The sequence below is a fragment of the Papio anubis genome, chromosome 4, assembly GCF_008728515.1.
Source record: "Papio anubis isolate 15944 chromosome 4, Panubis1.0, whole genome shotgun sequence".
NCBI classification, from domain to species: Eukaryota; Metazoa; Chordata; class Mammalia; order Primates; family Cercopithecidae; genus Papio; species Papio anubis.
Genome location: NC_044979.1, coordinates 63,531,995 through 63,604,083, shown reverse-complemented (window position 1 = coordinate 63,604,083; position 72,089 = coordinate 63,531,995).

Below are 72,089 nucleotides of genomic sequence, written 5' to 3'. Positions count from 1 at the left end.
TTTGCACCAACTTAATATGTGTATACATACACACACACAAACATAAATATTATGTTACTCTTGCAGGTAGTATGTCTAAATTAAAAGCACAAAGCACAGTTCATTGTAAAGTCATTCTTTCAAAGAGATAGATTAAAACCTGCTGTTTGTAAATCTATTGCACATATGAACAGTCCAAAGAAAAAGCAAAGCAAGGAAAAAAACAGACACTCTGGCATCTCTTTCTGGTCCATTGCTGAAGAACATTAAGTACTAAAAGGATCTATGTGAAGATTAAGATAAAATCTAGCAGGACCAGCACTGTCTTCCCTAATTCACTATGCAGACAACAGAGTCAGCGAAAAAAGAAAAAAATAAAAAGGTTGAACTATTTCCAAATCCTTTTAAAAGCATATACCCTCTAAAGCAGAAGGCATCTTTACGTGAACAGGCAACCTTCCCTACACACACCACTGCTGTTCTGGCCTGAATTTTATGCTAATGGAATAAAACCACACAGTGCAGAACCACATTCCTTAAAAGCAAGGATTCTATGTATGTAACAGTAAGTAACGCAAAGCAAAGAACAAGTCGGCAGGGCAAGTCTTCAGTCAGATGCTGTTTTACTTCCTCTTTGCTTTTGTCCATGTTGTAAGACATCCTCTCAACAGACCTAAATCCTCTCCTTCCTTCAAGGTTCAACTCAACTACATTCTCCTCCAAAACTTTTTCCCTTTCTGAACCTGCCAACGTGATACGAAGCACCCTTCTTTTGCCTTCTCATAGCATTTTGAGTTTATGCTTCTATGGAAATAGCTACCACTTATATTTAAATGTCTGTCTCCTTTACCAGACTGTAAATTCCACAAGTGCAAATTTAATAGTTTAAATTTACTATAATTCCACAAGAACTGGTACATTATATTTGTATTCCCAGTGCCTCTCACATGGACTATGGGTAGACTGAAGAACAGAAAGATTTAAGGCCCTAAATTTTCTCTTGCTCTTTACTGACAAAAGGCCTCTACATTTCAAAACAAGTTTGGCTATTTTTCCTACTTAGAAAAATAGGAGGGAATTAAAGTCAATCTTCATTTTTATTGCCTTTTCTCCTCTTCTTCTACACCCAAAACACTAAACCACATGAAAGGTACTAAAGACGTTGTAACTACAAGTTTGATCTTAATTGGGAAGTGTAAATTAGAGATTTTTTGAAGAAGAAAATAAAAATCTTCCCTCAGGCAATTCTCTCCTTTCTGGCTTCCTAGTATTTGAACATATTCTTATCTCAATAGACATAGTTGTCCATTCCATACCATTGAAGAGATACTCAGGACACAAAAAACTAGAATGCAAATATCCTTGGATAAAGAGCCAGGTATTGGTTACTCTGCTTTTGGTAAATGTATAATTGAGAGTATATGAGTTCTAGGTTTGATGGAGAAAATGAGGTTAAAAGATATCATGGATGTTTAAAGGAAGAAAGAAACAGTTAAGGTGGTTCAGAGACACTTTGCCTAATCATGTCTGATCTCAACTGAGTAAGGGAAAATCAATACCTTATCAGAGATATTTCTTATTTGTCAATAGTTTTCAGTACCTGAGTTCCTGAAGGCTAGAGAAATTATGTTTAAGATGATCACATTATTAGAATGCCACAGATTTTCATCTTAATGTATTTTTTTCCGATCTTACTTTATCTCAATGCTATGAAATATTCCCTTTACTTGAAAACTGAAAGTACAAATTAATAGTCATTAATAAAGCTCTTTGTTTTAGGGCTTATCTCAGACAAGATTGGATAATAAATCTTTTCTGTTCCTAACTATCACTTCTTTTGGTGTGAAAACATTTATGCTACTTCACAACTTTAAACGTGGTTTACAAAAATCTGAGTCTTACATACATATTCATTAGTAATATTGGACTACAGTTGCCTTCTTGGTATAGTATGTCATGTTTTATTATAAAAATCACATTTATGTTATAATACAATAAAATTAGAAGCTTTCCATCTTTTTATCAAGCCTGGGAAAGCTTCAATATATTTGAATTATCTGTATTTTTAAAGATTCTGGATTTGTAAGACCTTTGATCTTAATGCCTTTTTTCCCCAGTGACAGTGCTTTTACTTATTCCTCGTGCCTTCTTTACTAATTGCTATCTTGAAGTCTTTCACTTTCTATTTGGTCAATTTTGGTAATTTCTACTTTGCTACAAAGTCATATGTTTTCCTTGTGTTTTAGATTCGTTGCAATAGTGGCATGCATTAGTCTCTTAACTTTTTAAAGTTTCTTTGTCTATGTTTAGGTATTTTTTATTTTGTATGTATTTTTTCTCCCTGTTGCTGTTATCAGATCTCAGAGATGATTTTCTGTATCTGTCTTACTGGTGTTTGTGAAGAACAAGCTTTTAGAACTTATTTTTCATTTTAGTATACAGTCGTATGTTACTTAATGACAGGAATGTGTTCTGAGAAATGCATCCCTAAGTGATTTCATCATTGTGCAAACATCAATGAGTATACTTACATAAATCTAGATGGTATAGCCTACTACATATGTTGCTGTATGGTACAGCTTATTGCTCTTAGGCTACAAACGTGTACAGCATGACACTGAACTGAATAATGTAGGCAACAGTAACACAATGGTAAGTATTTGTGTATCTAAACATGTAAAAGGTACAGTAAAAATATGGCGTTATTGTTTTGTGGGACCACTGTTACAATATTGATCTGTCATTGACCAAAACGTCATTTTGTGGCACATGACTATATTTCTATTTTTATTGCATTAATTTTAGACTGTATCCTTTTAAATTCTCTTTCCTAGTTTTTAACAATAGAATTTTAATCTGAAGTAATTCTGTTAAAATAGTTTAGAGGCAAAAATGTTATTTTCTATTTTATTTCCATAAAATATGGTATTTAATATTTAAAGGCTTAGACTTCATGTCTATGATACTTTAAATTATCTTTTCTATAGTATATAGAGTTAATAATGTGTTTATCAAACATTCTGTGAGTCATTGCACAATAATGAAAATGTCAAATGAGCATAAACCTTTACATGGTAGTAAATGTTTAAAAACTGAATTATTAGTATGGCATTGCAACAGCTTTTCTTTTCATTAAATATACTGATATACATCTACTAAAATAATAATCTTATCTTGATTGACTTATTTGGCAAGGACAAGTTCAAATGTCAGTAAAAAGGTTAGCCTTCTTGCACTCCTGTTTAAAAATATGAAGTGACATCCCTTGACCTGTACTTGTCTTCTTATATAACAAGAATGTGTAGATGACAATGTGCACAGCTATACAAGGGAAAAATTAGAAAAAGTATTTTACAAGTCATTACAATGTCTGTGTTATCATCTAGTACTATTCCCTTCTCATCATTGCCCTTGCTTAAAAACACTGGCCACACCCCCAGATAAAAGCATACTGATATAAATCATCACTTCAGAATAAATGAAGTTCTTACTTGCACAATGTTCTTCCTTTATGAAGATTATAATTTTAATTAGAAATTAAACTGACATTTTTACTTTGTTGAGATAAAATATACAAATCATAAAATCTATTTGTTGTAAGTATACAATTCAATGATTTTTAGTTAATGTATACAATTGTGCATGTATCCCTACAATTCAATTTTAGAACATTTTCATCTCTCCAAAAACTTCCCTTGAGCCTGTTTGCCATCAATTCATTTTTTTATTCCCAATCTCAGGGCGATTTCTGATTCATTCTTTATCCCTATAAATTTGCCTTTGCTGTTCATTTCATATGAAAGAATCATACGTTACATAGTCTTTTGACCTCTTTTATTTAGTATAATGTTTTTGAGGTTTATCCATGATGTAGCATTTTTTGGTCTTTTGTTCTTTTTTATTGTCGGGTAGCATTCCATTGTATGGACATACCACATTTGCTTATTCCTTCAGCAGATGATAGACATTTACTATGTTTCCGTTTTTGGCTGTGATACTAACACTGCTATGAACATTTCATTTACAGATCTTTGCAAGGATGTGTTCTTCATTTATCATCATGCATTCCCAGCCGTAGAATTGCTGTGCCATGTGAGTATTCATATTTAACTCTTGAAGAAAGGACCACACTGTTGTTCCAAATTCCCTCTATGATTTTTTCATCCTCACCGATACCTGCCATTTTCTGCCTCTTGATTATAGTCATTCAAGTAAGTATATATCAATATTTTACTGTGGTTTTAATCTTCATTTTACTAATGACTAACGATGTTGTGTACATTTTCATGTGCTTCTTAGCCATTCATGTGTCTTCTTTGGTGAAATGCCAGTCTTGTATCTATTTTTAAAATAACTATTTATTTTCTTGTTTTTGAGTTGTAAGAGATTTGTTAATGCATTCTATATATAATTTGAAATTATTTCTCATTGTTTTCATTTCCATCTTTTTAAAGAAAGTCTTTTAAGGTTTGACTTTTGAAAAAGTGTTATTTATCGGTTTTTTCTTCCGTAGATTATGTCTTTATTGTTGTATTCAGGGACTGTTTGCCTAACCCAGAGTGACAAAAAAATTTTTTTTGTTGTTTTTAGTAGTAGCTTCATAGTTTTAGCTCTTAAATTTAGGTCTACAAATCAGTTTTAATGCATTTTTTTTGTAAGGAGTAAAGTAAATGTCTATGTCAAATGTGTGCATGTGCATCTTCAATTCTTCAAACACTAGTTGGTATAAAAGCCGACCTTCTCTGCATTGAGGATTCTTGGAGTCTTTGTTTAAAAAAAATTACTTCAAATGTAAGAATTCATTTCTGAACTCTCAATTCTGTTTCATGGATCTACATGCCCATCCATAGCCAATATCCCCATTGTCCTGCTTTTGTAATTTTATATTATGTTTTGAAATCAGATAGTCTAAGTTCTCTAACTGTGTTGCTCCTTTCAAAATCATTTTTACTGTCCTAGATCCTCTGAATTTCCATGTGAGTTTTAGAATCAGTTTGTCAATTTTTACAAAAAACATAAGCTTTCTTGGATTTTTACTGATCTATTAGGTATTATGCTGAATCTATAGTATTCTGATCTTTAGAAAAAGCAAATAAATCTGTGGACCAATTTCACCTTTTATGACTTAATTCATAAACATTTTCTATTAAAAACAGATCTTGTAAACTTGAAGAAAATTTAAATATGAACAATCTAATTTAAAATGTTTAATGATTGTCATTTTGTTTTGTGAAACTCTTGATTTTAATTATATCTATGCATCTACTTTTTTACAGAAAATAAAACAAAATGTCTAAAGAACTCTGATCAGAATTGTATTCTAACCTGGATTCTGCTATTTTTCTTATGCACCTTGGGCTAAGACAATTAATTCTTCTGAGTTTTAGTTTTATCAACTAAAACAAAGCCTCTCCTTGTTTTAATATTTTATGATTAGACAATATCATACTAATTTTTATTCAGAAATGTTTCACAACTTATTTGAGTTTTAAGACCATAAAAAAGCGCTTTGAGCCAATCCCTATAATTTTAATTTTTGCATAATTTAAAAAAATCATTAACATTTTATTGTGAGTTTAACTGCATTTTTTTAAACACCTGGCCTTAAGCAATTCTCCCACCTCAGCCTCCCAAAATGCTAGGATTATAGGCATGAGCCATTGTGCCTGGCCAAGCTGCATTTTCTATGGTAATAATTGATTGTTTTATTAAAAGTGTCGAAAGAAATACATCTCTGGAGATTTTAAAATAACAGCTCAGACCTGTTTTTCATCTGAACAAGGTTTACCTGTATTTTCATCTCACATATACTGTCTAAATGTTTCTATTGTACATTGTTTTGAATGAGCATTTACCTTTAATTGCTTCTTAAACCAATATTTTTAAGTAATTAGAATTTAACTGACATTTAAAACGTAATTAGTTCTGTGCCATAGCATTAGCACATTAAGAATGTGACAACTTGTTCTTATCTCATAACATCTAATAAACTTAAAACACCATAATGTGATATAATGCAAATAGCAAGGGGCCAGGTGCTGGAGACTTTGGGAGAACTCATGTATTTGCAGCTTACTAAACTGATGATTTCAGATAAGTAAGTTTCTTGAAAACTTGGCCTTCTCATTTGTACAGTTTGATATAGCCACTCCAGCTCTCTACATGTTACCAGATTACTAAAACAAGAACATTAGATACCATGAAAAAGCCATTTTAAATGGGAGAATATTCTGCCACTTATCCAAATGACTTTGAAAATTTACTTGATAACTTTGAGGCTCAGTTTCCCAATCTGAAAATAAGAGTAATAATAGAAGTTACCTCAGTCTGGGTATCTATGCAAAGTGCTTAGCAAAGGGTCTAGTATTTTGCTAACGTTCAATGATATTAGTTATTTCTATCAAAAATAATAGAAATAGCAGTAATACAAAAGTTGATAGGAAATAATACTGAACAAATTATACTAGACTAGTGGGAGAATGTCTGAATTTTAGTTTAGATTTTGCTAAAATTAACTAATGGATTTGAACCAAATAATTTAATCTTTCAAGGCCTGAATATAATCATGTGTACATCAAGAACAATAAGTAAAATAATTTCAAATACTTCCTTTTGCTCTGAAATTCAATGACTGTTATTATTGTAGAAAGTTAGTAAATGAATACTAATTGCAATTTATTAAACACATATCAGCTTTCTTTCAGCTTTTCTATCATTGCCACTTGATATATATAAAAGCACAGCATTATTCTCTGTTGCCCAAAATTTTTAAAACAGCATAATTCATGAAATTATACTGAAAATACTTCTTGGCTTTTGATTAATTTTCTTTTCTTCTGAAAGTATCTTGAAAATATAAATGTATGACCTTGTTATACATATATAATAAGCCACATCACATTCTGGTAACATGAATAATTGAAATGGAAAAATTCCTAAACCCTCTATTTTTGAAGGTGTCACTTCAGTAACATCATTTTAAAAAATCCTCTAATAAAGCTTCAAAGTTAAGCAATACTCCTATTCTCAAAGATATGGATGAATTTATGCACAGAGACATTAACACTTTACTAAAGTTTCTCTTATTTTATAAGCTGAAGAACATGGAATTAAAATTATTGATTACTTATATGACCTTGTTTGTGAATTGGAAAAGCTGAAAAGGAGTAGTAGGTAACAAAGGAATGTGCCTCCTGTGACAGATGCAAGGAAACAAATAAACACAGTATCATGATGTACAAAAACAAACTAAGTGAACTGTCATGTACAGACCTACAGTAATGGTAAGGCTTCTAATATTTATTATTTTATTTCTTTAAAAAAGTAAAGACAGGTGTCATTGGCAGCTTGAAACAACATTCATGTCTGTGCAACTACATTCTAATCACATTTAACAAATGACAAATGTAGTCATTACCTGGAGTTTTTCATTTGATGGCTCTGTTCCTTCTGGGGACAGGAGATAAATGAAGGAAAGCTGACACCTTCAGATGTTGTCTAGATTAGTGTTGACATTTTTCCTTGGAGGTTGACAGCTGCTAATGAACTTAATTTAAACATGAAACAGAGAATCAAAAATATCTTTTAAATAGAATTTTACTAAAAGGGATATTGAGGCACATCGATCATGAGCAATAACAGAAAGGAAATCTAATTTGCAAGATTCCAAATCACCAATATGAGCCCACTCATGTTACTTCATTCTTTAATTTTTTTAAGTCTAACTTATGCTCAAATTCTTAAATTCAGAGATTATAGAAAGTGCATTAAATTAGATGGAAATGTTTTTCATATAAATATATCATCAAAGGAATTTTCTATTCAGGCATCCTGAATGAAAATCTGAAGGTATAGTGTGTGGCAGGAGATAATTTTTATGCAAATTGTCTTTATTCCTAAATCTTTAAAGATGACATTTTTATGTGCCAAAGTCCACATGATTTATTGGTAGACTTCTTAGATTCTTCTCCACTTTCACCTCTAATTATCTTGTCTTTTGTAGAACATAAGATCATTACATGCCTTTGTTTTCTGAGGCAGAAATACCTGAATTTCTAGATCCTTCAAAGAATGAAAATGAGACACATAAAAATGCTGCCATAATTTACAGTAAATGGTATTAATAAATAACAACAAGTATGTGTGTACCATACTGCAATTTGAAAAGCATGTTTCTCAGCTAGACAGGAACAGAATGGACAAGTTGAAACATTCTCAGGTCAGTCCAACACAAGGTCATCAGCTGTAAGAATGAGAGCAAGAGTATGAAAAGCTGGAAGTCCTGAAGCAGCTCGGGGAGGAGGAGGTGATAATCAATAAATGATATACGATGAGAAGTGCTGCTCCATTTTGAGAAAAGAGGTTCAAACTTTCAATGAGCTAACAAGTGTTGGAGATTGAGGGGGCATGGCAAGAAGCTGGGGAGATGGGGCTGTTTCAGAATACCTGTAATATGTATCCAACTCTTGTTCTTCACGGAGTCCAGACATAGGGATTTTAGCATGAATGACTGATAGAAGTACAGAAGTGGCCGATTTTCTCACACATGATTATCAATATGAATCTTTCATTTGTCCAGAATGAAATTATGTGATCAAATGGGACTTCACAAATAATTCTGCAATAATTTCAGACCATGCTCTGCTATCACCTGACAAATCACTCAACTAACCTCTCTTTGTGTTGTTTTTCTTTTTGGAACATGGGGATAAACTAGTAAGAACAGAAGAAAAAAAAACACACATTTAAGAAGAGTTAGCCAGGCTGTTAGGCAGTCAGCCTACACACCAGACATAATGGGATACATTCTAGGAAGACTTAAAAAATATATATGTATTCACATGGACTAGTTCAGAGATGATTCCTGAATTTGCAAATGTGGATGGAGAAACTTTATTCAGAAAGAGGAAAGGGATGTGGAGGAAAGCCATACCATCTAGAAAAAAAACAGTGTTGGGCTTCTGCAAGTGGCTTTTCAAAAGGTACTACAAGTTTTCTCTTGCTTTTTACCAACCTTGAGTACACACTGCCTTGCCTTTCTGGATAGTAATAGTAGTAATTCAGCATGGTTGAAAAACAGATGAGTAAACTCTGCGGTCGGTAGAGGTAACACCAAATTCCAGACATTAGTTACTCTTGTTGCTTTTGTTGGCGTTCACCTTCTTGCAATGTGCCAAGTACTGTGCTAATGCTTTACATGATTTGCTTCATTTAATCCTAACAACAACTCTCTTAAGGGGTACTGTTATAAACCTTAACCTCAGCTTTATCTAGTTAATATAGGTAATAAATAATGGCACTTAAGTTTGTTCTCAGCCAGAATTACTCCAGGATAAACGTTCTTAAGCCCCATACTATACTGGGTATCTTTGTATAATTTTAAATGTATTTCACCCTAGCATATTTTGCACTGTTAAATGGAATTTACACAAAATCATAGCAGAAACTGTTCCTGCCTTATTCAGTTGTTATAATTTACTGACTTTGAAATCCAGAACCTTGGCTGAAACTGACCAGGGATGCCATAGCATCTAGACAACGGAAGTTAGCAACTTCCCCTTGCAACTTTATTAGTTGAAACAAAAAGGATTAAATTAAAAGTGATCAAAACCATGCCCTTTAATAACTTGTATGTAATTAAGCTGGCAGTTGATATATGTATTTGTGTATGTCTATCTGTATTATCAATCATTCATTTACAGTTCTAACTAGATGCCTTTTTAATGGCTGTAATTCCAATACTCTTATAATCAACATGAAGAAATTGGTAAAAATCCTAACAATGTACTATAAAGGAAATATCTCTGCTTCCATTCCTGTCAAAATTCTCCGTAAGTAGTCTACTGCATATGCCCCATTCATCCCATTTTGTGACCTATGTGGATTCACCCAGTTGTTATTAATGCTGCAAAGTAAACATTTTCATCTTTACTTCTCACCCATGTGACAGATAGTATTCCACTTTTTGGCATCCTGTGATTAGGTAGGGACATGTAACAAGTTCATCCTGATGAAATATGAGTAAAACTGATACGTGTATCACTTCCAAATGAAACTTTAAGAGCCATCCTCTGAATTACCACACTCTCCTTCTGCCACAGTTCCAGAGTAGCTTCTTCCCAGCAGAAGAGAATGATGATACAAAACTAAAAATGCAGCCAAGTGAGGCAGGGATTGGTGAAAGGAAGGAGTGTGTCATGGTGTGAACCAGAAATAAATCTTGTTGTTTTGAGTATTTGAAATTTAGGGGTTGTGTGTTACCATAGTATAACTTAGCATATAGTGGCTGATATCCTTATATTATGTAGATATATGATACATCACATCAGATTTTTTGAAACAAATTGCAGAAACGCTTCAATTTATGCTTCCGTAAACTTCACTAGTAACATCTCTCTTCTTATTCCTACAGGTTTTAGTTTCAAGAAATCTAATGAGATTAACCTTTGTATTTCAAACTGCCCAAAACTGACCACTAAGCTATTGAGGAATGCCTGTCCATCTCTGTGGTAGTGGTGGGAAGGTATTTGTAATGTTCTTTCTATTTATTGAAAATATTTTAATTATTTTTCTCAATGGCAGCAAATGGCTTAATGAAGTCTGTGTGTCCTATAAGATATTAATATTGTAGTTCATAAAAGAATAAATTTATGAGCACATTATATAGATTAAGCAGTTACATATATTTATAATTCACAAAATCTAACAAGAGAATGTGAAGTCTCTATTTCTCCCAGAAAGTGATTTCTCCCAGTCTCTCGCTATTTCACTTTTTATTTCCTTCTCTAACTTTAATAGGTATTTCTCTGTAATTCTTTACATAACACTCTGACAAATACTCTCTCTAGCTGTAATGGCTTAAAGACTTTTGTTTGTTGCTCTCGTTTCTTAATCATTTTATGCATAATTATAAGTAGGCTACATTATAATTGCAATTGGACTTTGCATTTCCCTACATATAGTTTGTACTCGTGCAACATCTAGTGCTTTATTTTGCATGCAATACCTATAATAGGTATTTCTTGACATTTCTCCAATTCTGTTATTTGTTCATTAGCATTTAGAGAAGGAGCTGAATAGCCCCTGCTTTTCACTCTTAAGATTGAATCTTACATTTTCAGAATATGTATTATACTAGTAAGGTGCTTTATGTCCATAGGGTATGAACATAAGGAATAACTATATGGAAAATTATATTAACTAGGGTGATAACTATTGCAGTAAATGGATCCCTAAATCCAGTAACTTAACTCAAGGAAAAGCGTGTTCTCTTTCAAGCAGCAATCCCATACTGCTCTTCCGGGTGGCTGGGGGACAGAGTGCTCTGTTTCACGCTGTCATATGGAGTTCCAATTTTTTACAGTCTTCCACACATGACTTCCAAGCTTTCCTGAGTTTTCACATTCAGCAGGCAGAAGGGGAAGAACATGGATGATTGATTGCATAGGGGAGATCTTTGGAACTAGACCCTTAAATGTAATATATTACTACTGCTGCCCTCAGTCAGGAACTCAGTCACATGGCTATAACTAATTGCAATGATGAGCAGGAAATGTAATGCAGAAAGAAGAGGAAGTTAACCAATCTCTGCAATGTATTTAAGTAGCTATAAGTGCTTTGATTATGGCTGTGTTTTATCAAATCTAGAATTAACTTCTCTTAAAACCATCTTTGGTATCAAGATTTTAACATTGATGATGTTATAGGCTTTCATTATGGTTTAATTAGAACCTTCTTGTATCTCTTTTTAGTACATCAAAGTAAAATAGATTTTACAATATATAATACCATATTGTTCAATAGAATGTGTAATATCTCAGTAACTTCCCAAGAAAAAATAACTTTTTAAGTAGTTATTGCAAATATTGTATAAAGGTACTATTAAATCTAAAAATTAAAAAAAAAATCATGCTAAATGACATTATAAGGGTTGTTTGTTTACCCTTTTTCTACTGTTTCTCACAGAACATGACTATTAACAATAAGTGCTAAAAAGCAATATGTTAATTTATTGAAAAGTTAAATTTAAAGAATAAAATACTGAACTGCTCTAAGGGGTCATGCAGTCATATATATTCATTAAAGTGTCATATTAGACTGAGCTATGTTTCTCAGTAAATACCTTTAGAATCTATTATAAATCACACAAACAACATGATGGGAAAGGGGATAATTAACATTTTTTACAAATGGTCTTGTTATAAAATGGAGTTTATATTTAAATCCTTACATCTACCGATATTAGCTGCACAGCGTGGAAGGCTCCAAAACTGTGGAAACCAAGGCACTATGTGTCCAAAAAGTTAATGCCCTTTAGCCTATTTCCCATTTCCCTCTTGAGCTTACAGTTTTAGTGTTCACTCTTATTTAGCCGTTTTTGAAAAGTACTTGTAGAAAATATAAATAAGAGTGTAGATATATTTGCTGACATTAAATATTTCTAATTATTATCATGAATAGTGGAATATATTTAATGAAGTATAAAAACGATATTCTAGGTTATGTCTTTAATAACTTTTTCTAACTTCCAACATCATAGACTCTATTTGTTATTGTAATCCTCCAAAGTTTTCTTTCTTGATTCATGTAAGAAAGGAACACTTTTTTTTTTTTTTTTTTTTTTTGAGATGGCATCTCGCTCTGTTGCCCAGGCTGGAGTACAGTGGTGCAATCTCGACTCACTGCACGCTCCGCCTCCCAGGTTCACACCATTCTCTTGCCTCAGCCTCCCTAGTAGCTGGGACTACAGTCGCCCCACCACCATGCCTGGCTAATTTTTGTATTTTTAGTAGAGATGGGGTTTCACCTTGTTAGCCGGGATAGTCTCGATCTCCTGACCTCGTGATCTGCCCTCCTTGGACTCACAAAGTGCTGGGATTACAGGCATGAGCCACCGTGCCCGGCCTAAAAAGAAACACATTTTTCATTAATGTTCAAGGTACTTTTCTCCAGTGTTCTTAAACCACATTCTTTTATCCTAAATCACTACATCTTCGGTTATCTATTCTAATTTATGTATAAATTCTTAAAAGAATATAAGCAGCATTATTTACCTGCTAGCTTTATGCAACCAAACGAATGCTAACTTTGGACATTGTTAAAGATATAAAGAATTTACATTCGTTTATGTTTTTATTAAACCCATGAAAAACACCATCTAAATTTCAAGTTGAAATAAATATAGCTGATTGAAACTGTAGAAAAAAAAATTTCTTTTTTCTGTGTTGTCCGTTCCTTTGTTATATATAAACACTTCTTATCTTTATTTTTAAAGTGTCTTTCCATGAGCAATTATTACATAATAATATTCATCTTTAATATAGTTATCCACAAAAATATAAACAGTCACAAAATTACAAGACAATTTTTATCACGTACGTTTAAAAAATTGTCAGCCTTAATGTGAATAAAATTCATATTTTTTTCTAACATTCAATTCATCTTGAAAATGGATGCTTAAATATAAGTTTATTTACCTTTTTCCCTCATTGGTATTTTAGATTTCAGAGCCTACTTTTTTACAGAGTATACACCAGAGGCTAAATGTCAATCCTCTGGGTTCTAACCTAGAGCTAGCTACCCTCTAACTTAGCACGTTTCTGGGTTCTAACCTAGAGCTATCAAACCTCTAGCTTAGCACTTTTCACTATTGAAATTTCCCTTTTTGTTTTCAGTCTTCTTCCCTAGACTCTAAATTCGTTGAAAGCATTTCTGATGCCTGGCATAAAATAGTCACTCAAATGTTTATTGAACTGAATATAAGCTAAGTGAGTAGAATTGTAATAAGGACGTTGAATGAGCTGTTTGAGGACACATCACATGCTTTTGTTTATGGGTGACAACTTTTGTTTTAGAAACTGAGCAAAAATCTGGTGTGTTAAATATGCTGTACATGGACTGATTTCATTTAACACATAATTCTTCATATTGTAGAAAAAAAAATATTTTAGAATTTAAAATATCTCAGCCTGAGCAGGTTGTGATCTTTTGTACTTGTCTGTTGATAGCAGAGGGCTCCAGGGCTCAAGCAAAATTTGAAGAATTGACGTTTCAGTCTCAAAAGATATTGAAGGGATTGCCGAACTTATCTGCAACCGTACCAGGCAAAATTAAATCTCTATTTTTGCACACAGTATGCCATCATAGATATAGCAGACATTCTTGGCATCTCTTAGTATGATAAATGTAAGATATGATTATGAAAGCACTGACACAAATTTTAAATATCATAAGCATCGCTCAATAGCAACACTAATAAATTTAGCTCAAATTTACAACTATAAACCTGACTCCTCCAAAAGTTATTTCCAATATTGTCTACAGCATACAATTTTCATATTTCTGAGCTACTTCCTGTAAATAGTTATTTGGGTAGTTGATGAAATGTAACCATTCTACTGAGCCATGTATGTTTAAGATCAGAATTAGAGTCAAAAAGGAGCTGTACATAAAATTACTATATTTGGATTAACTATTCAAAGGTATTTTCTTGACCTTTTTCTGTCTTAAAGAAGATTTCTTAAAACCTAACTTGCTTCCATAATACAAATGAACCTGTATTTACATGTGCTTCTAGATGATAGCAGCCAAAAAATAGAATTACTGAATGAAATAGTGCATATTTTTATAAGTAATCTCACCGGTTCTCAGTTTAAGCAATTTCATCCAAGGCAATACTGCTAATACTTTTTGGTGACAATAAAATATTTAACATATATGTCTTCAATGTGCTCAGGAGAAATCAGATTAAGTCATAATAATAAATAAAATTATCCTCCATGACTTAATAAATTAATATGTAGAATAATCCTCCATGACATAAGTATCTTTAGTGGGATTTGGAGAGTTTGAAGAGCAAGTATAAGTCCATATATGGGATTTGTTATTTTTAGCTGCTCAGGTTGGATCTCCCATGTGCGTTTTGGCACTCTTTGTCAGAAGTCATGTCACAGATTTCAGTTCCAGCTCATCTTTACTTATTATCATTAGACACATCAGCCTTATAAAATGACCTCCTCATGTGTACCGCGTAGTAAGAGAGGAATGTATTAGAGAGGCTCCAAAGCTACCACCTCAAAGAGCTGGTTTCAATTTCTACTCATCTTTTTTCCTGCTACATCCTTTCATTAAATCTTCTCTGAGTTTGTTGTCTTACGTACTCAGTAAATGGTCTATTTCTGTTTTTCACGGGTCATGTGGAGGGATGTGTGTTGTGTAGTGAAAAATGTCCCTTGTCCTCTGATTGACTCGCTGTCATTATTTAACTCCTTTTTTCTGCTGTCATTTATGCAAAAGGAAGCAAGTAAAGCTTTAAACTTGAGTTAAATAAGTAGAATATTTGCAGTCTGATATCGCTTTCATATTCCTCTGTTTTAAAATTTTTAATTTTAAAAAAATTTACTTTTTTCAGATGAGCTCTTGCTCTGTCTCCCATACTAGAGTGCATTGACACAATCATAGCTCACTGTAGCCTTGACTTTCTGTGCTCAAGCAATACTTCTGCCTTAGCCTCCTGACTAGCTGGGACTATAGGCACACGTCACTACACCAAACTATTATTTTGTTATTATTACATAGTATCTCACTATGTCACCCCGGCTGGTCTCAAACTCATAACTTCAAGTGATATTCCTGCCTTGGCTTCCCAAAGTGCTGGGATTATTAGTATAGGCCACCGTGCCCAGCCCATATTCTCTTCTTATGATTAATTTTTATTTTACTTTTAGCTTTAAAAATACAGGTTAAATACAACATTCTTCATTTTTCCTGTGTTGTGAGTGAAAATCTTTTCTTGTTAAAACACACAAGCCCCAAGATTTGGGAGTTAAACGGAACTCCAGATTTGGTGAAGCAGCTGTACACAGTTAAGCTGCTTGATCTGACACCTCACCAAATCTGGAGGCTCCTTTTCCTCTCCTAAATCATGACATTTCTCTGTTTGTCATAGTTGACTACTTCTTCCTTGAATAACTCTTTCTACTTTTCTTCCGGAACAATGTATTTCCTGATTTTTCTTCTATTCAGTTAGTCAATTATCATTTGTTTTTGAGGTTTCTCCTCATCTTCCTGATTTTCAGTGCTTGAATGTACTAGATTTTAGTTCATAATTATCTTCTCTCTGTACATTCACTCCTTACTGATCTCATCTACTCTCATGGCTTTAAACACATTTACAGGCTGATGGCTCCAAATTTATATCTCTAGCCCAGACGTCTCTCCTGATCTCTAGTCTCATGCAACTATTTGTCTCCTGGATATCTCTCCTTGGGTAGTTAGCATTAATTCAGCATGAGAAAATTTAGGCACCTATTCTTTGTACCAGAACCTTTTCCTCCCAGAGCCTTCTCCAACTCCATCCACCCCACTTGCTCAGGCCAAAGCCCTTGCTAAAAGGAGTCTTTGACTCCTTTTCCTACTCCCATATCTAATTCATTAGCAAATTATACATGCCTTCATAATCTGTTCTCTAGATATAAGCTAGATAAAGTATCTGGCACATACTAGGTAATCAATAAATATTCGTAGATGAGACGAATGACAAAATATACCAAATCTCACTCTATTCACTCTTTCTTTCATTATACCTTTAGATAAATTTCTGCATTAGCCTCTGACCTTGTCTTGCTGGTGCCAGCTATGCTTTCAAAATTTTGTTTTTGAAAGAGCTGTTATGGTGATCATTTGGAAGGAACCTGTTATTCTTTACAAAAGTTTTCAGAAACTACCCATTTCAGAATCAATATCAAACAACTTACAGTGAACAAAATGTCATACACAGCCTAGTCTTCTTTAACCTCTGTGACTCTTCTGTCCTCTACTTTGCAATCATGCTGTTCTAGTTCCTGGATACATCAATTGTCATGTTCCCAACTCTGTATCTTTGCTCTTTGGTGTTACTTCTTCCAGTAATGCCGTTTTTCCGATATAAGCACAGCTTTCTGCTTCCTTAGTTCCATTGTTCTTTGTTTAAATGAGCTATTTTCAGAAGGGATTTCTCTGGTATATTACAGATTAGAAACATGCATTCCTCCATCCCACCTGCACAAGTGCTGTGTACTTACCTACACTCCCCGCTAGCACCCTTGACTTTTAGCCTTTGCCATGTGAATTGCCAGTGGAATGTTATACAGATTGTTTCTGCTTGAAAAGCATTTGTAATATTAAATCTTCCCTTTTGCACCTCTGCTATCCAGATGAGAAGAATATAACCAGGCTGATCCATCAGTCCCAGAAGGAGAACAAGAAACACATGGGAGCCGAGCTAGGTTACCCAGCCTAGCCCAGCCTAGATCACCATCCTGTAACAGGCCCCCAGACTCGTGGGCTAAATAAACATGTGTTGTTGTATGTTACCGTGTTGTTTTTACTTAGCACTGTGTGGCAATAACTGATATGCTTTCTGTGATTGCCCTGTTTAAAATTTAATGAGCACAAGATATAAAACCCAAAATGCACAGATGTTTTAGTATCACATCATCTATACAATTCTCTTTAATTTATTGACCATTTTAAAATTTAGTACATTACTCTTTTTTTTTTTTTTTGGCAAAAAGGCACCCGACTTGCATGGTTTTCTGTGAGAACTAAGCTTTTGCATGACTTGTTCATGTCTTTGTGTCCAATCAGAGCAACACTGAGAGCAGATGCTTTGGATATAATTTCCCATTCATCTTAGTTTTTTCTTCACAACATTTGATTCTTGCAGTTGCTGGAATGATTTCCAGAATGAGATTCATTGTATAAGCTTTGAGTCAGGAATTTTAGCATTTTAGAATAAACAAATGCACACAGATTGTTCCTAAAGAACAGGCTTAGGGCCCAGAAATTAGAGTACTCCAACCATTCTCTTGCCATTTTTAGTTACTTCATAGCTTAGTAAAATAAGCTCTTTCCAGGCATTCCATGCATTTTTTTGTCCCTAGTTCACCAGCCCTTTTCCACAGTTCTCTTGGGTATTCTCTTTAGAACTTAATATTTAAGCATGGATATAAAAACAATTTGCAACATGAGATTTAGCTGTGTGTGCAAAATGTTATTTATTTATTTTTTTACATATGGTTGAGAGAATTCATAGCTTTTTATTGATAGCCTGTTATTGCCCTAAGTGAATCATTCAGGAAGTTCAGAGCTTATATTTCACTCATGTGGGTCTCTAATTTTTACTCCTTGTATCCTGAGTTATTTAAATTAAGAAGCTCATATAGTAGTTCCAACAGCCTGCTATAATTTTTGTTGACTAAAAAAAAAAAAAATGCTTTATTCTAAGAAATATTCCACTACTGCCTCAAGTCTTTTAGGAAAGAGGTAAGGTATTAATATATGCACTTTTTAATAAAGAAAGACGTTTCTTATGAATATTTCAGCCTATTTAAATTAGTGACTGAAAAATCTAACCAATTCATTTTAATCTTCACTCTTGTATTCTAAGAAAACTAAAATAGGATTACTTTAATTTATAGTAAAAATATATAGACAGTTTCCTATATAGATATATATTGCAGATGATGCTGAATGATCTGTTACACTGTATCATTCAGGCATTAGCTGATTAAGTGTACGTTAGATGAAAACACAGAGAAACAGAAAAAAAAATGAAATACTTTATGAAAAATAATCATTATAGCTTGTTCCAAATTAACAACAAAATCAAGTTTTATAATAAAACATGTATTATCATTCATTGGGCAACCTCAAAGGGGAATTTTTGTTTTGAGAAAACAAAATTTTTGTTACCTTACAGGGTAATTTTTATTTTGGAAAAACAAAAAATTTCCTATGTCTATGGAAACTCTATCTCAGCTATTTTATTTGGTCAATATTAAAATTTCATTGGGTTCTTATTATTTATGGACATGTTAATTAATTTTCATGTCTTTCAGGAAGAAACATTCTGTTAACACTATGTTCTACTTGTTTTCTGCTAGTTATTTTCAATTCTTGGTAAGTTTTAATTTTTAAAATTAAAATTTTATTGTGTGCTTATTATTTATGAATGTATTAATCTATTTTATGACATCCATGAACAAACATTCTACTAACAGTCTGTTCTACTTGTTTTCTGTCAGTTAATTTCAACTCTTGATATGTTTATCTTCCCATTACAAAGCATACCAATAGAAAAATGTGCTTTGTGCTGAATACTAAATTGAAAATGAATAATACTCCTCACCCACCTTTGAGTTTACAGGTATTGCCTTTAGTGAAAGGCAACATGCTGCTAATACATTATGACATCAGCAGCTTTACCACAATGAACCAAAGGGCAGAATAGCTCAACAGCTGATATTTCTGTTCCACAAACTACTGTGCCTACTAACTAGATTTTTTATGTCAACCTCAATTTGGAGACCTAAGATACACACACAGAAGATGCACACACATTGCTCTTTCTGTCCTATACTCTTTTTTTTTAAATCTCTGTGGCGGGAGTGTGTGTTTAAACATACATTGTATTTATTGAAATATAATTAATCATGGTTGAACATAAAAAATGCATCAGATTTTACAATTTTGAGATGTTTGGTATTTTTACTTCCTAATTACTAAGAAAACCATTAGACCAAAAACACAGGTTAAAATACAGTGGACAAATGCTCAGTTAATGATAATGTTAGAATATCAATTGCTGATCAAATATTTTTGATAATACAAGAGAGCTAAGCGGCAGCTGCTCAATCACCTTTTGTTTTCATACCCAGGGACATATTTTGAATTTTTCTATACCTAATTTTTCTCCCTGTACAACAACATAGCAGTAGCTTTTAGGATTATAGCAATGGTTAACTAGAATAATAAATAAAAACACTAAGCATAATATAAAGAACATAATAAGTGTTAAATGAATTTGAACTAAACTCGATAATTGGCTTTACACTTAGGTGAACAAGAATTAGTGATAAGCCTAGGAATGTCTACTTGTAGAAATTCTTTCTAAAGAATAAAATTTCATCTCCCTCCACATCAGGAACAACATATCCCTCAAAAATACTTGAGTATGAGGTACAGAGATATATATTTCCATTAATAGAGCTTTTACAATTTTGACATTTACAGTTAAGGTAGTTTAATGGAACAAAACAATACTTTTTTCCTATGACTTATGGATTCCCATACTTCAGAAGACTAACAGAAAGGGAACAAAAAAATGATATGGGAACACATCATTTAATGTTTAGGAAAAAAAAAAAAAAAGTCTTAACTAGTCCAATACCATAATATTATTTCTCAAAAGTGTGCAATTAGTTATTACATTACTTAGAATGAGGTAGATTATGTTGTAGTAGCAGGTAACCCCACATATCAGGGGTTGAATTCAAACTGCTTACTCTGTTTTATGACCAAGGAACTGCAGGGGGAGGAAGGTCTAAAGGCTCATTGTAATCATTCAGGCATGCACAGTGATAGAAACTCCATCTTGGTACATGCTTCCATAATCATTAAAGCAGGCAAAGAGAAGGTAACAATTCATACATATGTTCCTAAAACTTCTTCCTGGAAGTTAAAATTGTTGCTTATGCTAATGTTTATTGGATAATGTCACATTGTCAGGGTGATTTCAAAGAGGGTGATTCATAATGATCATACTCAATAAATTGAGCTAATGTAATATCAACCAAATTTATGGCAGTTGATGCATAAAACAGGCTAGTTCATTAGTTAATAACAACCATTTATTAGGCTTACTGACAAGCACATTCTACCTTGGTAGGCAAAATAAACATAATACCAAATAATAATTAGACAACTGCTTGGTGAACAGGCAATCAAAATATGGTGGTCAATAGTGCAATATGTGTGTTATATGTGTGTATGTGTGTGTGTATAAAATATGTGTTGTATGTTACAATGGCCAGATGTGTCTGTCAACATTACAGAAGTATATCTATGAGACAGACTGTATAATTAAATCTATAGGTAAAGGTGTCCTGTTCATTAAACAGCATTAATATTCAATACTGCAATATAAATAATGGGCTGACCAACTTCATTCATAAATTTCTTTCTTTTATCATAATTCATCTTTAACTATAATAATAATTTTCTGAGGTAATATCTAGTCACCTACAATTAATGTTTACATACTTTTTCTGTCACTTATGTCTTGTGTTTTTTTCACGTCTAAAGATGTTACTATTACTACCACTATAATTGTTACTATTTACTAAGTGCCTGCAATGTGTTAGGAACTTTACATGTTATATAAAAGTTTATACTTTTAGCAATCTAGTGAAATAGGCATTATTATTGTTATCATCATTTTAGAGAGGAAGGAATTAAGATTTATAATATTAATTATTTTTCCCCTTATTACCGTATGGAGAATTTGGCAAAGCAGCAATTCAAATAAAGATATTCCTATATTTCACTTGCTCAATTCCTTTTTAACAATTCTGAATTTTATTAAGGAGTGTCCTAAGTTTACATTGTTGTCATAATCCTCATGCCTCCCTTTCCCTCCTCAGTGATCAACAATCAAAAGGACAAATAACTAAGATAACGATGTTCTAGTCAATTTTAAGGAAAAGCTAAACGTTGAAGAGTTAAGATTTTTGGAATTCTTTCTTCATTCCTTTAGTTTTATCTTTTGCAGTAAGTTTTCTTCATCTAAGTATCATTCTGTCACTTAAGGTATCCTTTATTGTCCAGCAGAAATTATAATTTTCATTGAGCATCTCAAGTTCACACAGATCGAAGTTTTTCAACTGATGGAACTTTAGCTGTAGGGACCACCTCTAGCTTTTAAAGGAGAAATTCAAATTCCTCTGAATCTTATCTAAACCTATTCACTATGAAAAAGGGCATCTTACCTTCTAAAAAGCTGAAGAAATAAATAGTAAAGTCATGGCCCCCATCTTCTACTTTTATCCTATTTTAGAAAAACCACAGCTCAATCAGGGAATAAGGAACATCCATATGCAACAAAACCATTAGCGTGCTATAGTATATGGATGATGATGGCCAAACGTAAAAGAGAAAATCCATTTTTTCAAACATTCTAGGGTTTTTGTTTTCTGAACAGAATTAGTGACTTTTTCAGTTGATCATTTAATTAGCATTTACTAACAGTCTCTGTGTTGTTAAATAACATATGATGCAGTTTTTAGAACTGTATCCTCATAATCATAATCTCTATAATTTCATGCATTAGTCATTTAAATAAGTGGTAGTGGCACTCAATCTTCCCTCAAACTGAAATCACAAGATTTTTTGATGTGAAAACATATGTCTCCTCAGGACAGCTAAAGGAATAATTCTGACTACATTAATGTACACCATCTTACATGATGGAGGGTCAAAGTATACATAAAAAAGAGTAACCGTGGTCAATAATTGTTCTGGAGAAGATGCAAGTTGATAGGTAATGTCAAATGTATGCTCTTAGAAACAGACACTTTGGTATAGGGTTGGAACCCATTCCCAAGAAATTGCAAATGTTTTAGAGCCATAGAAATGCCCAAGGTTGAATTTACATTTAACAGTGAATCTCCAGGAGAAAAGGGTGGGTAACAAGGGCGATAATTTCTTTTCCCAGCTGAGTTCTGTATGTTTGAATGGCTAGACTAAAACTGCAGTAAAGTGGCATAGCCTGTATATTCTGTAGAGCAAACACTGCTTTATAAACAGATGGTACCCACAAAGTATGAAAAAAATAATCTGATCTGCTAATTATAAAAACTTCAACTGCTTAAGCATCTAATCTCTTCATAATTCTAAAATTAATATAAATATCTCATCAAATATAAAGATTATTTTTATAGTTACATAAAGGTAGTATTGACTGTTACCAGCTGTCTTATTTAGAACTCTATAAAATTGCTAATAGTCTTTTGCATATCATATTTGTTCAATAGTTATTCTATTAACAGAAAGTTCTGACATTTTAAAAGGGCAAAATCAAAATTGCAGTTTTGTTTGCATTTCCTTCTACCACTTTTTATTGACTGGCTTTATTTCTGTTTAATGTTAATAACAGATGTGACGTTCACTTCTCCCATCATAGTGGGAATTTCCTTTCATGTGTCAGGTTGTTGTCAGGTTTTCATCACTGTTATCTCCTTCAGTATTCCCCGCAGATGGGTACTACCTACTCTATTCACTGAAAAGCATTCAATCTGATTGTTTTAACGTAGAAAAAAGTTTTTAACATTTTAATTTTAAAGTGAATTATGTTTTCAGATTTGCAGTATGCCTGCTGGGTGAGTTAAGGTGTGTCAGGAAATTTTTGTGTCTGTCAGGATCCAGTGCTGTAAAATAGTCAGTGGTATTGATTTGTTCACTGGAAAATGTGATACATCTGTGTAAAATATTATTCAATTGATTTGTTATGTGAAAAGGTGCATCTCTCCATGAAAAACTCTTCCTTAGAGAAATGGAAGCTGCCATGGTTGTGAGATATTTTCCTAGTACTGTCTTAAACACAGCTTTAAGTTTGTGCATTCTCTTGTTGCCATTACATTCTGTGAATGTTTCTTAAATATTATGATTATTAAAATATTTATTGTTTTGTTTAATAAGAAGAAAATAAAATAAATTAAAACAAGATATGGTTTCAATTTTCAAGACAGTCATAAGAGAGAAGATGATAAAACGTGATGCAGATAGGAAATGATTATAAAAAGTATAAATTGTTTTGTTTATTGGATTGATTCTAGGGCAATGTACAGTCTGCCTCATTAAAACTCATTTAAGGTGATTGATAGTATTATATAGTGTTATGAAGATATAGGTAAAATGGTTTAGCTATTAAGAGTAGAATCATATATTGAAGCCAGGATTAGAGTTGTATACTTGTCATAAACTGGGTATGAGCTTCTTAGGACACAAAACCAAGAAGGGAGTATAATAGGCATTAGAGTAAATATTAAAAGAGGTAAAATAGTGATATAACACAAATACAAAATGAACATGTATTAGGGAATTTTTTTCAACTTATTACAAGAGGATATTAGTAAGATATTAAAATTAGCTCAAAGAGCTAAAGATCATTTGAGAAGTATATATATATATACACACACACACACACACAAATATAAATTGATATGATTATATATAATTTAATATTGTAAGTCTCTTGTGTTAGAGATGAAACTGTTTAATATCCTATAGATATTAAACTTTTGATATTATCTGTGCTACCAGGCAGAAGTAATTTAATTTCTACTGAACAAAAATTAGCAAATTTTGCACAGTATGCAATCTTTAATTTTGAACAAAGATTTGAACTAAATACATTTCCCTGGAAAAAATCCCTTAGTGGCTTCAATACTACTTAGGATTGAAAGAATATACGGCTTATGATTGGACTTATTTTTCAGCTTTGTTAATTTTTTGTAATATAAGTTATAATAACTAATATTTATTGAGTCCTAACTATGTCTCTGGCACTTGGTTAATTTATTTACAGATGTGGATGTACTTACTGTTAGTTTGTTATTTACAAGTGTTAATTTACTTACTCTTTAAAATCATCTTAATTGGCCGGGCGCGGTGGCTCACGCCTGTAATCCCAGCACTTTGGGAGGCCGACATGGGCGGATCACGAGGTCAGGAGATCGAGACCATCCTGACTAACACGGTGAAACCCCGTCTCTACTAAAAATACAAAACTTAGCTGGGCGCGGTGGCGGGCGCCTGTAGTCCCAGCTACACGGGAGGCTGAGGCAGGAGAATGGCATGAACCCGGGAGGCGGAGCTTGCAGTGAGCTGAGATCCGGCCACTGCACCCCAGCCTGGGCGACTGAGCGAGACTCCATCTCAAAAAAAAAAAAAAAAAAAATTACCTTATTTATCTTATTATAATTATTCACCTTCAGATTATTTTTCTGATGAAGAAGTTGAGGCAGTGGAAGGTTCAATAACTTCTAAAATTACAGAGTAGTAAGTGTTAAAGCAGGGATTCAGGTGCAGACCGTGTGCTTTTAGATTCAGGCCCCTTAATCCCTATGATTTACTGCCAACTGCACAAAAAAGAATAGTGCTGTTGTTGTTTTGTTTTGTTTTTTGTTTCTTTGTTTTAACCTATTGTGTAGAGGGAAAAGGGCACAGTGGATGATAGTTAATAATCAATTTTCACATCTTTCCATGTGGAATTATATGTAACTGTTTTGCATAAGCAATATTTGGTGTAAAATACATTCATACCACCCAAGTATAGTTCAATAAAATCAATCTTTAGGGTATGAAAACAATGTTGATTAAGCATACAGTTCTCCAAAATCTTAGTTCAGAACTTGTAAACTCACATGACTGTTAGAGACCAGGCAGATTAGATAATGGGTCTTATGGTCTAAGAGGATAGTAGAAAACTGTAGAAAACTGGAGGGCCATTCTCAGCTTAATCTTGGCATTGTCTTGTAGAAATGTGATTGTCAGGCAGCCAGATTTTGTTTTCCAGAGAAGTCTTAATTTTAACGTGAAATCTTCCACTTTTATGCACACACACATACATACATATACACATGGGAATAAAGAGAATTCATAAGAAAACTTTTCTTAGGTTTATGAATAGATTTCATATTTTTTACGCAAACTTCCACAAATGTTTTATCTTACAAATATGCTTTTGGTAAGAATTTTGTATCAAAAAAGATGGGCTACGTGCTCCAGTAAAAAATTAGAGAGTAAATATTATGTTGCAGATCATTCTTGATCTGCTGGTAAAGTTGATAGATTCTTAAGTAAATTAAGGTGTTAAAACATAACTCAGATTAAAACAAAACAAAACAAACAAAACAAAACAGGCAGTCAAAGGAGCACTTTACAAGGTATTACCAAGATCTTCCTCCAAATAAAGCTCAAGAGTTACATCAAAAATGAACAAATAAATAATACTTGTAAATCTTCTCACAGAATTTGGTTGAATTAATGATATTCTAATAATTGCAGAGAGCTTATTATTAATATCTCAACATGCATAAAACGCATTGCATATATAAAATGCCTAATGTTTAGGAATTCAACTTTTAATGTAAACAAATTTCAACATGCATTACCAGAAAATAAGAACAAAAACAACAAAACGGCAAACTTCACCTGCCACATTGTATTGTTTAATATAAACCTCATTGAAAACTTATACCAAGAAAAGGTAGTTGTAGTTAAGTCTTTTCTTTTGGAGAATATACATTTACGTATATCATCCAAATATACCAATATTCTTTAAAATCATTTATTTATAAAACAGGGATAACAATACATATTTCATTGTATTTGTGAGAATTAAATGACATTTAATATGTAAAGTAAGAAAAGCAAGGGAAATTTAGTAGGTACTAAATTAAGGTATAGTATTTTCCTGCTCCACTGCTAACCACTCACTAGACCCCAACAAACATGCCTCATCAGATGTATCAGAAGAAACATTTATTTTACAGTGATTTGTTTTGTTTGTTCTTTTAATTTCTTATCTACTCTCTACCCTACTAACTCATTTTGATGTCTGACTTCTTTGAATTTGATTATTTGTGTGCTTTGATTTCTAGTACCTATAGACTCCTTTAATCCTCACTGTTCTTATTTCATCTTGAATCCAATTTCTCAATACAACCTTCATAATTATCAGGTAATAATAATGTTTCAATAAGTTAACAAGAAATAATTTTTTAAATACATAAACGTGTTAATGTACTGAGCACATTGCTAACTGAAACTTGAGAGAAGATTGAAACACATATGTAGCACCCATTGCCTTCAAGAATCACAATGTTAGGATATGAAACTGGAAATATTTTAGAGGAGACTATAAACTTGACCACTTTGAAGGTAGTTATATTTAAAAACAAAGATATGTACATAGATGAACAAAACCCAAACAAGTAAATAGCAATGATGGTTGCATGTGGTGAGCTACTAAATATTAATAGCATAGCACATGTTATGATGTGACAGGAATGCAAAAGAAGAAAGACTAAACCAGAGTAGAGCAAGAGAAAGGGATTTGTAGATGAACGTTTGACTTCAGACATAAAAGTAAATTTTTGACTATGAAGAAAAGGTGAAATGCACCAAGTGATAAAAGACATCCAACACCAAACCAAGGTAAGAATAAATATGGTAAATGCACTAAAACCGGGTGATAATTTTGACTGATGAATAACATTCTTTTATTCATTGAGGTGGTTAACAAATATTTACTGCATGTGCACCATGTGAGGGTTTTTTCTAAGGTCTAGATGCACATTAGGAAAGAGAAATAAACTTCCATTTTATTATAAATGAAAATTAAGAAAAGGCAACTAGTGAGAAATATTTTTGTATGTATAACACTAAGGCTTTAAGTAAGCCTGTTTTTATTATTTTTTATTTTTTTTCAAGCCCCTCTGCACATGCTGTTTGTTCCGTCTGTTTAGAATGTTAGCCTTCTTATCTTTACTGCCTACCTTGCTAGTTTATTGCTACTCATTTTTAAAACCTCCCTGTGATAAGCCTTCTGCGGCATCCCAAATTCAGTTAGATTCTCCTACCTTTTCAACACTATTTGATTGTTCTTTCTTAAGACATTTCACATTTGTAATTTTACGTAGTTAATGTGAATATTTTTACATTTTTCTCTTAGTGAACTGTGGGTTTTGTGAGGATGAGGACAATGTCTGCTTTGCTTCCTAACACCTACTAATGTGAGATACCATTACATTAATCTTTATGCATTTTAAAAGCTCAGACGTTTTATAATGGGTAAAAAGTAGTTATCATGAGCTCTTTAATTAAAAGCACTCAATTATTCTAGGTCCAGAAAATTATGTTTTAGGCTGAAAGTAATTGTAATTATGTTAGTAAAACCACTCCTGATAATTTTTCAGAATTTATGATTAATGAGAAATAAGCAGAAAAGTAAGTATCTCAATTTTCAAACAAAGGAGATGAGTAAAGCTCAAAACTGCATAGCTCACCAAGGAATTTTTGACTGGTTTCTTAGCACATGACACAGTTAGACTTAGGAATGTTGAGAATGCTGGCAGTCAGCATGAATTTACTAGAAGCTAGTCATGTCAAACAAGTGTCATTTCCTTTTTTTTTCTTTTTTAACTGTATTATTAGATTCCTAGATCAAATGATTGCTGAAGACATAGGCCATCGTAGTTGTCAAAAATCTCTCCTTGTACCTTATGAATAAGGGAAATAAATGCTTCTAGGTGATAGAAGAAGTGAATGGTTAGATAATCTTAAGAATATGTATGACTGGATTCCAAACTAAATTAAATGAAAGAAGTTCTTTAATAAAACGGATATAACTCCTATAATTCTAGCCACAAGAGAGCCCTTTGATCCTTGCAGGTCCTGAAACTAACATAGAAAGCCATCTGAAAACCATGCAGTGGTATTGCTCCAGGAATGGGCGAGGAGGGTGCGGGGGATGTCACACCATGTCCCACACACTTCAAGCCCTAAGCAGATACAACAAGGTACCATTTTGAGAGTCCAGTCCTCACCAGACTGCATCCAGTCCTGGGGCCAAGCCCAGCCCTGGAGCCCCACTGATATCCCACATACACACAGCCTGGTGGCACTGCTGGCTGCTGCAAACAGGCCCAAGGTGTGAGCCATTGGCAATGACCTTGCTACCCCCAGAAGCAGAGCCACAGTGCACTTCTGTTGCCCTTCACCCCTACTCGAGTATTCTACTGAGGTCCTAGAGATCACCCTGTTCCTACCTACTACAGCCAACACCCCCACACACCACTAAGGGGCTGGAGAACAGGCCTGCTTGGTCCAACTCCATACTTCATCCTACTGCCCAAACATGTCATCCAAGGACTTGGGGATCCCCTGCCTTATCCACCACCATTGGCACCAGACCCCTCCTTCTGGAGGCATGAAGATAGGTCCACTTAACCTGCCACTATCATCACAGCTGGCACCCACCAACCCATTCCATGAGTGGGCATGGGGATTGACCCATGCAGCTGATTGAAGCCACTGTGAAGACCAGTGCAGACCACTTGGGAAGCCAGAGGATTGTTTTCCCACTGCTATTTCCATCATTCACGTCATACTCAAGCCCAGGGACCCGAGAGTCCACCCACCTGGATGGCCTAGTGCTGCCTTTGTTGGCACCCAAGAAAGCCACCTGGAGGCCCAAGAATTTGTCTTCCTGAACATGCTAACAATGGTGCCAGCATATGCCACTTTGGGGCTCAAGGACAAAAATGCTTGTCCTGCTGTTGCCACCACTGGGGCCCGAGGACTGGCTTACTAGACATCCATGTCCCCATCAAAACTGTACTGTAGCATCCACAAACAAACACAACCTAAGCCACTGAGGAAATCACAGACACTAATGACACTGTTTACGACTGAAGAAATCATATAAGGTCTACACTATTACATGCATCTAGAATCAAAGCTAAAGTGGCCTACCCAAACAACATCATAAGTACACCTTCAGGAGAAAGTCCACTGAATGAAAGCAAATTCAAAAAACTGGAAGAAATGACTGTTACGTCAGATGGACACATATAATTAAGTACATAAGAAACACGAAAAACCAAGAAAATATGACACCATCAAAGGAAAACAATAATTCTCCAACAATAGATTCCAATGAAAAAGAAATGTATAAATCCCAGATAAAAAAATTCAAAATAGGGATATTAAATAAGCTCAGAAAGCTCTGAAAAACAATACAAAGCAACCAGTAAAAACAATCTGGGATATGAATGAGTAATTTACCAAAGAGATAGATATCATTAAAAAAGAACCAAACAAAAATTCTGAAACTGAATAATTCATTGAATAAATAAAAAATACATTCAAATGTTGAAACAATAGACTAGATCAAGCAGAAGAAGGAATTTCCAAAGTTGAAAGCAGGTCATATGAAATAATCCAGTCAGACAAAAAAAAAAAAAATTAAATGAACAAAGCTTTTGTGACATATGGTACACCATAATATAATCATATATTCAAATGTTGGGGGGCCTGGTGTGCTGGCTCATGCCTGTAATCCCAGCACTTTGGGAGACCAAGGCGGGCAGATCACATGAGGTCAGGAGTTTGAGACCAGCCTGGCCAACGTGGTGAAATTCCGTTTCTACACAAAAATACAAAAACTAGCTTGGGAGTGCTCGTGCACACCTGTTATCCCAGATACTCAGGAGGCTGAGGCAGGAGAATCACTTGAACCCAGGAGGCGAAGGTTTGCCATGAACCAAGATCACACCACTGTACTCCAGCCTGGGTGACAGAATGAGACTCCATTACAAAAAAAAAAAAAAAAAAAAAAAGCATCCAAGAAGGTCATAAGAAAATGAAAGTGATAAAAAACCTATTTAACAAAATAATAGCTGAAAACTTTTCAAGTCTTGCAAAAGATTTAGACTTCCACAGAAAAGAAGCTCAGTGATCTCTAAACAGATACAATGCAAAAATATCTTCTTCATGGCACATTATAGTTAAGCTATCAAAATCAAAGACAAAGATTTCTGAAAATAGCAAGAAAAAAGTGTCTAATCAGTTATAAGGCCACCCCCATCAGACTAACACCAGATTTCTCAGCAGAAACCTTAGAGGTCAGGAGAAAATTGAATGATGCATTTAAAGTGCTAGGAAAAAAAAAATTGTTAATCGGAGATGCTGTACCCAGAAATATTATGCTCATAAAGGAAGATAAATTAAGTCTCCCACAGACAAGCAAAAGCTGAGGGAATTCATCATGCCTAGACTAGCACCACCCCCCCACCCTTGAAAATTCTTAAGGACATTCTACATTTAGAAGTGTAAAAAACAATATCTACCGTTATAAAAAGACACAAAAGTATAATATGCACTGGTAAAGCAAACACACAAATGAGAAACAAAGTATTCAAATGTTATCTCTACCAAAAATTACCAAATCACAATGATAAACAATAAGAAAGATAGGAACAAAGGATATACAAAAAAATCAGTAATCAATTAATAAAATGGCAGGCATAAGCCTCACATATCAATAATAATCTTGAATGTAAACAAATTAAATTTTCCACTTAAAAGATACAGTCCAGCTGGTGGATTTTTTTAAAGTCCCAAATATATGCTGCCTACAAGAAAATCATCTCCCCTAAAAAGATACATATGGACTGAAAATAATAATACCTAATAATAAATTTAACCAATGATGTAAAATACCTCTACCAAAAATAATAATAATAATACAAAACTCTGATGAAAGAAACTGAAGAGAAAACAAACAAATGGAAAAACACTCCATGTTTATGACTCAGATGATTTAACATAGTTACAATGACCATACTACCCAAAGCAATCTATACGTTCAGTGCAATCTATAGATTTAGTACAATCTCTATCAAAATATCAATGTCATTTTTCACAAAAATAGAAAAAATAATCTTGAAATTCATATAAAATTCAAAAAGAGCCCAAATAGCCAAAGCAGTCCTAGGCATAAAGAACAAATCTGAAGCCATCACACTAACTGACCTCAAAATATATTACAAGGTTATATTAACACAAATGGCATGGTATTTCTATAAAAACAGACACAGGGACCAATAGAACAGAATAGAAAACTCAGACATAAATCCATGTATTTACACCAACTTCTTTTTGACAAAAGTGCCAAGAACATAGGGAAAGAATGACCTCGTCAATAAATGGTGCAGGGGAAATTGAATATTCATATGCAAAAGAATGAAACAGGAAGCCTATCACTAAGCAAATAAAATACCTATTTCAAGATGGATTAAAGGCTTAAATAAAATACCTGTAACTATAAAAATGTTAGAAAATAATGTAGGGGAACACTTCCGTATATTTGCATAAGCTAACACATCAAAAGCATAGACAGTAAAGACAAAAATAGAAAAATGTGACTATATTAAAGTTAAAAGCTTTTGTGCAGCAAAGAAAATAATCAACAGAGTGAAGAGATGACCTGCAGAATGACAGAAAATACTTTCAAACTATCTGACATGGGACTAATATCCAGAATATACACGGAGCTCAAACAATTCAACAGTTAGAAAAAAAAAAACCCATGAAAGATTGGCAAAGGACATGAATAGATATTTTCCAAAAGAAGACATACAAATGGCCAAGTATATTAAAAAAAAAAAAAGTTCAACATCACTAATCATCATGGAAATGCAAATCAAAACCACAATGACAGATTATCTTACTCTAGTTAGAATGGCTGTTACTAAATTGACAAAAAAAAAGAAAAAAAAAAAGATGCTGGTAAAAATGCAGAGAAAGGGGAACTCTTATACACTGTTGGTGAGAATGTGAATTATGCAGCCACTATGGAAAACAGTATAAAGATTTCTCAAAAAAGCTAAAAAAAAAAAAAAAAAGAACTACCATACGATCCAGCAATCCTACTAGCGGGTATTTATCCAGAGGATAAAAAGGCATTATATAAAAAATATACCTGTCTTTTCATGTCTACTGTGGCACTATTCACAATAGCAAAGATATGAAGTCAACTTAAGTGTCCATCAACAGACAAATTAATGAAGATAATGTGGCATATATAAACAATGGAATGCAATTTGGCCATAAAATAGAATGAAATCATGTCACTTACAGCAGCATGGTTGCTGGGGGTCATTAAGGGAAACTAGACCAGCACAAAGAGACAAATATTCCACATTCTCAATCATCATATGTGTGAGCCAAAAAGTTCGCATAATGATAGATACTAGAGGCTGGGAAGGGTATGTGGGTTGAGATGGGCAGGATGAAGTGAGTTTGATTAATGTATACAAACATGCAGTTAGGTAGAAGAAATAAGACCTAATGTTGAATAGCAGAGTGACTATAGTTAGCAACAACGTATTTGATATTTAAAAATAGCTAGGAGAGGGGACTTGAAGTGTTCCCAACTGTATTAGTCCATTCTCATGTTGCTGATAAAGACATACCCAAGACTGAGCAATTTACAAGAGAGGTTTAATTGATTTGCAGTTCCACGTGGTTGGAGAGGTCTCACAATCATGGTGGAAGGCAAGGGGGAGCAAGTCACTTCTTACATGGATGGCAGCAGGCAAAGAGAGAGAGCTTGTACAGGGAAACTCCCATTTTTGAAACCATCAGATCTCATGAGCCTTACTCACTATCATGAGAACATCATGAGAAAGACTCACCCCCATGATTCAATTATCTCCCACTGGGTTCCTCTCACAACACCTGAGACTTATGGGGGCTACAAGATGAGATTTGGGTGGGGACAGAGAGTCAAACCAGATTATTCCACACCTGGCCCCTCCCAAATTTCACTTCTTCACATTTCGAGGCCAATCAATCAAGCCTTCCCAGCAGTCCCCCAAAGTCTCAACTCATTTCAGCATTAACCCAAAAGTCTACAGTCCAAAGTCTCATCTGAGAAAAGGCAAGTCCCTTCTGCCTATGAGCCTGTAAAATCAAAAGCAAATTAGTTACTTCTTAAATACACTGAGGGTAAAGGCATTTGGTAAATACAGATGTTCCAAATGGGAAAAATTGGCCAAAAGGGCTATGGGACCCATGCAAGTCCAAAATCTAGTGGGGCAGTCAAATCTTAAAGCTCCAAGATGATCTCCTTTGACTCCATGTCTCACATCCAGGTCACAGTGATGCAAGAGGTAGGCTCCCATGGCCTTGGGTAGCACCTCCCCTGTGGCTTTGCAGGGTGTAGCCCCCCTTTCTGGCTGCTTTCATGGGCTGGTGCTGAGTGTCTTCAGCTTTTCCAGGTTTATGGTGCAGGTTGTCAGTGGATCTACCATTCTGGAGTCTGGAGGATGGTTGCCCTCTTCTCACAGCTTCACTAGGCAGTGCCACAGTAGAAAGTCTGTGTAGGGGCTCCCATTTCACATTTTCCTTCTGCACTGCCCTAGCAGAGATTCTCCACGAGTGCTCCTCCCCTGAAGCAAACTTTTTCCTGGGTATTCAGGCATTTCCATACATCCTGAAATCTAGACAGAGATTCCCAAACCTCAATTATTGATTTCTGTGCACCCACAGGCTCAACATCATGTGGAAGCTGCCAAGGCTTGGGACTTGCACCATCTAAAGCAACATCCTGAGCTGTACCTTCACCCATTTTAGTCACGGCTGTAGCAGCCAGGACTCTGGCACCAACTCCCTGGACTGCACACAGTACGGGGACCATGGGCCTGGCCTACAAAACCATTTGTTCCTCCTGGACCTCCAAGCCTGTGATAGGAGGGGATGCCATGATGACTTCTGACATGACCTGGAGACATTTTTCCCAATGTCTTAGGGATTAACATTCATCTTCCTCTTACTTCTGCAAATTTCTGCAGCAAGCTTGAATTTCTCCTCGGAAAAATGGAATTTTCTTTTCTATCACATTGTCAGGCTGCAAATTTTCCAAACTTTTATTTTCTGCTTGCCTTATAAAACTGAATACCTTTAACAGCAGCCAAGTTATTTCTCAAATCCTTTGCTGCTTAGAAATTTCTTCTGTCAGATACCCTAAATCATCGCTCTAAAGTTCAAAGTTCCACAAATCTCGAAGGCAGGGGCTAAATGCCACCAGTCTCCTTGCTAAAACATAGCAAGAGTCACTTTTGCTCCAGTTCCCATGTTTCCCATTTCCATCTGAGACCACCTCAAGCTGGACCTTATTGTCCATATCGATATCAGGCTTTTGGGCAAAGGCATTCAACGAGTCTCTAGGAAGTTCCGAACATTTCCACATTTTTTCTATCTTCTTCTGAGCCCTCCCAGTTCCAAAATTGCTACCACATTTTTGGGTGTCTTTTCAGCAATGCCCCACTCTACTGGTACCAATTTACTGTATTGGTCCATTTTCATGCTGCTGATAAAGACTTACCCAAGACTAGGCAATTTACAAAAGAAACAGGTTTAATGGACTTATAGTTCCACATGACTAGGGAGGCCTCACAATCATGGTGGAAGGCAGGAGGAGCAACTCACATCTTACATGGATAGCAGCAGGAAAAGAGACAGCGTGTGCAGGCAAACTCCTTTTTTAAAAATCACTGGATCATGTGAGACTTATTCACTATCCCAAGAACAGCATGGGAAAGACCCACCCTCATGATTCAGTTGTCTCCCACTGGGTCCCTCCCACAACATGTGAGAATTATGAGAAGATGAAATTTGGATGGGACACAAAGCCAAACTATATCACCAACACAAAGAAATGAGAAATACTCAAGATGAGATTTACCATAAATACCGTCTTGATCATTACATATCCTATGCATGTAATAAAATATCACATGTACCCCATAAACATGTACAAATATTATGTATGTGTATATATATAATCTCTCTCTCTCTTTTGCTCCTGCTTTTACCATGTGAAGTACCTGCTCCTGCTTTGCCTTCCATCATAAACAAAAGCTCCCTGAGGCTACCCTAGAAGTGTAAGGATGATGGTATCATGCTTATATTCCCTGCAGAACGTAAACCAATTAATCTGCTTTTCTTACAAATTGCACAGTCTCAGGTAATGAGATTTAGCAATGTAAAAATGACCTAATACAATGAGATTAATATTTAAATCAGTAGACTTTGAGTAAAGCGGATTACCCTCCATAATGTGAATAAGCCTCATTCTGTCAGTTGAAAATGTGTATAGAAAAAGGCTGATCTCTCTGAAAAAAAGAGGAAATTCTTCCAGCAGATTGCCTTAAGACCTGAACTGCTGCATCAACACTTCCCTAGTTCAGCCCTTCCCTATGTCTTCAGTGTGCCGGACTACCCTACAGAATTTGAATTTGCCAGCCCTGCAATTGTATGACCCAATTCCTTAAAATAAGTCTCTCTGTATACAGATATAAATATGGATATAATTTTTATATATTTGTGTATATGTATGTGCATATATATGTACAGTCACATATTGCTTAACAACAGGGATATATTTTGATAGGTGATTTTGTCACTGTGTGAACATAATAGAGTATACTTACAGAAACCTAGATGGTCTAGCCTACTACATACATAGGCTATATTTTATAGCCTACTGCTCCTAGACTACAAACATGTACAATATGTTATTGTACTGAACACTGTAGGCAATTGTAAGACAATGTTAATATTTGTGTATCTAAACGTATATAATATATATAAACACGTAAAGGTACAGTAACAGTGTTCTCTAAAAGTTAAAAAAATGGTACACCTCTATAGGACACTTACCATGAATGGAACTTGTAGGACTGGAAGTCGCTTTGGGTGAGTCAGTGAGTGGTGAGTGAATGTGAAGTCCTAGGAGATTACTGTATAGTACTGTATACTTTATAAACACTATAATCTTAGGCTATACTAAGTTAGTTCAAAATATTTTTTCTGTAATAATACATTTTTTGGAGCTTATTTTAACAGTTTAGTTTAGAAACTTAATTTTTTAACTTTTTGATTTTGTAATAACACAAATTAAAATACAAACACGTACAGCTGTATAAAATATGGTTTTCTTTAAATGCTTATTTTTGTAAGCTTTTTCCTATTTTATTTATTTATTTATTTTTGCTTTTTAAACTTTTTTCTTAAAAAACTAAGCTGCAAACACACACATTAGTCTAGGCCTACAAAAGGTCAGGATCATCAGTATTTCTTTCTCTTCCACATCTTGTCCTACTGGAAGGTCTTCAAGGTCAATGACACATATGGAGCTGTCAACTCCTATGAGAACAGTGCCTTCTGGAATATCTCCTAAAGGACCTGCCTGAGGCTGTCTTACAGTTCATTTATTTTTATAAGTAGAAGAAGTGCTCTCTAAAATAATGACAAAAAGTATAATATAATAAATAAATAAATAAACTAGTAACAAGATGTTTATGATTATTATTATATATTATGTACTGTCTATTACTGTATGTACTATACTTTTATACAACCGGCAGGGCAGTAGGTTACACATTACTCACATGTTTGTGGTGATGCAGGTCTAAATAAACCTACTGCCCTGCCAGTCGTAGAAAGGTTATTGGTGAATTGATTTGCAGCAAGAGTCCTTTCAACAGTGCTGGATAAACTGGATAGCCGTATGGAAAAAAAAAAAAAAAAAAGCCTTTGATCCTTATATCAGATAAAAAGTTGACCTGAAGTGGTTGGGAGGTCTAAATGTATGGCTGAGTTTTAAAATTTCTAGAAGAAATGGAGGGGGAAAAAAACCTTCACAATGTGGAATAGGCAAACATATTTTAGGACACAAAATGCACAAATCATAGGAGAAAAATCTTATATTTTATCAAAATTTAAAACTTCTGTTTTTGAGAGAACCATAAATTCACAGACTACGAGAAAATAATGGGGAGAAACAAATACATTCACATGATATAAAATTCTGTAAAAAATATGGAACACTTGCAATTTAGTAGTAAAAAGAAAAACTACCCAATTAACATTTTGACAAAAAAAAAAAGAATACAACTTTACTAAGGAAGAAACGCAATACAATTGGCCAAAACTTATGTGAAAAGATACTCAACATCATTTACCATTAGGAAAATTAGAATTACAAATTAGTGTAGTGTCTTATAAAGTTAGAAATGTAATTATTTAATGACCCCAAAAACTGTATACCTAGGTATTTTCTTAAGAAAAATAAATGCATACATCCACGCAAAGACTTGAAACAAATGTTCATTGAAGTTTTATGCATAAGAGTCCAAACCTGGAAACACCTCAAATGTCTGTCTACTGATGAATGGCTAAGTAAATTTTGGTATCGATAGATAGAAAGATAGAAAGATCGATAGATTAGATAGATAGATAGATAGATAGATAGATAGATAGATAGATAGATAGATAAATAGATCAATGAGTACTATCAACTATAGAAAGAAATTTCACTGATTTATACAATAGCTGATATAAACAATTTACAATCTGTACAAAGTAGAATGATATACACAATAACATAAATGAATATTAAAAACATTATGTTGAGGAATAGAAACAAACACAGAAATTTCATAATTGGAGATTCCATGTTATGTAACCACAAAGCACCAAAGTATCATGATGGGAAGCAGATCAGTGGTTATTTGTGGCTCACAATAAGGGGGCAATTGACTGAAAAGGTATATAAAATAATTTCTTGGAATAATGAACATTTTATCTTGATTTATGCTGTTGATTCTAAAGGTTTATGCTCTTAAAAAAGACATCAACATGTAAATTTCATATAGGTGTTTTTATATGTATACTTAAAGTTATCTCTCAAAAAGGTTTTTCTAAAACAAAAACAGACATATATATAACAACCTCAACTAGAACTTTGAAGAAATACAATTAGAGTAAGATTTTCTGCTTTACCATTAAGTTTGGGTAAGTTAATTATTCCCTGAACTTCAGCTTCTTCATATGCAAGGCAGAGAAAATTATGGGCCCTGACTCTTAGAATTAATGGGAGGAATAAATGAAACTGCATGTAAAGTGCATAGCACAATGACTGATATTCAATATATAATAGCTTATACTTTAGAAGGAATGAGACTTATCCCTAAGCTAACTTCCAACAAATTTATAGTAAGTTTAACATATCAAATTCATGGTTGGATAAAATTTGACTGTACTCTAGAGTTTTATTTGTGTGCATTTTGAGACATTTAATATTATTCAAGGGAAGTATCTGAGACGTTTTAGTGAGCCCCTCTCAGCAGATCCATAGAACTGCAAATTACTTTTGTGCACAAATAGGAACATGGCTGTGATGAGATGGGAAAAGTTTTCCCAATTGTAGCGAGGTAAGCCACAGAGGTTAATAACTTTGTCTGCTAGGAAGCTATAGTTCTAGGATAGAGGAAAACTCTAGTAAGTGTAATGAAATAGATTGCCCAGAAAACTTAAGGCACTGATATAAATGGATGGGCTGTTGTGAATTCAAAATCCGGAAATAGGCTAATACATTCTTACTGACTCTGATAAGAGTAAACCAATGACACAACCTCTAATGTGCATAATAATGTGCGTAATATACAAACAGAGAAACCTGTGGAATAAAGTGTAGTGAATATTATCCATTTTGCTGCTTTTCTGAATGTTGAATTTTGTTTTCACATATTTAAAAACATTTCTATTAACTATGCATTCCTATTAACTATTCTTAATGGTTCTATTCTATTAAGAATGAACTAACTAAATGATTGTGGGATGACACTCAGAGTTCATGTTTAAGTTGGATGGAATGGTCTCTTAATTATGTACATTTGACATTTGTTTCAAATATTCCCTGGAATTTGTGATTAAGAAGCAGTCAGTCTTCTTTATACTCTAATGCCACTTTGGGTTATTAATTATTTAATCTACTTTTGTTTTTATTTAAAGTAAAAATCACAAAAAAGATATATTTCTGAATAAAAATAGAAAAATTTGATTCAATTTTGACATACAAAAATTTGGTAGCTACTTAAGTTTTCAAAGAAAAACCAGAAGGAGGTTTTTTTTCTCTGATGTAAGGGCGATAGGATAATTCTGAGACATTTTTACTTGTTGTATTGTCAATCAAATTGTAAATGTTGGGACGGATAATTCTGGAGCTCCCTTATGTGGAATGGTTGAATTCTATCTATTCAATGATTAAAAGGTTTAGTATTCTCCATGTTTCAGCTAATGTGCATACTACTATTTCCTTAAATTATAGGCTTCTAGAGAGATGAGAATGTATTGTGAGACTGATTATTATTATTATTATTATTTTGAGACGGAGTGTCGCTCTGTCGCCCAGGCTGGAGTGCAGTGGCCAGATCTCAGCTCACTGAAAGCTCCGCCTCCCGGGTTTACGCCATTCTCCTGCCTCAGCCTCCCGAGTAGCTGGGACTACAGGCGCCCGCCACCTCGCCCGGCTAGATTTTTTTGTATTTTTTTTAGTAGAGACGGGGTTTCACCGTGTTAGCCAGGATGGTCTCGATCTCCTGACCTCGTGATCCGCCCGTCTCGGCCTCCCAAAATGCTGGGATTACAGGCTTGAGCCACCGCGCCCGGCCATGAGATTGATTATTTTTTTAACTTGATACATGAGAGTTTAATCAATGAAAATCTGTCGCTGCTATAAAGTCAGTATTGCAATTATGTCTCACTCTAATGAAACGTACACAGGGAAGAAACTTTCTGAGTAATTTATCCATTTGCTTGCTTGAAACAACTTTTACATGTGTTATTTGTTTCCTCATAAAATACTATTTTTAATTATAGTAATAAAATTGTACCTATATGTAAGATGAATATAAAGCATTTTTATTTGTTTTCTAATTCTAAAACAATATTAATAATAGAATACTAATTACAAAAATAGAATATGCCTTTCAATGTCAGAGTTATGTGTATGAAAATATATTAGTGAGACATAAAAAGTAGTCAGAAAATAAAAGGAAAACTGCTTTAACAAAAGTGAGTATCATTGATCAAGGAAACTGGGACAAGTAAATACATGCTGAAATGAATCTGTCTGATACCCAAGAACAATTAGGCTCTAGTTTATGACTTTCATTAGATTTAAAATAGGATTTTGGTTCATTTTTTTCTATTTCTTGGGACTCTGACATCACTTGTATAATTCATTATCCAATTCATTTGTCTGATTCATTCTGCAAACTATAAAGACCAATGTCTCTTGAATTAAATGCATAATTTAGTGCCCTGCCTCCCCCCAAAAAATTAATCTGTAGTTTTTTTTAATTATCTCAGAATTTCTATGATGTTGTTTTTCCTTAGCTTTAAATAAAATATTGGAAGTATATGAGTATTCCTTTATATGAACCTGAACCTTTAAGAGATTTACATTTTAAAAAGTTTGAAGAATACTGAGATATTGCTTAGTTTCAAGATAGTAGGAACTTATTCATTCACCAAATAGCCATAAATGTGTAATAGGTACTGTGTTAGGTACCAAGAATACTATTTTGAGAACCAAAGACTCACTTATGTGGCAGACCTTATTAGGAGTGGCTTTCAGGAAAAAAATAAATAAATAAGTGTGTTAAGGGAAACCAACATAAGATTTTTATCTGTGAAAAATTTCTGTATCATAAATATGAATAATAATTTTACAGAGCTTTGTTTTGATTTGGATCAAATAGTTGATAGAAATGCTAAAACACTATGATTATGAATAAAAATAATTCACTAAAAAATCTAAATAACATTATACTAATTTCACAATAAGTGATACTAAAATTGTATAAACATTTGCAGTTATAAAAAATGTGCACAAACATTTGTTTTTATTCCACAATAGTTGCAATTATTATAGCTTCCTTTCTAATTCCTAATAATTAGAAAAATATCATTACAACTGAAAATACATGAGACCTTGGGCTTTAGACTCTTTTAAGAAGAAGGTGATGCTTCTTATAGATCACTATATTGTTTTCCTCCTTCTTACATTGATTCTTTTTTTCTGAGAAATTTTGGATGCTTTCATCACAGCTCTTAGTCTTGCGAGCCTTTTCAGACATATAAAATAAGAGAACACACTTGGGGAAAAAAGGAATTTCTCAAAATTCCCTAATGTTTCACATATTGGGTTACAGTGTATGTATATGTGCTCTTTAACTTCCTTTTCTGGAAAACAGGGTATGAAGTAAGCAGGATGATTTTACTCTAAATTTATGTTACAAGAATCTAATCATCATGGTAAATTCTTAATGACTAATAGCTCTCTAACCTGTCTTATGTCAATATAGCCACAGGATCAGGTTAAGTTCATTGAAAATTTCATGGTTTTAGCATTTAATATTAAAGTTGGCAGTGAAATATGAATATTTCTAATGCCATTTTTTGATTGAAGAAAACACATCATAAGAAGTCTCCTTTCTTATATTGCTAATGTATTCCACATCATCAGAACATACTCATTTTTAATGTTTCTCAAAGTTTTTCTATTGAGAGAAGAAACACTGAGGTTTAAAATTAATATAAAGATCTTTCCTAGTGAACCAGTGTGCTCAAAGGAAATCACGAGAGATTAGCTAGATGATTTTGACTCATGACAAAGGGTGATCTTGACAGGAATATGATGATCTACTCTCCCAAAACTTCTTTAATAAGAAAAACGTGTGCTTGATCTCTAGGGAGAAAATGGAGCGTTAGAACAGGAGATATAAATTCAAGCAACTCTGCTAACCCTTATCCTCCTTGGGACCGACTAAGACATCTTGACCACCATAATTTTTGAAGCACCCTAGCAGCTGATACACATATATTGAAACTGGCAAAAGCTCTAAATATAAAATTGCATCCTATAGTGATTCTAACAATAGATTTTATTGTAAATTTTTGTTCCTTGAAATCTGTAGAATTCATGTCCTTGCATTTTTTTTTTTTTGTTACTCAAACTTAGAGGGTCTGATCTATGCAGATAAAGGATTTTAGAGGACGGAATATCTGTGGAGGGAGATCAGCATCACTCAATAAGCTGAGAATCAGAAGTAGTGACTACCAATCCCATGGTAATTTTATTTATACTAAAGTCCACTGCAGGAAAGAGCATATATGTTTCTTATTAATTTTTAGAAAACATGTTAGCATATTATAGAGTTTTCCACAATGCTGATTGATTGTGCCATGAAATATAAAATATCCTATCATTTTATAATTTATTATGCTAGAAATTTTCAATAATGACCATTCTATTAATGAAAAGTTTTATATCTTTACAAGTCCACATTTCCTTCCTGTTTAAAAAAATTCTAAAGACATGCCATTGTGTATTATATCTTTTGTAATACTGTGGCTGTTTATTTAAACGTCATTGTTCAGATAGATTCCTTTGCTAGTCTTCTATTTTTGTTTGAATACTGAATCACATTACAGCATGTCTGTATAAGTAAATAGTAGTGCAGTAGGTTGAATGTAACTCAGTTTGTAGATTGACTACAAAGATGCTGTTGCCTTAAATCAGAAGAATTTTACAAGTGGCAATTATTTTCTGACTTCTTTTGGATTCATTAAAGCTTTTGTGAATCCAGTCAAATGTTTCTTACCCAAAAGGACAATCAGTACTTAACATAAGATGACAAAAGGTGACTCGGTGAAGTAATTGCTTTGGGAAAACTCTGAAGTAGTTTTCCATCCTTTCAGTGAGGTCTAGTCAAGCTATAACCCACTTTTTCCCAGCAATCAATACCCATTGTTCAAAATACTCAAACTAACATTTTTTAGACAGGAGTCAGATGATTGTGTACTATTTGTTTTTTCTTCAAAATATTTGTTAGATTACAACTTTGAAAAAAAATAGTTAAGGTTACTATTCATAAAATAAAGTATAAACTTTGGTAATCTACTTGTTTATCAAATCGATGAAGAGAGAATTTCTTAAAATATTCGAAATTACTTAAAAAAATTTCTGGCAATTATTGCCGGGCGCGGTGGCTCAAGCCTGTAATCCCAGCACTTTGGGAGGCCGAGACGGGCGGATCACGAGGTCAGGAGATCGAGACCATCCTGGCTAACACGGTGAAACCCCGTCTCTACTAAAAATACAAAAAACTAGCTGGGCGAGGTGGCGGGCGCCTGTAGTCCCAGCTACTCGGGAGGCTGAGGCAGGAGAATGGCGTAAACCCGGGAGGCGGAGCTTGCAGTGAGCTGAGATCTGGCCACTGCACTCCAGCCTGGGCGACAGAACGAGACTCTGTCTCAAAAAAAAAAAAAAAAAAAAAAAAAAAATTCTGGCAATTATTATAGAAAGAACACTGCACTCTTTGTTTCTCATTAGATTTTTGGAAAATTTATTATAAATCTCAAGAGACTGCATGTAATAAATGCAGTAATTATTCTAATTACTGTTTGTCTCTACCAGAGCAAGAAAACAGCAGTCAGAAGTACAATAATTGGGATTGTTAATTATGGAACTAGTCTCACAAGTAAAATTTCATAATATACAAAATATATAATATTAAGTGATTAAAAGATAGAAGGTTTTAAAGGACTTCATTAGTATTGTATACCAAACGTCCACAAGCAATTCCCTCCCCAGAAGATACATGTATAACACATATATTTTATATATCTATATATGTCTAAGTATGCATATTTAGCCCTCTATGTAATGTACTTGTCAATTAGTAGTATAGAAAGCTTAGTTTGAGAAAAAAAAAATGTATATCTTAGTCTATAAAGTTAAAAATATCTAAATAAGAATACCATTCATTACTATTTTCATGTAACATTGATGCTGTTGACCCTTGATAATGAGAATATGTTCTGAACTTGTTTTTTAATGCAAGTGATTAATCCCTTCGCAAAAGATCCATATTCTCTGGCTGGAGTAGGGCATCCTCGGACCAGAAATAACTATCATGTTTTCAACAACTGAATTTACCAAATAACAGAAACAAGACATGTAAAATTTGGCCAGTTACTAGATTTTTTACTTTAAAGTTAAAGCTTTGCTAGCACTGTTGAAGGGAGATGGGGGACTACTTATTGCAGTTAAGATTTACATTTAGGTGTCTTAGCCAACAATAATTTTATTAGTTCCTAGTGCTAAGAGTTCTTGCCTTTTTCTGTACCATGCTGTGGTGTTTCCAGTAATGCCAGTTGTCATTAAATTTTCAAAACCAAAAATATTTAACTATGAGAATGTAAACTTTCATATATCTCTATGAGAATTAGGTAGAGAAATTAAGAATAAAGCAATCAAATACGTGACAACAAGTAGTCATAGTCTCACCACCCAAGCCATTAAAATCTATTTGGGGAAGAAAGTGAAACACACAAGAAAAACACAAGAAAAATATGTTAGAACTCTAGAGATGTTACAAGTAAAAGTGGAAAGTAACTAACAAAGTAATTTTTTTTTTTTTTTTTTTTGAGACGGAGTCTCCCTCTGTCGCCCAGGCTGGAGTGCAGTGGCCAGATCTCAGCTCACTACAAGCTCCGCCTCCCGGGTTTACGCCATTCTCCTGCCTCAGCCTCCCGAGTAGCTGGGACTACAGGCGCCCGCCACCTCGCCCGGCTGGTTTTTTGTACTTTTTAGTAGAGACGGGGTTTCACCGCGTTAGCCAGGATGGTCTCGATCTCCTGACCTTGTGATTCGCCCGTCTCGGCCTCCCAAAGTGCTGGGATTACAGGCTTGAGCCACCGCGCCCGGCCTCAAAGTAATATTTTTAAATAAGCTACTCATTTAGTCATTTCTTCATCCATCGCTGGCTCTGACATTCATCATTAATCCATTCATTATTTCATTAAATATTTACTGAGTTCTGGAATTGTGCCAGAAGTGTGTGGATATCTAGGATACCTACGTTGACAAAACAGAATCCTTTACCATGAGAAGTACACAGTCAAAAAAGCAAGATAGACCAGTAAAATCATAAAGTTACAGTAGAGATTGAACAATACAACTATAGAAGCATATACAAAGTAGATACACAGTGTAGAAAAAAGAGCTATTCAATATACTGGATGGGTCAGGAAAGGGTTTGTATGGTTATATATTGACAGAACAAATATGTACATGATGGAAGTTGTAGGTTGAATATTAATAATTTACTAGGACTCACTGATATTAGAAAGAATTCTTAAAATTAAATCTATTCAAACTCAAAGAGAATTTTCATGGTAAAAGAAATGTTTTTTGGTTTTAAAAATATGTACAAATATTAATGAAAGTGACTGTGGTAAGTAAAAAAAAAAAAAAAAAAAAAAGTTGTAGATGAAATACCTTGATCGTTTAGTGTATTAGCTATCTATAACTGTGTGGCACACTATCCCAATCTTTAGTGACTTAAAAGAATAATAAATATATTATTCCTCATAATTCTATGGATTGGTTGTTCAGCCATTTCTTCTGCTGGTATCATCTAGGATTGCTCATGGAGCTGCAATTATCTGAAGTCTTCACTGGGTTGGATGCTCTGACGTGGCCTCACATGTTAGCAGTTGGTGTTGGCTGTGAGCTGAGTTGTCCTAGGTCACACCCACATGACCTCCTATCCTCCAGTCTGTATTTTTTCACAGTGTTCCAAAGGAACAAGAGTGTAATCTGTAACACCTCTTAGTTTTAGAATCTGAAATTTGAGCAATGTTAATTCTGTCATACTGTATGTGACAAATCACAAAAACAGCTTCAATTCAGGGGAGGGGGTTATAGATAAATAAGCCATGTGATTTCACAAGGATTCTGGCCAACATCATATAGAAATATTCTCCAATAACTCAGAATTTAAAAGTTAAGAAGGATGACTCAGTGGGTCCAGTAGAATAAAGGAACCAAAATGTACCCAGAAGGTGGTTGCCAGAATGAATGAACTGAAAGATGACAAAAAAAGTCAAAGATATAGTTTGATCAAAGATGAGGATTAACATACCCAAAAGAGTTGGAGAGAGTTCAGAAGCAAGGTGTTGGGGCTTGAAATTGAGTTAGATGAAATAGAAAATCCCCATTCTTTGTCTCACCAGCTCTCTGATGACAGTAGTTTTGGACTAATAATGAGTATGCTATGAAATTCCCCAGAGGTATTTAAATTGGTGTTGGAAGTCTGTTTCTCCTTATAGTCACCATACTGCATTATAATTAAAAGCATAAGGTATTCTCTTCTTTATCAGCAAATAGTTCAAGTAGCATATCTAGTCTAAAATTTATGTTAGAAACATATAGACACTCAAAGAAAAACATTTGAGTAATCTTTTCAGAAGCTATTTAGGACAACAAAATGTTAGTAAACCAAGTACAACAACATATAAAAATGTATACACTACTACTTCATGGGATGTATCCTAAGAATGTAAAGTGCTTACACACACACACACACACACACACACACACGTGTGTATATATATAGATGTTTTGTGTGTATATATGGATGTTTATATCAAAATAATCATCTCAATATGTAGAAAAAGAATTTGATGAAAACCAACACCCATTTATAATAAAAACTCTCAGTATATTTAACCTAGTAAAGTCCACATACTAAACACCCTATAGCTAACATCATAATTAATAATAAAATTAAGCTTTCCTTCTAAGAGCTGAACAGTTTCAAGGATGTTCACTGTCATCACATCATTTAACATTGTTTCAGACATTCTGGGGAATAAAACTGAAGAAGAAATAAAAGGTATGTAGACTAGAAAAAATAAGTAAAACTGTCTTTATGCATCATGATATGATCTTGTATACAAAAAAACTCTAAGAAATTATCTTCAAATGTATTAGAAAAAATAACCAACTTAAGCAAGATTATATGATACAAGATTGATATGTCTAAAATGAATTGCATTTTAATATATAAGCAATGAACAACCCAAAAATAAAATCAAGAAGAAAATTTTATTCACATTGCTATGAAAAACAATGAAATACTTAAGCTTGGGACAGTGCCTCACACTAATAGCCCCAGAGGTTTGGGAGGCCGAGGTGGAAGGATGAGCTGAGGCCAGGAGTTCAAAACCAGCCTGAGCAACACAGAAAGATCCTATCACTGCAAAAAGAGTAGAAAACAAAGAGGAGGAGGAGGAGGAGGAAGAGAAAGAGGAAGAAGAGGAGGAGGAGGAGGGGGAAGAGGTAGAAGAAGAGAAAAACAATGAAAAATAATAATTTTTTAAAAAGGTAAAAATAGCTGGGTATGGTGGCGTGTGCCTGCATTCTTAGCTACTTAGGAGGTTGTGAGGTTGTGGTGGGAAGATTGTTTGAGCCCAGAACTTCAAGGTTATAGTGAGCTATGATTGCTCCACTGTACTCCAGCCTGGACAGCAGAGGAAGACTCTGTCTCTGAAGAAAATATAAATAAAAGGAAATATCTTATTCAGAAATAAATTTAACAAAAGAAGTCCAAGAATAGTATACTGAAATTTATAAAACATTGTTGAAAGACATTAAAAGTGACCCAAATAAGTGGAAATATATTCTCTGTTCATGAATTGGAAAACTTAATATTGCTAAGATGATAATTCTCCCCGGAGTAATTAATAGATTTAATATAAATCTTAACAAAGTTCCAGCAGATTTTTTTTTTTTTTTGCAGAAATTGATGTTGATTCTAAATTGTAGAAAATCTAAAAGACCCAAAACAATTTTGAAAAAGAACAAAGCTAAAGAACTTTCATTTTCCAATTTCAAAACTTATTAAAAGTTGTATTTATCAGATCTGTGTGGTATTGGCATAAGAATACACAGGTAGATTAATAGACTAAAACTAAGAGTCCAGAAATAAATTCTAACATTTGTGGTCAATTGTTTTTCAAAAAAGGTACCAAAGTAATTCACAAAAAAATATTAACTTAGACCCTAGCCTCATACCACACACAAAAATTAGACTATACATAGATCATAAAGCTACATCTAAGAACGAAAAAGATAAATTTTGTTAGTAGACAGCAGGAAAAAATCTTGGAGACCTTGAATTAGGCAAAGATTTGAATAGGCAGCTCACCAAAGAGAATACACACACACTGATGCACACACACAAACATACATACACATACATACATATATTAAATGCATGTGTGTATATGTATATGTATGTATGTGTGTGTATATTTATGTGTAAGAATGTAAGATGTTCAACATCATTAGTCATTAGGGAAGTGTAAATTAAAATCACAATAAGAAATCACTTAAATCCACTATTTTAGCTATAATAAAGACAGATAATAGCAAGTGTTGAGGATCAGAGAAAGAGGAAGCCTTCTATAATGCTGATGGACAGGTAAAATTGTACCGCCACTTTGCAAAGCAGTTGGCAGTTTCTTAAAAGTTAAACATAAATATACTATAAAACCTGTTCTATTCTGTTCTTAGATATTTAAAACACATTTTTAGTGGAATCTAGAAGAACAGTTAAGATTAAAATATGTGAGAATGTGAGGAAAGTATATCCAGTGGGGAGAAGTACGTGAAAAGATAGATAAATTTAGATGAAATATTATTATGGCTGTACCATATGAATGCAAAAGTGAAGGAAAGAGACATAAAGGTGGATAGTAAGGTGGATGTCCACACAAAATATCTGCTTATAAATTATTCATAGAAGTATTATTCAAATAGCCAAAATTAGAAACAACCTAAATGCTTATCAACAGATGAAGAAATAGATGAAGTGTTATATATCCATATAACAGAATACTAGTCAGCATTAAAAATGAGCAAGCTACTGATGAATGTCACAATATCAGTGAAACTCTAAAATATTATGGTAAGTGAAATAAGTTCACCCTAAGAGACCATATATTGTATAATTTCATTCATAATTCAATAAATTTACTGAAAATTTATTGAGTTGTATAAATTAAATTATAATATGTAAAATATATCTCAAAGTTGAAAAGAAATCAACAGAAGTCATTTCACTAAACACCCAACTCTAGGTTGGACCACAAAGCAAATTAAGGCTGACAAATAGGGGAAAGTTTACTAGACTGCATGTCAGAAAGTAAGATTCCAGGTTCCAGCTTCTTGCCAATAAAAATGTTGTGTTTGCAAGTTCCTTAACATTTCTAAACCTCAGAAGCTTCATCAGTCACAAGAGGAAGTTGGAATAGGTAATTCCTAAAATCTCTAATTAGCTGTAAAATTCCATCGGTCTACTCATTTCTTAAAAATTATAGGAGACATTCGTAAAATCATAGAACGGAGTGTTAGAATCTGAAGTAATATTACCATACCTTTGCCAATTTTCTTTATCACTCTTGCAATTTTGGAAATACTTAAAAGAGTAATTTTTACTTAATTGGGCCAATTACATTTCATTGAGTATCCCCACTATATAAACTTGGATGCTATGGAGACAGGAAAAAATGCATAATTCCACTTCAAAAATTCTTCAGTTCTTAAAATATGTAGAAATCATAAATGGATTCTATAACTCACAGACAAATGTAAAAAGCACTGACTCATACGAAATGCAAATAAAACTCTAGAGGATTTCAGTGCCAGGAGAGACTGCATATGATAGGAAGACAATAAAAGCCTACATTTTATGGGAAAAAAAATGTATTTTTAGTGGAATCTAGAAGAACAGGTAAGATTAAAATATGTGAAAATGTAAGGAAAGTATATCCAGTGGGGAAAGATAGGGAGATTTAGAGAAAATATTATTATGGCTGTACCCTATGAATGAAAAAGTGAAGTAAAGGACCAAAAAGGTGGATAGTGAGTTTGAGCCAGATTGTGGAGGATGTTGAATGTCAGGTGGCCTCTCATTCATTGTTGATGAATAATTGCCACCAACTTTTGAGCAGCAGTCTAAGTGTATCAGAGGTTTGCTTTAAGAAAATTAATCCAGCCAGCCTGGTGACTCATGCCTGTAATCCCAGCTCTTTGGGAGGTTGAGGCAGTGGATCACCTGAGGTCAGGAGTTCGAGACCAGCCTGGCTAACATGGTGAATCCCCGTCTCTCCTAAAATTAGCTGGGCTTGGTGGCAGGTGCCTATAATCCCAGCTATTTGGGAGGCTGAGGGAGAAGACTCGCTTGAGCCTGGGAGGCAGAGGTTTCAGTGAGCTGAAATCATGCCATTACACTCTAGCCTGGGTGACAGAGTGACAGAGAGAGATTCTGTCTCAAAAAAAAAAAGAAAAAAAAATTAAATTAAATTTAAAAAGGGGAAATTGGAAGTTGTGAGACTGGTTGGAATGTAAGATAATAAAGTGATTATTGTGATTATGATTAATTATAGTGAGAACAAAGAGTTTGAAATGCATATAATTAATACAGAGGTAGAAATAACAGGCCAATATATAACCAAAATAGAACGGGTAATAATGGACAATTCTTAACATGCCGTCTCATTAAATTCTCCAAATCATACAATTAGACAAAAAAAAATTATTGCCCCCATTTTATAGATTAGAAAATAGTACAAAAGATAATCCAAGTTTCTAAGTATCTGTGGTTGAGTTGGATTCAACTCTAGCAGGTGGAGCACATTCCATTTGGATAGAGTCCTCTTCAAGGTTCTGACTTAAGTCGTGGTAGCTGAAAATATTGTGATTTCAATGGGTACATATTATGAGAGAAGATAATTTGGGAAGCAATAAAAAGTTGAGTTATGATAATGTGTTTTGTTTTCCTTTGCTATGTATATGTATATGTCTGTGTGTGTGTGTGTGTGTGTGTGTGTGTGTGTGTCTGTTTTGAAAGTCTAGAGTTCATAAATAATATTGGAAAAACCAAAACAATAGAGAACGTATGAATTTTTAAATGAAAATCCCTATTGAAATTCTTGCATTATAATCTTACTAAGTCACTTAGTTCATGATTATAATCTTCTTTACAACAGAACTTTATAATAAGCAATTGTATCCTCCTATAAAGGAGCAATATATCTTCTGTTACTTTCAAATTGCCTATACTGTAACATTAAAATCATAAAAAATAATAATGTAGAAGGTTTTTAAATTTATTTTTAAATAAAGATAAAATAGGTAAAGAATTATGTTTATAAACTGTGTGTGTGTGTAAATATAATACATAACTAAAAAAATGTACATATTAGTAAAAATCTTAACTTTAGTCCTTGCATTGAGATTATGATTATATTAAATATTTTTCCTTTCTGTTTGGAGCTTTCTTGGATTTTCTAAGGGTTTGACATGCATTACTTCAGTCACTTTTTTTTTGGTAAAGAGAATTAAAATAAGAACTGTAATTATTATAGCAAGTTCACGTTCCGAATAAGTTCTGAACTGTTTCCTGAGTTATTTTTTTTAATGAGTATTGAAATGTGTGATCTCCAAGAGTTATGCCTCTTTCCTTCTTTCCTTCTTGTGATTTCCCATGTTGTAGAACTGATGATGTTTGCCTTAATCACATTTTGTTAACTATTGTGTACCCTATTGTGACAAAGAGTGATTGCTGTCTACCTAATATTTAGTTTATCCTTTTTCCTTGAAAACAGGACTTCAGTTTGATTGGGAGTGGCGCACCACCCAGTGAAAAATAAACAAAACAAACCAATAACAGCAACAATAACAATGAAAACTCTGCCTCTTAGGTCTTCCTTAAAAATAATGTGCACGTGTGACACAGTTCAGTTCACGTGCTATGTGGGAGCAGTTGGTAGAAACTTACCAAGTAAGCATCTTAAAGATGCCCTGACGAATGCCTTTGTATTTCCTCCTTATTTCTACATGAAACAGACATGTTGACTGGAGATGCAGTATACATCTTAAAAATTAGTATTAGAAACGAATGCCTCTATTTGTATTGCGCATTCTGATTAATTTAATATTACTTATAGAAGTCTTATATCTATTAGGCCATAATAATCTGCCTCCTGTTGATACATCATAACAAATTAAGCACAAAATATGCCCCCATGTGGCAGAATGGATTGAACACTTAGATGAAGTTCCCATTCTTTCCATTAAACAGTTACAGTGTGAAAACAAATATTTCTTTGGCCATAATTGATGTTGAGTGAGAATTTATTTTCAATGATAATTAAGCATTGGTTTTGTTCCTTTACAGGACATTTTAGCTCAGAATGATAACTCCATGTAATTATCAGAGAGAATAAAAATAATAGTGTAATGATAATAAACAATATAATAATAACTAAGGCTTACTGAATTTGGTATATGTGAACTTTATATGGGAAACATGAGGTACATGATATTTAATTCTCACAATTATTACCAAGCAGTCATCTCTATTTCCACATTTCATTAAGAAACAGAGACAAAAATAGGCTATTTAACTCATTGAAGATAACATAGCTAGGTAACGGCAAAGTCATAACTTGAGCATTCTTCTATTTGACTTCAAAGATTCATGAAAGCAACGAATCCCTACACTTTTTTTTTTTTTAACCATATTTTTACTTCCTTTGGCCAGGAGATATCTCCGACTTTATCTAAAATGATGCCTACTTATGTGCATATAATGTACAAAGAGTTTAGCAAAAAAATTCTAACTTTGACCTATTCCCATAACAGTTTGAAGGGATCAGTCATTACTGCTTTAGGTCTAGCTGAGCATCAGTGCAGAGAGAACGCGTTTTTGTCTTCCTCTTAATAAGATTTGCACAGCGATAGTATTTATGACCTAAATAAGTTCAGAATTCTATTTATCATTAGAATTCTACATACGTAAAATAAAATCACCTGGCAATATATCACTGTAACTATTTTTGAACTGCGATCTTTTATTGATTTCTGAAATTTACCAGGTAGCTAGTTGTTCATCCTGTCATTATCTTTTCGTAGCCTTTCTTATCAATAGTTAAAGAAAACAAAGTCTGGATAGGCAATAAACACTGTAAATCCTCTCAGCAGACATACATTCCATAAAAATTAGATAATTAAGCAGGAATAAAGAAGTGTATATACAGTTTATTTGGGGATAACTACATGATTATCTTTCTAATCAGTGTCTGATTTGCATTAGTTCCACCTTGGTTAGTTATTAGACACTAGGCACACTATGACTTACTTTCCTGAGCTTCAGAGAAAACAGAAAAATCTGATGTAACCAATAATAATGAAATTAAGTTTCTTAAACATACCGTGCAACTACAGAAAACATATGCCATTACAGCTGCAGCAATAAAAAATCAAATAAAATTATGAAACTTGCTGAATTATATTTGTACAGTTTTAGCACTTTTTTGCTACCTAAATTTAATACTAAGAAGTTGCTTTTCATAAGCGCTGTTTTGGAAGAATTTCGAGGTCAGCAGTCTAGTGTTCCACATCTGTTAGAAAACCCTACCCAGGGAGTTGCTTTAGCACTAGACACATGATTAGGCACTGAGAGATGCACGACATTCAGTAATACCATTAAAATATTCTACACTGTACAATGGCAACAGATGTCTTAAGTTCTAACAACTAATCAAAAAGTAAATCAACCAACATAGAAAACACATCTGGAATCCTAGAAATGGAAGAATTTAGTCATATATCATTCCTTGTTATATCAAATTTGTGTTAATTTGTAAAATGCTGTGCTGGATGTTTTTATGTAAATGAAGTCAAATATACATTTTACTCTTTGATCTCCAAAGCCATTTACTACAGAAACCCCTTTGTCAGGTTCTGAAGTGCTTCTTCCCGGGCCTGAGATAACTCAAGCTTTCTGAAATAATTCTCCTTATTAAAGCAATATGTTCAAAGTGAGCAATGTAAGTCCTCAGGGAACACTGCTGAGCAAGTAATGGTCTGATGGTGAGTTGATGGACTGTAATAATGGTCCCAGCCAATCCGGAAGGAGAACTGACAGCAGTTCAATTTGTAATGTATTTCATATGTAGAACATATTCAGAAAAGAGTCCTAAATATTATTATTTTACATCTGTCAATTAAACTATGCAAATCATGGTATTACAGCTTTGAATTAAACTTCAGACATCAACCTCTAATCATTGGGAATGTTCCTATCTACATATGAATTATAATCATAAGGAAAGATAGATCTATATAGAATATATTTTCAGTTTGTCTTTACTTACAATATTAATTTAATTTGACTTTCCAGAAATGTATTTCTTGGAAAGAGGGAGACTTTAATACAGTTTTAAATACTAAAAAGTGTTAAGTATTTATAAGTCTTTAAAGTCTTTCCAAATGTTCTGCAATTTCTTTACAACACCGTTGGGAACGAGTAAAATACTATATTTTAATAAAATCATAACTAAATTATTCTAAGTGTATGATTATAATAACACAATACAGATTTAGAAAAGCTTGCAGTCCTAATGAACTCTAGCGTTTAAACTGACTTATTTTTTCATCTCTTTGTCAATTCTACCTGAAAATATTGTTCATGCATATTTGTTTATCCATTGTGAATAAAAGAGAGTAAATAAATATGAGTGTTATTGCCCTATGTGATTTTCTTTTGTAAATACAATGAATATTTATTCAAGCACCTTAAATTGCTTATCTGGTGATATAATTCACTAATAGGACAAAAATGAGGAGAAAATTATAGCTATTATCGAACAACTTGCAAGTTATTTTTAATCCCGGGCATTCTTAACATGTACTTTAAACTTTGAATTCAAATTTAACCCTGAATTGTTGTTGTGATTTTTATCTTTTGAATTTAAATGCAGCATAAAATAACTTTCAGGATGCCCCTAACAAAACATAGCAGTAAGCCCTTATGTTCTTTGTGATGTTTAGAATTTCTCTCCATACTGTTATTTAACTTTACTTAGACAGGAAAGGTAGATAATTAGCCCTTCCCCGTTAGCATGCCATTTTCAGTTTATCTATTTTATTCCACTTCTCTCCTCTGGAACATCTAGCCATAAGAGTTCTAGAAGTACCACAAAATGCTCTGTAGCATCAAGTTTTAAATGTGCTGAAACATAAGTATTAACAAACTTATATTGTTTGAAACACAAAAATTAACTTATAAAGTCAATTTCCATGAAATTCTTATATTTAATAAATGCTTTAGTTTTTCCCACATAATAAACAATTAAATTTTGTCTAAATACAGTTTACATAAGAGAAAGAAATAATGCATTTTCAGTCGATATATATACAACTAGTATTCTAAATGGTCACCTTCTGGGGAGCAAATATTTAGAAGAAAAAAAAAGAAAGTAAGAAACTAAGATAATCTCTAGCTATTAGGCACGGGAACTTTATAGTCTTTGTACAATCATAGAGACCTTAATGATCCCTTGATACTATTAATCCTTCTTATAATTTTCATAAGCTTGTCAAGTCCTGCACTTTACCTCGCTTACAGAAGTGACCTTGAACCTGAATGATGCCCAGATTTTTATTTCACAGCAGTAATAAAAAGCGATGTCACAAAGGTACTTAATAAAAATGGATGTGAGATTTTACTGGAGATAGGGGACCTGCCAGATCAAAGCATATCCATTTATGAATGTTATAAACTCTTGATAAAATGAGTTGTCATGTGATGGCATGTTTATTTCAGGAGTAGGGATGAAAAGATAATTTTTTAATTAAAAATAAAAACTTTCTGCCAGCAGGTGGATATTAGTGGTGGGGGAATCTGGCTAACAGCTGGACATTATTAAATATCTATTAAATTGAGCACCTCATTGGTGATTCTTTAATAAAGTTATCCGGATTTTTTTTCCACTTTTATTGCTAGTCTGGAAGGATCATACATTTGCACTCACATGGACAATAAAGATGTAGAGTTTAAAAACTGTATTTTTTATAATTGTTCTAATTTTTCTCGTAAACCTCCCACATTTTATTAGAAATCCATAAACTTACCAATAGGAGTAACTTAGTCCATCGCAGTTAAGCTTTCAGTCAATGTAAATTTCCAGTCCCTAAGAGACTGTTTTCCCCTCCTCTCCTTCTGAAATGCATGTTTGTGAGGGGAAGAGTTCTAGTTCTCATGGCCCTGGGGAAGGTAATGGCTTGTCTGTGGCTGATTCTCTGCTCATCTCTGCTGTTTGTTCTCACTCTGAATGTCAAAACTGACTGTGGACTCTTATTTTCTTTCTATTCCTGCTATAATAACAGCAATGTTCTACAAAACAAATAATGCAACTAAAACAGTATTATTATCCCCATCATATTTGATTATTCTGAGCTTTCTGTGATTGTTTCCAAGTAACTTTTTCCCTTTCTTCAAACCACACTAGATAAATGGTGTAATTTTTGGCATGATTTTCCTGACATGATTTTTCTCCCTGGTTAGCTCCTTCCTATTTTTCATTTCTAAACTGAAATACCAACTTAGATCAACTCAATATCAATTTGAAAGAGACCACTTCCAGCCAATTTAATTATCGTATGAATCAGCACAATTTCATTTCAAAAGGGTGAAACTAAAAATGGTCTAAACAAACAAAAAGATGAAAAGATGAAGTTATTAGCTCACATGGGTAAACTTCGAGAAGGCCAGAGGTCTCATTGATGACTGCCCGCAAAGACTTGAAAATCCTAAGAACTCCCTTCATCTCCTGTCTCTCTGTGCTGCTCTCAGCATTAATTTCATTCTTCTGAAAAGCTTCTCCATGAGGCAGGCAATTATTTCCTTGGTTATCCCTGAAGATGTGGTACACTCAATGGAAAATAACAGGGAAGCACTTCAGTGTGTTCACTTTGAGTCATTCACCTGCCTTCTGGCAGGTAGGCAGTTTCCAGTGTAGGTCATACCAGATTCATATATTTTGAAAAACTTTTTCACAGAGAAGCTAGAACTAGGGGAAGGTGTTGAAATATACATCAGAAAAATTCATACTCCAAAGTAGGAGTAATTATTTCCTTGTCAATTCTTTTAATAGAACATACACATTTTTCCTCATTTATTACAAAATCTTTCAGTCTTCAGAGATTTCTACCTCAGCATAAGCACTCTTCTTAATTTTTTTAGGAAAATGTCACAAGTTCATGTCTCTCCAAGCTTAAAACAAACATGACTTGGATGTGCTTACTCCTCCCACATCATCACTTCAACTGTGTGGGTTCTATTCATGTTTCTGAAAACATGCCATCCTCTTTCCTGTCTGACACCTTTTAACCACACTTTTCCTCTTCCTGGCATGATTTTTCTTCCTGATTAGCTCCTTCTTATCCTAGCTTATCATTTCTAAGCTAAAATACTATTCAAATAAACTCAATATCAACTTGAAAGAGATCATCTTTTGCCACTTAAATCATAATCTTTGTCTGTTAATGTATTTATTATTTGTCTATGTCGTTGGACAGTAACACCCACAAATATAAGGACTAGGCCTCTGAGCTACCATTCTGTCTGCAGAGGTTTGCATCAATCGAGTCAGCCAATAGTAAGCTCTAAAAAGCCATTTGTCAATTTCTTTAATTAATTATTGAATCTGTTTGACCCTTTTTTATCTTTAATCAGTTGCAGGCCTTCCTCTTCTTTAGCACTCACCTTCTTTGACCACCGTGTCGATAATCTTTGGCTTTCTATTGTTAACCTGGCTCTAACTGCTTTTGTTTTCTTCCCCCTCGGAAAATATTAGTTTTCTGTCAATCCTTATTTTCTTCTCAAACTATGTGTTCTGGTAAAATTTTATTCTTGTTTATGGTTGTGACTACTGCTTGTATGCTTTTGATTCACAAATGTCTTTGGCTCTCTTGATCTTCAGAATGAGTCTATTATATATCTATTATATCTCTTGAATATTCATAGAAGGAATATAGCATAAACTGACCCTGGTTTCTGTCTCATTGAAAGCAAACGTTATGAGGCCAGTCACCCAAGACAGAAGCCTTGGAGTTTCATCCAGCAGTCTTACCCCATTCCATCGTTTACTAATTATGTTTATACTCACATATTTAGTCACCAATACTAAGCTGTATGAATTTTGCCTTCTATATGACTCTAAAACTTATCCTTTCTTCTATAAACAGTTCCAAACTTGTCCCCTTACCCCATAGTATCTATTGTCCAGATGATAAATACTGCCTACTGCCACCAGAGTGGGTTTTCTTATCATAAACTTGCCTTTGACAGGATTGAAATATAGCCATTTAATTTTTTTTTTCCATTTGTCTTCAGAATCTTCCTTATTTAAGCTACATAAAATCAATTAGAAACAAACACAGTTGGTGTTCAATCAAAACCAAATCATTTAATGTCTTATATTGTTATTATATAATACATTAAAATACTTATATCTTAAATATTTTAAGTTATTTTATATCTCTGTGTCATTTACTCATTTTTCAGTCAGTTGTCTAATCTTAAAATTACCAATCCAGATTTAATTATGGATCCCCTTTCCTGTAACATTTCTGAACTACTGCATCTCAAAAGTACTCAACTGTGTCTTCTCTTTACTGTTATAATGTTGCATGCTTCTACTATTACAGCATTTACCACACTGTGTCATAATTATTAATCCAAATTCCTCATGTATCCTTTGCACTTGCCATCATCTGGTTAAAATCAGACCTAACACTTGTTAACAATTCAAGGTGACCGCTCAAGTTCTTCAATGAAGTGGACTTGTCTGGTTTAAAAGAACAGAGCTCAGTCAAAAAACATTTCAGGTAAAAAGGAGGCTTAATATTAATGCAACCCAGATATAAACTCAAAAACTCCACTTTTTCAAATTCAGGAAAAGTTACATCAAATTCCTCACTTCTAAGATCTGGAGATGTCTAAACTGTTCTCCCAAAGTTTCCAAGAGTTTCTTGGATGGAGAGGTGAGGGAAGGAAACAAACAACACTCTCAGGGCTCCAACTGACTGATTCCTTCAAGGAAGTTACCATATTAATATGAACCTGAAATCCCACCTTTTTTCATTGCCTTCCCTCAGACACACACATAAACAAATATATAATCTCTCACACACACACACAAAAAGATAATTAGCTTAATAGATAGTGATGAAGTGCTAGAGGAGAGAGGGGATATTATATTGCACTACAAAACAAATTTACAATTTCTTTTTGAAAGTTATTTTATTGAAAATTTCTTTAAACGGCACCTCCATCTGCAATATCTTTCTTGGCTCTTTTAACTTTTCTGCAATCTTTAACCTCTACCTATTTGTTCCTCTTTGACAACCCTTTTTCATTGGGTTTTCCCTGGAGCTCCAAACTCCTCTTTTTCTATTAACAAGAATTGTGAGTTCAATACAGTCTGTGTTTTTAAACTTTTACCTCCCAAGCCCAGTTTATGGCACTCTGGTCTAGCAGCCCAAATGGAATAAGACAAATAGAACGCAGAAACCAAAGCATTTTTCTTTCTTTCTAGTTTTTCAGTGGCTTTGGTCTCTGCTTCTCTTTTAAATATGTTTTATTAATCATTTTGCACATGATAAATGACACACACATAATGATTACCCCAAAATGGTGATCTAGAATCCCAAATATATGGGTTGTGCCCATTCATTTTAAGTTTCTAGGATAGAAAATGAAGTTAACCCATCTTCGTCAAGGGTCCACCCCAAGGGCAATGACCTATATTTGAGATGAATAGGTTCTCTAAACGAAAAGAAAATTATTGACCTCTTTATAAACTATCCTTTTTATTATCGTGCACTTGGCCTCTGAGAAATGCTACTTGTTTATCTTTTATCTAACACTCAGCACAGTCTTGTAGTATTCTAGGGTTTATGTTACTTATTTACTGCACTATTCTTGCAGATTTAAATGGTTTTCTTATTATTTAATAAAAAAATTTCTTGCGGAAAATACTGAAAAAGCAATGAAAGACGAAATTGTTAGTTACACAGGACTAGAGAATGAGAGTATAATAAGGGGAAAGATAGAATATGCCAACGGAAATATATAGAAAATGAATAACATTCCCATTAATCGTTCTTTATCTAAAGGATTGTGAGAATGAGTATTACAAACATTTATTTCTATATGTACAACTTAGTCTTAGAAGTAGTTTTTAGATACTTCTCCAAAAGTCCTCAAAACATATCTGTCTCTTACCCTATGCCAAACTTTTAAGTGTTTCATTTATTAATTTTTCTAAAGCTCTTTAATAATTTTATTTTTCCTAGCTTTTATAAATTTGATTTAATTTTGAAGCAATCTATGCAATGCAATCAGTATACATTTGGGAAAATCTGTTTGTAAAGACTGCACACTGAAACACATTTTATTGTGACTCAAGGTATTTAATTTTACAATTTCATGAAGAACACTGAATAGAAGAATAACCAGAAGAAACAGGAAGAAGAAATTATTTAAGTATAGATATACACAATTTTTAAATCTTGATTCTCAGTCATGCTTGTTGCCAACCAAAAGTCTAGCCAGATCTTAATAATTTGAATGCATTAGTAAAGAAAAAATTAGACCAACCATACTTGAATGTGAGAAAAGTGATTGGCAGCTTTCAGGGAAACTAAACCTTCACTACAGGAAATGAATGTCATTCCATTTTGATTTTACAAACAAATAGCTTAATTGAAAAGATTCTTAGTATGTTGGAAAAACTAAGCCACATTACATATTTATTGTTCCATAGACAATTCCTAAAGGAAGACTTGATAATGGAAAATCTAGCTAATAATCCTGAAATTAATCTGCATTCAAAATATTTATAGTTTTTCAGAAATTGGTTAGAATGTTAGTTTTTAAGTGCATGAATATGTGTGTGTGCACACATTTGTTATACATATGACATCATTTTTTTCAACTAAAAGTAATTTGTATTCTTTACTTATTTTATATATATTATAAATATATCAACATATTACTGATATAAGATATATGTAGGAATGGGTATGTGTTTATAAATATTTGTCTATTCACATATTTTATTTATTTATTTATATATTTATTTTTATTTTACATTTTATAAATATAAGGTCTTGCTATGTTGGCAGGCTGATCTTGAACTCTTGGCCTCATGCAATTCTCCTGCCACATCCTCCCAAAGTACTGGCATTACAGGTGTGAGCCACTGCACCTGGCTATTCATGTATTTTACATAACTGCTTTTCTAAATATTTCTACGTTTTGGGGGACCCTACTCTATTGTTTTTACAATCTACTCTCAGAAACCTACTCTTAAGTGATGAATATTAAAATGAACAAATATTCTTCCACAATTTTCTCTTCCAAATGACTCCCAGAAATTTCCTAAGGAAATTATTATGCCTTCCATTTAAAACAGTGTGAAAACCAAAGAACCGGTTAATATTTGTTTAATAAACTTTTGTTAAAATTTAAATTTTAAATAATTATTTGACATGACACTAAAACTGTTTATAGATAAGCATTGTTATAGGCGAGTTTGCCAAATGAGTTACATTTGACTTGTAGCGGTTGTCACACTGGCTGTTTGTTCTTCTGTCTCTCTGTGTGACAATTCCAAATTTCCTAGAGACCACATGGAGGACTTTCTGGAATTGTCCTATACTTGACATCTTATCCCTAACACATCTCCTCATCAAAATGTATCTTACCAATGCTTCCCAGTTTATTGATGCCAAGCTCTTTGCACTCCAAGTTTATTTTCTTGTTAAACATTTTGGTTTCACATATCTAGACAAACAGATTAAATTGACTTACCATAGAGTGGTACACATTCTAGAATCACTGTTTGGTCAAAAAGAAATACAAAGCATTTCCATTCTTTGTTTAGGGCATTTGAAAGACATGTCAAGTACAACATAATTTACAGTCCTCTACTATTATTATATTTTTCTCCTACTCTGTAGGTTGTCTGTTTATTGATTATTTCTTTTGCTGTGTGGAAGCTTTTTAGTTTAATTAGGTCACATTTATTATTTTTGTTTTTGTTGCATTTGCTTTGGGGGTCTTAGTCATAAATTATTTACCTAAGCCAATATCTAGAAGAGTTTTTCTGATATTATTTTCCAGAAATTTTATGATTTCAGGTCTTCAATTTAAGTCTTTGATCTATCTTGCATTGATTTTTGTATAAGGTAAGATATGAGTATCCAGTTTCATTCTTCTATATGTGGCTTGTCAGTTTTGCCAGCACCATTTATTGAACAGGGTATCCTTTCCCCAGTTTATGTTTTTGTATGTTTTGTTGAAGATCAGTTGGCTTATTTGCTGTTTTATCTGATATTTTTAAAAAGTCTACATGTGTCTTTATGGGTAAGGTGAGTTTCTTGTAGGCAGCAGATAGTTTGATTACGGCTGTATTCATTTTACCAATCTATATCTTTCAAGTAGAATATTTAATCTATTTATATTTAAAGTTAATATTGATATGCAAAGTTTTGTTCCTGTCATATTGTTAATTGTTTTCAAGTTTTTAAAATAAATTCATTGTTTTATTTTTTTTGTCTTTTTGACTTTGTGGTTTGATGAGAATCTGTTGTCAATTTGATTCCTTTCTCTTTTGCCTTTGTGTGATTGGTTTATAAGAGCTCTAAGTTTTATATTATCATGGGTTTTTATGATGGTGAATATCTACCTTTAATTTCCATGTTTAAGATCCTTTCCAGCACTTCCTGTAGGACTGGTCTTGTGGTGATAGATTCCCTCATTATTAGCTTCTTCAGGAAAAACATTTTTTCTCCTTCATTTATTAAGCTTCTTTGGCTGTATATAAAACTTTTGGGTGATGGGTTTTTTGTTTGTTTGCTTGCTTGCTTGCTTGTTTTCAGCACTTTAAAAATGTGTCTTCTGACCTGTAATATTTCTGCTGAAAAGTCTTCTGTTAGCCTGAAGGTGTTTCCTTTATAGGTATGTAGATGCTTTTCTCTTACTAATTTTAAACTTATTTCTTTCACTTTGACTTTAGGCATTCTGAGCATAATATGCCATAGTGAAGTCCTTTTGGCAATGTCTTTTCCCAGGGATTGCTGGGCCTCCTGTGTCTGAATGTGTGTCTCTCTTGCTAGATGTAGGAAGTTTTCATTGATTATTCCTTTTAACATGTTTTTTAAACCTTTTGATCTCTCTTCCTCTTTGGAAATACGAATAATCATAAGGACAGTTGCTTTATGTAGTCCCAGACATCTTGAAGGCCTTGCTTATTCTTTCACATTCTTTTCTTTCTTATTTTTGTCTGACTGGATTATTTCAAAAATATCTGTTCAAGTTTTACATTTTTTGTGGGGGAGGGTGTGTATGTGTGTGTATGTGTTTGATATAGTCAATTATTGAAGTATTTGAATGTGCCTTGTATTTCCTTCAGTGAATTTTTTAGCTCCAGAATTTCTGCTTGGTTAGGATAGCCTGGTTCCCTGTCACTTCTTGTCCAGGTGGTAGCTAGCACTACATCAGCCTTAACTTGGCCAGGAGGCAGTGGAGTGCAGTGCAGCTTTAAACTCTCAAAATGGCCTCAAACCAGAGAGGGCAGGGTAACTTCAAGGCAAGTAGCATAGGCAAGAAGCTCTGGGGAGTGCACTTCACTCACATCTCAGTCTTAATATCAGCCCACAGTAGGGTCATAGGGACCCTCCTGCAGTGCGTGGGAGCACCTGGTTTCCCCTCTCCATCCACAGTACAGTGGCAGCAGCCATGTTTGTAAATCCCCTGTATCTATACTCTCAAAATGGATGCCAACTGAGGATAGACTAGGCTCAGATGCCTGTAAGATTCTATTTTGGGTGCCCCTTCTGCAGTAAAGTCTCTCTGCAATCTTTAGGCATCTCTGTATGTCAGGCTGAAGTCCCTATGGATCAAAATTTTCTCTCATAGCCATGATTATAAAATCTGAGCCTAGAGGATTTCTCTCTTACTGTTGTTCCTATGTGTAGGAGCCTCTCACAGCAGCTGGGCAAGCTGCCTTGAACTCTCTACTTACTTCTGGTGCTTCCTGTTTCTTCTCTAGTGAACGCAGGCATTTTCTCCTAAACTATCTGAAATGTGAATATATACTTACTATCCTGGTTCCCCTCTGTGGAGGAGGCACATACTAATTGCATGTAGTCAACCATCTTTCATATTTTCAAGTTTATATTATTAAACACAATACTAGCCCACTATAAGCAGGTTTTTAAAAACAGAAGAAGGATGTATTTGTACACAATAATCCAATAAATTTGAATAATACCAGACTGTCTTCAGCATGTCATTCACTATTCCAATGCCAATAACCTCTATTCTGTCAAACTGGTGTACTTATTATGCCAAGACATGCTCACACTCTGAATTTGGCTTTCTTTATAATATTGACATCATCTAGAATACTCTCTCCATCTTTGTCTTCTAAAATCCTATTATTTAGTATAAAACTATCAGAAATGGAACTTACATTACAGAGCTTTTTTTTTTTTGAACTTTAACCATACAGATATAAGCTTGTTCTTTCTCTTCCTAAATTTCAAAAGCACATTTCCCAAAATCATCTTCACAATTTTATTTTTACTTTGTGTAGTGCTTATTGAACTTCATTTCAGAATTACATGTATACAATCTTGAAAAGAAATAATTCCATTAACACCGTATGTCTCACTTGACTTGCTATTTTTCCCTTTATTATCTCTAAACAGATGAATGAAAGAAAGAATGTTTAGAATTAAACTGATGAGAGATAATCAAATAGTAGTTTCTACACCTTTAAAATTCTAGTTTACGCAATGTTGACATACTTTATTTTAAATACAAATAATGCCTAAAAACCCTTATTTATACATTTTCTTATTGTAAAACTAAGTAGTTTCATAACTTTGGACACCTTTCTGCAGTTCTTATATTGTATATCATATATTTGGTAGGAAGCAATACTAAAATCTAGAAAACATTTTTCCAAGGTTGTATTTTAGCTGAAAACATCATTTCTCAGTATTGTGTCTGCAATCTCTAAGAAGCCATAACTTGTAGAATGAGGAAGAAACAATATTTATTGTATTACTTGGTAGGACTAAAGTATTATACTTGGTATTTACAGAGATTACTTCATAATTTGGCACAACTTTGGAATGTAGATATCTTCATTTTTGTACTATCTCTGAGAAATAATAAATGCCTTATTCAATATAACACAGCCTCTTAGAGTTCTATGTGAGATTAGGATACAAGTCTGTGATTTTTACTATATATCTGTCTTATCTAGAGGAGCATCCTACTCATTTTAAAGATGAACACCTAAAATTAATGGTGGATTTGGGTAGCAAAAATATCAGAACATATTTCCATTTATTTACATGGTTGTTAGCTACTTTGTGGATATTTTCATACCAATGAAATAAATTGTTATTCATTTCTTGTTTGATTCTATTGTGGTCAGAAAAGAAACTTTGTATGATTTTAGTTCTTTAAATTGTTGAGATTGGTCTTAAGTCCCAGGATAGGGTCTATATCATTATATATTCTGTATATTCTGTGGATGCATGAAAAGAATGGGTATTCTTATGTTGATGTGTGAATTGTCCCGTTAAGGTCTATTTGATACTGTTGGGTAATGACGTTATTGAATTCTTCTGTATCCTTGTTGATCTTCTTTTTTGTTCTTCTGTCAATTGTTGAGAGGAGGGTATTGACTTCTCCAACTATCTTTGTGGAAGTGTCTGTTTCTCCTGTCATTTCTATCAGTTTTTGCTTCACATAATTTTCAGCTTTGTTATATGTTACATACACACTTAGCATTACTATGATTTCTTTATGGGTTGTCACTTCATTATGTAATATCTCTCTTAGTCTCTGGCAGATTTCCTTATCCTTAAATTTATTTCATTTGGTATTAATGTAACCACTTTGCTTTCTTAAAATTGTACAACATAATGATATCTAATATAGTTACAGGGATGCATAATCATCACTGTAATCATAATTATCAATAAAATATTACAGTAGTATATTATAATATAGTACTACTAATTAATTATTACATTATATTTTACTATTATACATAGTGTATGTTATAATATATTAGAATAATCATAATAATACAAGTAATAATTTAAATGGCATCCTGATCTTGATGTCAGTGTTGCTCAAGTGGGGGTAGCTGACTTGCTGGCCTTCTTTGTTGCTTCATACACTGCTGCTGACACCAGAAAACTTCACAATTCCCAGACCCCCAGGGATATTGTAGATTCAACCATGGGGACTAGTGGTTAATTCAAAGGGGCAAGGGTATACATACTTTATTCCTGGGGCCTGCAGAACACCAGCCAAAGTGACTCAATTACTAAATGTCAAACACTCAGCTAGTCTACTCGGGTCTTACTAAATTCTGCTTCATATCAATATGAGAAGGGACTAAATTTGGACAGGGAGTTAACTGTCCCAAGGATAGGCTGCTAGAGCTCTCTGAAATACAAACTCAGATGCCTCCACAAGGGACTTACTGAGAAATTTTGACAGAAGAGATGGCCACTGTATTAAGCCATTCTTGCTTTGCTATAAATAAATATCCAAGGCTGGATAATTTATTAAGAAAATAAGTTAAATTGGCTAACAGTTCTGCAGACTGCACAGGAAGCATGGCATCAGTATCTGCTCAGCTACTGCTGGGGCTTCAAGGAGCTTTCACTCATGGTGGAAGGCGATGCAGGATTAGGAATGTCACATGGCGAGAGCAGGAGCAAGAGAGAGAGTGGGAGGTGCCACACACTTTTAAACAAGTAGATTTCACATGATCTCACTGAGTGATAACTAACTTATCACCAAGAGGATGGTGTTAAAGCATTCATGAGGGATCTGAACCCATGAACCACTCACCTCCCACCAGGTCCCACCTCCAATGCTGGGAATTACATTTCAACATGAGATCTGGAGGGGACAAGTATCCAGGCCATATCAGCCACCTATAAGGCAAGTTACCAAGACTCCTGTCCTCTTCTGTAAACACCCGAAGGTCCACTTTATAAATCACAGAAAGATGGCAAAAACAGAATGACAGCTTCACACAGCTAGAAACCCAAAACAAGAGAAATAAGTGGGGAGGTGATTAGGAATAGAGTGGACAGTGTGAAAAGAAAAAGCAGAGCCATATGTGATGGTTAATACCAAGTGTCAACTTGATTGAATTGAAGGATGAAAAGTATCGATCCTGGGTGTGTCTGTAAGGGTATTGCCAAAGGAGATTAACATTTGAGTCAGTGGGCTGGGGAAGGCAGACCCACCCTTAATCCGGTGGGCACAATCTAATCAGCTGCCAGCAAATATCAACAGGCAGAAAAAAGTGAAAAGGCAAGACTGGCCTACCCTACCAGCCTACATCTTTCTCCTGTGCTGCATGCTTCCTGCCCTAAAACATCGTACTCCAAGTTCTTCACTTTTGAGACTCGGAATGGCTCTCCTTGCTCCTCGAGCTTAAAGACAGCCTATTGTGGGATCTTGTGATCACATAAGTTAATACTTAATACACTCCCTCTTGTGTATATGTATCTATCCTTTTAGTTCAGTCCTTCTAGGGAACCTTAACTAATATACCATATCAAAGAGAAAATTCAGAGTTACATTACAGTGTGGTTTCAATCCAACCATCTGTGTGCTCTGAGACCTAGTGCTTTTCTGTTATACAACTATCCTCCTTATGGCTCTGTTGAAATAGTAGCCTAATTATCAGAGTTGCAAGGGAAAACACGCCTGTACCTTTTGCCACAACAAAAGGGTTAGTTCAATCAAAACGTAAGCCAGGCCCAGGGTCTTTAAAACATACAACCCTTACTGTGGAGGAGATTCCTAACCCTGACCATACTAATTGGAAATTCTCTAGCGAAAAAAATATTAAATATATTATATATGTATATTTTATATATAATATATAATGTTATGCTATTTTATATGTATTATATATAAATATATAATAGTGTATAATATATGTAATATATGTATAAATATATATAATTTATATACATAACATATAATTTATATTATATAATATATATGTTATGACTACTGCAAAAAGATGACATCAAAATATATCCAGTGCAAAAAATCAACAACAATAACACCAAAGAAAGAAGGAAGCCTAAATACAAGGAGGGAAAGTCTATGTGGGGTGTGTGTGTGTTCTGTGTGTGTGTGTGTGTGTGTTTGTGTTAGAGAGAGAGAGCGATTTGTTATCAAAGTGAAACAATGGTTGACAATTTGACCCATTTGGAAATACAAAGTTTAGAAAAAATAATTTATATAATAAACATATTTAAAAGGGTGCTGATTGGCTTTTATTTTTCTGTAACATCAGTTCTTAATTAACTTAACTTTTACTATAATTCACCAATTGGCAAAGATTTGTGGACTTAATTCTGGACCTCAAATTACAATTATATCTGGGGTCCCACTGAATATAAACATGTTATCTTCTATAATCTGAGGAAAATAACTAAATATAAAATGGAGAAAATATAAGTATACCTCACTTTAACTGTAGCCGTGCCTAAATTTCCCGAGATAATAGTACCCAATGTCCTAAAATATCTCATAGTGGGCGTAGAATCACTGATACAATGACTAACAAATTAAAATTGAATTAAATATTTGGAACTTTTACAAATTGATATGACAAAATATTATTTATAGATTCTGGTTAAAATAGTTAATATGACCTAATGTAAGTAAAACAGGAATTTAAAGAATCAAAACTCACTCTATAAGTCCTAATTAGCTTTTCCATTTGACAGTTTTACCCATTCTTTATTCTTTATTCATTCATTTATTTATTTTTCAACTTTCATTTTAGATTCACAGGGTATACATGCAGGTTAGTTACATGGGTATATTGTAAGATGCTAAGGTTTGGGGTAGAAAGTATCCTGTCACCCAGATACTGAGCATAGTACCCAAAAGTTTTTCAATACTTACCTCCCTCCCTCCCTACCTCAACTCTTTAATAGTGCCTAGTTTCTACTGTTGTTGTCTTTCTGTCCCTGAACACCCAATGTTCACCTCCTGCTTATAAGAGATAACATGCAGTATTTGATTTTCTGTTCCTGCATTAATTCACTTTGGACAATGGCCTCCAGCTGCATCCACATTGCTGCAAGGGACGCAATTTCATTCTTCTTTATGGCTGTATAACACTCCATGGTGTACATGTACCATATATTCTTTACTCAGTCCACTGGTGATGGGCACCTAGGTTGATTCCATGCTTTTGCTATTGTAAATAGTGCTACAATGAATATGGGAATGCAGATGTCTTTTGGTAAAATGATTTGTTTTCTTTGGGATATAAATCCAGTAATGGGATTGCTGGGTAGAATGGTAGTTCTTTTCTAAGTTCTTTAAGAAATCATCAGCTGCTTTTCACAATAGCTAGATTAATTTTTCTTTCCACGAACAGTGTATAAATGTTTGCTTTCACCTGCAGCCTCACCAATGTCTGTGTTTTTTGGTGCTTTAATAATATCCATTCTGACTGTGTGAGATGGTATTTCATTGTGAATTTCATTTCCATTTCTCTGATAAATAGTGATGTTGACCAATTTTTCATGTCTGTTAGTTGCGTGTATGTCTTCTTTTCAGAAGTGTCTGTTCTTTTTAATGTGTTATTTGGTTTTTGCTTATTCGGTTGCTTAATTTCTTCATAGAGTCTGAATATTAGACCTTTGTCAGATATATATTTGTGAATATTTTCTCCCTATTTGTAGGTTATATGTTTACTCTGTTGATTGCTTCTTTCACTGTGAAGAAGCTCTTTAGTTTAATTCATTTCTACTTCTCACTTTTTCTTTTCATTGCAATTGCTTTCAAAGACTTAATAATAAATTCTTCTTAGGGCTGATAGCCAGATGGTGTTTCCTGGGTTTTTGTCTAGAATTCTTATAGTTTGAATATTTACACATAACTCTTTAATCCATCTTGAGTTAATTTTGTATATAATGAAAAGTTGGGGTCCAGTTTCATTTCTTTTTGACATGGTTTTCCAGCTATCTCAGTACCATTTATTGAATAGGGAGTTCTTTCTGCATTGGTTATTTTTGTCAAATTTGTCAAAGATCAGATGGCTTTGGGAATAATGTCTTGTTTTTGGATTCTCTATTCTGCTCCATTGGTATATGTGTCTGTTTTTATACCAGTACCATTCTGCTTTGATTGCTGTAACCTTATAGTACACTTTGAAGTTAGATAACGTGATGCCTCCAGCTTTGTTCTTTTTGCTTAGAATTGTTTTGGATATTTGGGCTATGTTTAGATTCCATAAAATTTTAGAATAGTTTTTATTTTCTATTTCTGTGAAAAATGACGTTTGTTGTTTGACAGGAATAGGTTTGAATCTGTAGATCCCTCTGGACAATATGGCCATTTTGATGATATTGATTCTTCCAGTCCATGAGCATGGGAAGTTTTTCCCATTTATTTGTGTCCTCTATGATATCTTTCAGTAGTGTTTTATAATTTTCCTCATAAAGATTATTTGCCACCTGGTTAGATGTTTTCCTAGGTATTTACTTTTTTGTGTGTCTGTTGTAAATGGGATAGCATTCTTGATGTGGGTCTCAGCTTGAACATTACTGGCATATAAAAATGCTACTGATATTTGTATGTTGATTTTGTACCTTGAAACTTTCCCGAAGTGATTTATCTGTTCCAAGGGCCTTTAGGCCATCTCTTTAGGGATTTTTAGATACTGATTTATATCATCAGTGAAGAGAAATACTTTGACTTATTCTTTTTCTATTTGGATGCCTTTAACTTTTTTCTCTTGCCTTATTTCCCTGGCTAGAACTTCTACTACTGTGTTGAAGTTTTTCCAGTTCTCAAGGGAATGCTTCCAGTTTTTGACTATTTAGTGTGATGTTGTCTTTGGGATTGTCATAGATGGCTCTTATTATTTTGAGGTGTGTTCCTTTGATGCCTAATTTGTTGAGGGTTTTTATCGTCAAGGTGCATTATTAGTTTGTTATCACATTGCTGTGAAGAAATACCTAAGACTGAACAATTCATGAAGAAGACAAGTTTAATTGGTTCATGGTTCTGCAGGCTCTACAAGAAACATGGCAGCATCTGTTTGGCTTCAATCATGGCAGAAGGTGAAGAGGAAGCTGACATTTCATGTGGCCGAAGCAGGAGGAAGAGAGATAGAGCCAGGAGGTGCCACACACTTTTAAACAGCCAGATCTCATGAGAACTCTATCCCAAGAGTGCAGTAGGGGGATGGTGCTAACCCATTAGAAACCACCCCACAATCCAATCACCTTTCACCAGACCTCACTTCCAACAATGAAAATCACAATTTGACATGAGATTTGGTCATGGACACAGATCCAAACCGTATGAAAAGGATGTTGGATTGTATTGAAAGCTTTTTCTGCAACCATTAAGATGATCATATAGCTTTTGTTTTAATTGCTTATATGGTAAGTCACATTTACTGATTTGCATATGTTGAAACAACCTTGCATCCCACGAATGAAGTGTGTTTGATCATGATGACTTAAATTTTTGATGTGCTGTTGGATTCAGTTTGCTTGTACTTTGTTGAGGATGTTTGCATTCATGTCCATCAGGATGATTGGCCTATAGTTTTCTTTCTTCATTGTATCTTTGCCAGGTTTTAGTATCAGGATGATGTTGACTTCACAGAATGAATTAGGAAGGAGTCCCTCCTCCTAAATTTTTTGGAATGGTTTCTGTAGAATCAGTACCATGTCTTCTTTGTATGTCTGGCAGAATTCAGCTGTGAATCCATCTGGCCAAGAACTTTTTTTTTTAGTTGGTAGGGTGTTTATACTTATTCAATTTTAGAATGTGAAATTGGTCTGTTCAGGGTTTCTATTTTTCCCTGATTTAACCATGGGGAATTCTGTGCTTCCAAGAATTTATCCATTTCATCTGCATTTTCTATTTTGTATGTGTAAAGGTGTTCATAGTAGACTTTGAGGATCTTTTGTATTTTTGTGTGGTCAGTGGTAATCTGTTCTTTGTCATTTCAGATTGTGCTTATTTTAATATTTTCTCTTTTTCTGTTTGTAAATGTATATATCAGTGTAC